Raw genomic sequence first — 72,089 nt, forward strand, 5'->3', positions numbered from 1 at the left:
GGCTAGCACTGCTGCCTCATAGCGCTAGGGACCCGGGTTCGATTCCACTCTTGGGTGACTGTCTGTGTGGAGTTTGCATATTCTCCCCTTGTCTGCTGGTTTTCTTCTGGTACTCCGGTTTTTTCCCCCCACTCCAAAGATGTGTAGGCTAGGTGGATTGCATGTTAAATTGACTGTAGGTTTTAGGGGAATGCGTCTGGGTGGGATGTTCTGAGGTCCCCAGTGTGGACTTGTTGGGCTGACGGGCCTGTTTCCACATTGTAGGGATTCTATGATCACTGGGCAAGTAATCCAAAGACCAAAGTGGGTTCAAATCGCATGAAGGCTGGCTGAACATAGAACATAGAAAAGTACAGCACAGTACAGGCCCTTTGGCCCACGATGTTGTGCCGTGGAATAATCCTAAACCAAAAATAAAATAACCTAAGCTTTTTTGTTAACAAGAGGGTAGTCAAGAAACATAGTATTATGTCAGAAATGTGGAATTGATGAAGAAGGTCAGCTCGTAAATGACAGAGTAGGCTCCGAGTGAAATTCCCCTCAATTCACTGCTGTCCATGTGCATGTCCAGCAGTCGCTTAAGTGTCACTAATGACTCTGCTTCCACGACTGGTAAACTATTCCATGCGCTCACAACTCTCTGGGTGAAGAACCTCCCTCTGACGTATCCGCTATACCTTCCTCCTATCACCTTAAAACTATGACCCCTCGTGGCAGCCAATCCTACCCTGGGGAAAAGGCTGGTGGAATTTATATTCAGTTAATAAATCTGGAATTAAGAACTATTCTCAGTAATGGTTACCATGAAGCTATTTTCAAATGTTGCTCTTGAGGACAGGAAATCTGCCATCCACACCTGGTCTGGCCTACATGATTTCTGAAGAAGGGTCTCAACCCGAAACATCAGCCTTCCTGCTCCTCTGATGCTACCTGGCCTGCTGTGTTCATCTAGCTCTACACCTTGTTATCTCAGATTCTCCAGCATCAGCAGCTCCTCCTATCTCTGGCCTACATGTTTGTTGACTTTTAACTACCCTCAGAAAAAGCCTAGCCGCAGACTCAGTTCGAGGGCCTTAGGAATGGGCAACAAAAGCCAATCCAAGAAAGAATAACAAAGAAAAGCCAAAAGCCCATCCTGTAACCTCTTAGTCCCAGTATCATTCTAGGACATCTGCCTAGCACAGTCTTCAGTGGCTGTACTTTCTCTGTATAACACATGGAAACCAGAATTAAATTTCAGCCATGGCTAAACTTTATTTATCTGATAAAAAGTAAGGGTGCCTTCATTTCTGCAGCATCATCCTGATGTAAGATGCAGTGGATGGACAGTTTTTGGAATAGCAGTGATAACGCTGAACATGAGAGATAGGGACAGAATTTCACTTGGAACCTACTCTGTCATTTACTAGCTGGCCTTCTTCATCAACTCCACATTTCTGACATAATACTATGTTTTTTGATTACCCCCTTGTAAACAAAAAGCCTTAAGATCTCTAAGCTGAATATATTGGATATAGGTGGATTGGCCATGCTAAATTGCCCGTAGTGTTCAGGGGGTGTGTGGGTTATAGGGGGGTGGGTCTGGGTGGGATGCTCCAAGGGGCGGTGTGGACTTGTTGGGCTGAAGGGCCTGTTTCCACTCTGTAGAGAATCTAATCTAATATTCTGAACACCATATTTCTCAAGGGCATAGCATTGCAAAGATTCACAATGCTTTAAGTAAAGAAATCTCCTCTCATATCAGTTGAAATGGCTAACTCCTTGTCCAAACACCTTGGTTCCCTAGTTTTAGACTCCCTAAACAAGAGAAACAGCGCTGCCAATATGTCTGCTTTATAAATTATATGTTTCAATAAGATCACTTCTTGTCCTTTAAACTCCTGACAATATTGGTCTCAGGTGTCCCTCATACTCAATTTCCTGTGAACAGCTCCTTTCATCTTCGTCATTTGTGAATGCTGATTCCACTCACAAACCTCCGAATAGTAGAGGAACCGCTTAGCCTAAGCACCACAGCATCTACTCCTACATTCACCCTTTAGGACAGCATGTCAGAACGCTTAGGTACAGTGATAGCCTGTGTCTAAAAAGACAGGTGAAGTGGCGCTACCCAGAAAGGATGGTGTTTCCTAACTTCATTTTTTATAGAAGTGCAAAAAACAACAAAGGCTGTCGTGTCCCCCTTACTTTGGTCCTATTAAACACCTTTGTCACTCTCAGACACCTCTGTCCAAAGAATGACCAAGGACTTGTTTTGTCATGGACAATATTATTAAAGTGATGTTAGTGAATCTGCCATGTTTTTTATCTATCCTGTGCCTGATTTCCTTTTAATGTAACTAATTTACTATTACTGCTCTTGTGCTAGCGTCAGACATGAATTTCACTGCCAACAAGTCTGTGACATCTGTGATAGACATAATGGGAACTGCAGATGCTGGAGAATCTGAGATAACAAAGTGTGGAGCTGGATGAACACAGCAGGCCAAGCAGCATCAAAGGAGCAGGAGGCACGAAATGTCAGCTTTCCTGCTCCTAAGATGCTACTTGGCCTGCTGTGATCATCCAGCTCCACACTCTTAACCAATAGCAATTAATTTTCACATAGTAAACTCCAATCCAATCAACGTCATTGTGATAATGGCTAGATTGTGTTTTCTTTGTGGTGCCGCTTGAGAGATAAATATTGCCCAGGACACTTGTGGAGAGCTCCTTGCTTTTCTTGGAAATATGGCTTTGGGATCTTGCACTTCTACATAGGAAAGAGGACTGGGCCTTAGTTTAATGCCTCATCCCAAAGGCAGTGTACTCTGTCTCAGTGCTGCATTGGAGAGTCATCAGTGCCCTTCAAATCACAGCTATCCGTGTTATGACCACAACTCCCCCTTTCTATGACAAATCCTAATCCCTTTAAGAGCTGATCCTGTACTTGATCTTCTGATCTGCAGCCTAGTGTGCTATTGCTCAATGTCTCTGGAGAAGCTGTTGCTGTGTCTCTGGTCCATTCAGAACACAGGCCAGGAATTTTAACTGCAAGGCAAAGTGGGACTCTTGATGTTGTGGACTCAGGTGCACAGGAAATGTGACAAGGTCACTGCCTTAATGCTAACTAATTTTTTTAAGGAACGGCATGTTGTGGCACTATTATATCTTGATCAAATGGCAATGCTTTTCTCTTTACAAAGCTATTAGGTGGAATGTTTGATCTTTTAATGCTGTGCAGAAGGACTATTCTAATGGATGGAGGTGAACACACACACACACACACACACACACACACACACTAACATTAGTGTTGCTTCAGAGTGTTTATGTAGCATTTTCCGTGCCTTCTCTGGAACACTGATCAATTGAAAGTTGAAGAATACGGGACCTGGAAAGAGAGATAACAAGGTGTGGAGCTGGATGAACCCAGCAGGCCAAGCAGGATCGTAGGAGCAGGAAAGCTGACATTTCGGGCCTCCTGCTCCTATGATGCTGCTTGACCTACTGTGTTCATCCAGCTCCACACCTTGTGATCTCGGATTCTCCAGCATCTGCAGTTCCTGGAGAGGGAGACTTGTTTCAGGCACTCGGATACAGTATCCAGTTGATTGTAATTGATTTTGTCTTGTTGCTAGTGGTTAGCACTGCTGGCCTCACAGCACCAGGGCCCTGGGTTTAATTCCACCCTCGGGTGACTGTCTGTGTGGAGTTTGCACATTCTGCCCGTGTCTGCGTGGGTTTCCTCCTGGTGCTCCAGTTTCCTCCAACAGTCCAAAGATGTGAAGGCTAGGTCGATTGGTCATACTAAATTGTCTGTAGTGTTCAGGGATTTGTACATTGGGTGGGTGCTCTGAAAGTCGGTGTGGGCTTTTTGGGCCGATGGGCCTGTTTCCACACTGTAGAGATACTATGATTAATGCCCGTCAAGCTGGCTCCATGAAGTACACTAGTATTTCTTCTGTTGTCCTCCAATTGAAACTAAAGAGGAGGCATTATGGATGGAATTCTCCAGCACTCCTGTGTGTTATATCTAAGCCTCAGTGCAGTACAGCAGTCCAGGAGTACAGACAGCTGCTCTATATGCTAGGATTTTTGTAGCCTTGCGGAGGTCTTTGTTGTGGAGAAATGTATTGAACCACATATAAATTGAATAAACTCTGTCTGAAATGGAATGAAGAAAGAAACTTTCAATTCGGGGTAGTATCTTTTTGGTTTCAGATGTAGCAACCTCATTTCTGCTAAAGCACAAATAGATTGCCAACTTGGCCAAACAGAAAGGGATACTGGGCATGGACGGGTTGGCCAAGTGAAGTCCTGCAAATAGCAAACCTAGACCCTAGACACAGTGCAAACACATCAACCAGGTGCTAATAACTTTAGCATAGTGTAAAAGGGCATCTCATTAGCAGTTATCCTGGACAGACAAAGCCCCAGCAAACTATCAGCCAAACGGAGGAGGAATGCATATTTTCAACCAAACATCAGATAGAAAAGGCAGCACGGTGGCTTAGTGGTTAGCACTGCTGCCTCACAGCACCAGGAACCTGGGTTCGATTTCACCCTCAGGACACTCTCTGCGTGGAGCTTGCACATTCTCCCCGTGTCTGTGTGGGTTTCCTCTGGGTACTCCGGTTTCCTCCCACAGTCCAAAGATGTGCAGGCTAGGTGGATTGGCCATGATAAATTGTCCATAGTGTTCAGGGATGTGCAGAATAGGGGGATGGGTCAGGGTGGGAAGCTGTGAGGGTCATTGGGGACTTGTTGGGCCAGAGGGCCTGCATCCACACTGTGGGGATTCGAAGTTCTAAGAAAGGTTCCCAGGCTCTGCTACAGAAAGAAACCAACATGAACAAGGTGCCCAAATTATTGGTAACGTTTCAAACCATTACATGAGTATCCCTAATTGGCTAGAACTACAGAAAGTTCCAGAAAAACATGCAAAAAGGTATAAAAACACAGCTTGGCTGTGGTTTGATCTTGTTGATCAAAGACCGACTGTCAATCCAGAGTGAGGGAGTAAAGGAGCAATAACGTCGTGAGCCCGACTAAAGTTACAAGACCCTCTGGGAAGTATTGAAACAAAAAAGGAGATTGGGCAGGATTAGAAATGTTAATGTTAGGGTTGAGGTCTTACAGTTCCTTAATAAATTCGCAACAGTTCGATTGGTACTATCTTGTATCTGGAATGATTTGGCTGTTCTGCTTTGTGGGACATCTGGTTAAATTCACTTATACCCTATTAATTGTAGAGTCTGATGGGTCCGAAAGGGACAACACAGACTAAATCCAAAAGCGGGACAGTTTGGAGCAGGGAAGGTGAAAAAGCCTGCTGGATTGTTGTCAACGGGGCTTTTCCTGGAATTAGACCCGTGGAATGAGTTACTTATAGCTACCAGTCAACCAAGTCCCAGGATGTGGCAATGCCAGAGGAGACCGTGATTGTAGCACTTGTTTTGTCTTTTGGTCTCAGCACCCTTGCGTCGTTTTCTCACTAGCCTGTTATCTCTGTTTTAAATGGGGCAAACCCTGATTTGATGTAGTGATGTTTAATTCTAGATTCCCCAAAAGAAGAAATATCCTCTCTTAATGTATCCCATCAAAACCCCTCTGGATGTGACATGTATCAATCCCCCTACTCTTTGAAACCTGAGTGAATATTAGCCAGGCAATTCAAACTTTGCTCACAAGAAACCTTCTCATGCTGAGCGACGTTCCCTCGACTGTTGTTTTCAGCTGCACAGATCTCTAAGACCCATGTACAGAAGCTGCTTTCAGAAGACAAAGCCAATGCTCTGGTACACTGATCATGCACAGAACCTCCCAGAGGCATTGTGACCATGCAGCCCTGAAGCTTAGAGAGAATATTGATTCCAGGTGTTAGTTTGTTGAAACTTACATCCTTAAATAAATGGCCAATACTGTTCACAGTACTCCACATGCCATCTCGTCAGCGCTGTGTATAACTGAAGCATAAACTGTTTAATTTGTACCTAGTTGCCAGCACGCTTAATCATAACATTTGTAAAGGCTGTTTCTTTTTTCTGCATTTTTGATTGTGAACTGAATGGGAAAAGAACAGTTTCAAAAAAAAGTGTCACACTTTTTAAAAGCATGTAACTTAACACTCACTGTAAGCATTGTTTACACAGCTACTTGTTCAATGAGCAGTGGAAGCCTAGCGTGGAAATGAGCTGGAGCCAAAGAATGTTTATGAATGGAGATTTGACTGGCAACACGTAGCTGATTGGTAGTGATCAGTTATCAATGACAAAGCCCTTCAGTGTGCCAGCAGCTATATGATTGGCCCCCAGGTGGCTAAATAGATTGGGGGGTTTGGGAGAAGCCGTAGGAATTCTGGACAAAAAGACACTGTTTTGCCTTGTAGTAAAGAAAAGCATCTCAAGCCTGAAGATTACTAGTGTATGCTGTGAATTTTAATTCATAAAGAAAAGAACTTTATAAATATGAACTCTAAGCTTCCTGCAAACAAGTAAAAGTACCAAGAGATGGGAAATCATGAAATAACGTTCTAATTGGGAAAAAAGATGATCTCAACAATCTTGGTGGATAGTGACACTGGCCTGCCTTCCCAATCTTTCCCTCCATCCAAAACACCCAGGCATTTTTGTCTGATTGTATATTTCCACGTAAGTGTAGGGAGAAGTTTATTAAGGATTAAGAGTTACAACTAAATAAATTAAGTTAAATGATGTTCATCGATAGCTAAAATCTATTTATTTTTGATAAATAGCCACTCTTGTTAAATGTGGAAATCTAGTTTGTATTTTCTGGCAATTTGAGTCAAAAAGATAGGTCAAATGGGGAATTCTGAGTTCTTTTTAAAATCATTAACTTTTGTGATGACTCCAGGAATAGCAAGACTGATTTCTAGTGTGCTATCTTTAATAACTATTTGCTATTCTTGAATATTAACCTTTTGCAATCCATCCACAAGATCATTTATTCCACTTTATGTCTCACAGCTCTGCCCCATCATCAGTCTTTAGATAATATGCCTCTTTACATTCTTCTTGCCAAAATGGACAATTAAAAATATTCCCATTTTATACTCTATTTTCCACATTTTGCCCACTCACTTAACCTATCAATATATTTTTGTAACCTCATTACATCCTGTTCACAATTTACTTTACTACCTAACTTGTATCTTCAGCAAATGTGGCAACTACACCTTCCATGTCTTTGACAAAATCAATCACATAAATTGTAAACAATTAAATCCCAGCATCAATACCTGTAGCCTATCACCTAGTGCATTTTGCCAATCTGGAAAAGGTTCATATACGCCGACTCTTGTTTCCTGTTAGCCATCCCCAGTCTTCCATTCATGCCAATATGCTACCATCTATGCCATGAGGTTTAATTTTTCACAATAACCTTTGATGTGGTCCCTTACCAAATGCCTTCTAGAAGTGTCAATATAATGCATCCACCAGTTCACCTCTTTCCACAGCACGTCTTACTTCCTCAAAAACTCTAATTAATTGTTCAAATATGGTTTCCCTTTCAGAACACTATGTTGTCTCTGCTTTCTACTTCAAATTTATACAAGTGGCTTATAATAATTTATTTAATAATGGCTTCTAACATTTTCCATTCGATAGATGCTAAGTTAATCGGTCTGTAATTTCCTGTTTCCTGTCTTCCTCCCTTTTTGAACAAAGGAGTTTAATTTGATATTTCCCAATCTAGTGGGACCATCCACAAATTAAGGGAATTTTAGAAAAATAGAAACAGTGTAACAACTAGCTCACAAGGCATTTCTTTCAAGCTACCTGAATAAAGTCCATCAGGATCAAAGTGCTTGTCAGCTGAAGGTCCAACAATTTAGTCAGTAGCTCTTCTCTGGTGACTGTGATTTTTCTGAGTTCCTCCTTCTGCTTCCATTTCCTGAATTATTGATGCTTCTGGGATGTTCCTTATATCATCTGTTGTGAAGACTGATGAAAAATTTTTGTTCAATTTATCTGCCATTCCTGTTTTTTCTAATTCTAGTTGACAATGAATCATCATCATTTGGAATTTTTCTTACTTTTTGGAATGTGCCTGTTCTGTATATTTTAAATATCTTTTAAATAACTACCTTACAACTCTATTGTCCTATCCTTTAAACTAATTTGCTAATTCACTTTAGCCAACTCTCTCCTTCATGCCCCCATAATTTCTCTTACCTACTTTAAAAAGTAGTCTCAGACACACTTTCCTATCTCTCTCTCATAAAGCCGAATATAAAATTCAATCATATAATGGTCACTGTAACCTAGGGGTGCCTTCACCATGAGGTTATTAATTAATCCTATCCCATTGCACAATACCCGCTTTAGAGTATTTTGATTTTTGTTTGGCTCTAATACACACTATTCTCAGAAAACATTCTGAAAACATTCCACAGCTTCTTCACCTCGGCTACTTTTGCTGATCTGATTTTTTCCAGTCTGCATATCATGTAATATTTCCCATGATAATCCATGTTCCTTTTTAATGACCTTTATTGATCATCCTTGATCTTCCAACCTGCCATGACTCAAAGTACCAAGGCTGACTGTCATTTGTGAAACTCACCAAAGTATATGTTCGTTTTTGGTTGAAGAAGCTGCATTCAATTTCACCTTATTCTTAAGTCACATGAACAAACAATCACCACACTGTTACGTAACTAGTAATAGCAATTGTAAGATATGAATGCGCAATAACCAATTGCCTTGTATGGAGTGCGGGAATGGTTCCCACAACTCTGTACTTGGGGTGTGAGCAACAAGTGGACACATTCTTGAGCTGTCTGGGTGTTTTCCCTCTTCTTAGCTATCCTTGCTGTTCAAATATCACACCTGTACATTTTTGTCTTCCAACTCACAGTTTGAATTATATTCATCACATATCCATTAACTCTGTTCAGAGTCCTCATTTATTACATCAAAAAGATAGTGTACTTTGGCTGCTCTCACATTACATTAAAGGAGCTTGTGCTTAGATCTTTTACTTATTCAAGCAAAGTGCCTCTAGTCATTTGGGTACACTCCTGACAGGCTCCTGACTTTCAACATCTGCATTATGAAAATTATCATGCAGCCCCAGGGCGGTCTGCTGTAGGTAAATGTCACGTAGCACCTGGTTTCTTTCACTGGCAGTCCATGCAGTGTTCGAAGTGTAGAGATGTCTTTTGTGCAATGCTATTAAAAGCTGTCATGATTAATAAAGACAGTATATATTGGTTTAATATCACACAGGTTTCAAAGAGAGATGTTGAAGAAAAGAAAACAACATTGCTTTAAGGAGTGTCATCAGGCTCTAAACAGAATACAAAACTATTTTGTGTAAGTTAGTTTATGATTCCATTTGAATATGTGGATAGAAGTGAATGTAATTTCCCAAACTGTGATGGTTATTTGTATAAAGCGGAGTTAAGCAGTCTTAGGATTTCCTGAGGAATAAATTGGTAATCACACTACCTAGCACAGATACACAGATCTCAAAATTGATCCCACATCTGTGCTGAGGCAGTTTATCCCTATGTGGCTGTTGCTAGGGTCATTATGATTGCCCTCTTGATGGGAAGAAGAAAATATTCCTTGAGTTCTGTTTTCTCATTGCTATCCAGTGATTCCTGCTGGAAATAGTATTTGGGTGTGTGATATCGCTATTTAACTTTCATTAAAAATGGGAGATGTGAACACAGATATTGACGTGCTGTCACACAAACTCATTAACTAGATCACCATTGGCTGTATTAACTGTGGACATGCCATCCAGTTTTCACGTTTTCAACTAGTCCCAATTGTCTGCTTTTGGTCTATATCCCTCTGTACCTTATGAAAATGTTTCTTAAGTGATGAAATTGTATTCGCTTCCACCACTATCTCTAGCAGCTCTTTCCAGACACTCACTATCCTTTGTGTGAAAAAATTGCCCCTCTAGGCTCTAATGTATCTCTTCCCTCTTATTTTAAACTTATGCCCCCTAGTTCTAGGCTCCCCTACCATCAGAAAAAGCTATCTATACTCAATGTTCTGACCAATGAAATCTAGCATGCAGAAAGCACTCTTCACTGCTAAACTGAAGAAGACAAACCAAGAGTGGCAGCTGTCAGAAGTCTTCTGAACAATTGCAAAGAATTATGTGTGGCTTCTGTTTCCCTTTTTAGTATTTAAAACGTTTGCACAAGTAAGATTATGGCATGTAAGAGCAGAGATGGGCCATTTAGCTCATCGAGTCCACTCTGCCAATCAATGAGATTGTTGCTGATCCTCAATTTCACTTTCTTGCCTTTTCCCCATAGCCCTTGATTCTGTTACTGATTAAGAATTTGTCCGCCTCAAACTTGAAGATGCTTTGACAATCTGGCCTCAACAGCCCTGATGAACACCTGATGACTTAATCAGCCAAACTGACTAACAGAGAAAAATTGTTGAATCTTGAAGTGTGTTCGAAATGAACAAATATACAGATTTTCAAAGACCAGAACAAAGAAGCATCTACAATAAACTATGGTTTTGGTTAATTCGGTGCCTTCTTTTGGTTTAGCTTAGTAACTACGCTCAAATTGTAACCTGAGTGACAATTGACACCACTATCTAAGTCAATAAATTAGACATGGTGCACAACTGCTCTTATAGTTCGTCTTGTAGCAAAAACAGTTTATTTTATGGCAGAGTCCTTTTAAATAGAGGAGCTATGAGTCGTAGCTAACAGAACTCAAGGCCAAAGTTGCATAAGTCTTTAATGAAAATTGGATTATTTATGCAGCAGAATGCATTAAGGAGAGGTTGGCTACATAATACAAATTGTGCTCCTATAATCAACCCTCTTTACCTCCAACAGTCTCCAGACATGACTGACCATGAAATTACTCAATTATCTCCATTCTGGCTGAGACTTGTAAAGTTTGCGTACGCAGCCTAACTAAATACTCACCTGCTGACTCCGCCTCCAGAGGTATGCGCAGGCCTCCAACTGTCATTCAGTCCCAGCTGATTCCAAATGTTTGGGCAGGTGTCTGTACCATTTGTCATGTTCTTTGGATATTTGCCTTAGATGATCCAGGGAGTTTCCGTTACAGAACACTGCCATTCCAGCTGGGAAGCCGGAGGACTCATTGGTTGAAAAAAAAACTGGGGAAGAAAAGAATCACAATATTCAAGTTTGACAGCCAGCAGTGGTGACCAATGTCATCCTGACATCCTTGCCACTTCTGCTGATGTCAGCAGTGATGAGGACCTCTGAGAGAAGCATTAAGCCTCAATTCCGGTAGAATCCCTCTTCCAATAGGGAGACCAATCACTGGCGCTAAATTCCGACAGCCTGCAGGATCATCCTTTATCTGAGCTTTTGCAGGCCTTGGCGCTGCAGGCCAGAAGTCAACTTTGTTTTGCATGAACATTTAAACAGAAACAATGAACTCTATGGCCAGCGCTGGAATTCATCTCAAAACTTCTTGTTTTAGCATTAATAGATGGCAAAAATGACCACATGTAATAGTTGAATCATATTTTCATCCACAAGCAAATGCAGAGTAGTGAGGAGAAGATGGAATTCTCTATCTGTGTCAGATTGATATGAAAACAAAAGTAAATACATCGTGAAGAAAGTAAGTAAATATTCCAAATTATGAATATGAAAATGATCATTTATAGCTATATTAAAGTTGCATGAGAAAATGAAAGGTCTCTAACACAAACACTGGATGATGAAATTCAAAGTAATTCACAGTAGACCTGCAGTTAAATTACATATCCTTCTCTGAGGGTTTATCATATTGACAGCCATCTACACTGACAGCTAGCACTACTGTCTGAGAGTCTAAAAAAATAGACATTATATAAATACATATACAGCAGGAAGTTATTCCATATCATTTAATTTTGGAGTTACAGTAATTACAAACCACTTTAGCATAGTTAGTGATTATATCTGAACCCTTCAATCACATTTCTGATTTGTAACCACTCCCAAACAATTCTTTTCTGTCTATAATGATCAAAAATGGATGTATCCCTGAAGCATTATGGGAAACGTATGTAAGGCAGATCAAGTTGCAAAGCATTGCTACTTGGCAGCCTGTGGACATTGAAGGCTGTGGTTTTAAAGGTACATTTCTTGTTCTACACAACCAATGATGCTGATATGACATAAGCAAGTTAGGAGCCGGAAACCAGATGTAAATTCCGAGCGCCTCCACCATGTGTCATTTTTAGAACAATCCACAGTGCTTCACTTCAATTCAGAAAGTAACAGCAATGGGGAGAAAATAGTTCCGGGTGTGATTCCACAATTTGCACACAGGGGCTATGATTTGCTCTCATTTTGCCCACTTTATGGGAATGATAACGAGCAGAGCGGGAAAGAGGTCAAGCCAATTTAAGCATATGGGAAGTAGTTAGTCAAATTTTCTCATAATTAGGGGTGAAGGTGGTAAAATGGTAATGTGAGTGTGCCTAATTTAGAATCTGAGTCTTGATACTTTACAGGCACATGTATAAGACATACCAGAGAAGTTGGTAGAATTAAACCTGAGTTAAATTACTTAAATTTTGAAAGCTAATCTCAGCTATGACCATGAAATCTATTATCATAAAATCAAATTCTTGACATGTCCTTGAGAGAAGGAATCCAGCCATTCTTGTCTGGTCTCGTCTAAACTTGAGTCCAGACTGCACTTTGGAATGTGCCAATCTACCACACTGAGTCCCAGGATAACTCCTTGCACTGGAAGAACTGCAGGTTTCAAGCAGGCCAAGGCGTATCTTGCATTGAACTGATATTTGTCGTGGTCTGAATTCTAGGGACAGCCCCATATGGCGCACTTACCACTTCAGAGAGGTAGCTTGGATGAAGCTCAACAAAAACAACTATACCCTTGTTCTGAGGAAGGGTCACCGGACCCGAAACATGAACTCTATTTTCTCGTCCACAGATGCTGCCAGACCTGCTGAGCTTTTCCAGCAACTTTGTTTTTGTTCCTGATTTACAGCATCCGCAGTTCTTTTGGTTTTTATATCCCCATCCAGGTCTTCTTCGTGAAGGCACACTCCACAATAAATTAGTCAACGGCCTCTTCTCTGTTCCACAGGCAGTGCCCAGGTTGCAAAAGGGTTTTTTTTCTTAAGTTTGTACAAGTTGATGTACACACAATTTGGAACCCTTTCCAGGGCAGAGTAGAATAGCAGTACAAGAAATGTTTGTATGCCAGGCTTTTAAAATTACATGTCTTGATGGGATCGCATTTGTAGTTCAATCTCTTAAGTCAGACATTTGTAAATCAGGGACCCTCTTTAGTCACTACGCGTCGAGGGGCAATATGCAGAACGGGTCCTGACTATGTGCTAAGGAACACAGTAAAGCTTGTGGCAACAGTCGCAGAGGTGGAATCCAGAAATAACATTGTGTAAAGCTTTTTGCAGCCAGCATACATCAATGGCCTAGAAAGTGAAGTACAGCATGGTGAACAAAGGAGAGTTTTACATTCTTTGCACTTACTGCAATGGTCAATTTGAATAGTTGCCAACCTTGTGCCGTGTATCTGACGTGGATTATATATACACACACAGGAGGAAGTTATTCTCTGTCATTTAATTACATTAATATGCATATAAATATTCAATATTTATCCAAGTATTTACATAAATATAAGTACGTACTTTGAGAGGAGCATAATGTATGAGAACATGTTGAACCTTATTGTAAATTACGTAAGTTATGACTTGAAAATCACTTTTTTAAAGAAGTTTTATGAGTAAAGTATATTTCAAAAGACCTTTAGTAATGTACTTGGCTTTTACCTGCCCTCTTTAAATAGCTTACCAAGACACTCAGCTGTAACAAACTGTAGAAATGTTACAGAACAGTATAACTGGATGGAGCTCTAGGCATCCATCTAGACTCTGGAAACAACAAAATCTGACACTGATGTGTTTTCTTTACTGATATCTAGTGGCTTGTGCCAAAGGTAGGAGAGCTCTCCCACAGACCGGTTAAGCAACAGCTTCACACAGTGACAAGAATCAAATTGCACCTGACACCTAGTATTGTTTGATAGGAAGGGTAGTCAGTCTCATCTCCCCTCTCAAGCTCAATTTTTTTGTCTACGTTTGGACTAAGATTGGAGTAAGTTCAGGAATCAGGCAGTCCCATTGGAACCTAAACTAAGCAATCATTGATCAGGGTATTGCCATGCAAGTGCCACTTGACAGAACTGTATATTCCATGTGTGATATGCATAGTATATCCCATCACTTTGCTGTTGATTGAGGGTGAGCTATAATTTGCCAAATTGGATTTGTCCTGTTTCTTGTGCACATTATCTACCTGGCCAATTTTCCACATTGCTGCACAGGTGCCAGTGTTGAAACTGTATTGGAACAACTTGACGGGAGGGTTGGCTGATTCTGGAGCACTATGTCTAGCATGCTGATCGAGATCAGGAGTAGCTTTCCGGTGAAGAAGGTTGAGAAAGCATGAGGCAATAAGGTAGTCACTGCTGCCAGGAGATATGCTGTTGGGCTGGGGGCAAGGAGGGTGGGGGTTAGTGGTGGTGACATGCATGTCTACCTGGTGTCATCCCCGCACATTCACTGTCGCACTGTAGCTTATCTGCAATCCCTTTTTCAGAAGGTCAGAAATCACATGACCCCATGTTATCATCCAACAAGTTTATTTGAAAACATTAGCTTTTGGAGCTCTGCTCCTTCCTCAGGTATAATGTGGAAAAGGAAGTATTACAACACAGAATTCGTATGCAGAAAGGTAAACAATCCTAAAAATAGCAACCTCCTGTCAAAACTTTAATTGGTTAGAAAAGAGGCAAACAATTGATTAAAATGCAAATCCCAGAAATTCTTTCAAGTCATTAAGGGTGTTATCAGTGTATACAAGAGGTGACATGTCAGGTCAGACAATACATTGTGTGTGTGAGGCCTTGTTTATAATCTTTCCGTGTTTTAATCTGGAGTCAGGTTGGATTTTTTGTGAACAAAATAGAATGTATCTGCAAATACACAACATCTTAGATTAAATAATTCATCCCATAGATTTGTGTTTTTGTGTGCTTGAAAGAGTGTATGAATGTTAGAGAGTGTATGTATGTGAGTGTGCGTGCATGATTGTGAGTGTGCAAGTGTGTGTGCACGTATGTGTGCAGATGTGTGTGTGTATGTGTGTGTGTGTGTGCTTATGTTTGAATGTGTGCGTACGAGTGTGAGTGTGTGTGTGCTTGTGTTTGAGTGTGTATGTACGAGGGAGAGTGCTTTGTGTGTGTGTGTGTATGTGCGTGTGTGGGCATGTGTGTGGAGCTGTGTGTGTCTGAGTGTGAGTATGTGTGTGTGTGTATGTGTGTGCATGCATGGACGTGTGTGTGTGAGCATGTGAGAGAGGGTGTATGGTGTGGTGGGGTCACCTGTGGCATGACATGAACCCAAGGTCCTGGTTGAGGCCATCCTCATGGGTACGGAACTTGCCTACCAGCCTCCATTCAGCGAATTTGTATTGTGTATCTCAAAGTGCGTCCTGGAGGATACATAGCTGAAGATCAGAGGCTGAATGTCCTTGACCATTGAAGTGTTCCCCCATTGGGAAGGAACACCGCTGTCTGGCAATTGTTGTGTTATGTCCATTCATCCATTGTTGTAGCATCTGGATAGTTTTGCCAATATACCATGCATAGGTGTGAGGCTTTGTTCTCAGAGTTTAACCTGGAATCAGGCTAGTTTTATTCCAGAAGCTGAAATTTACAGGATGCCACACTGACTGACTGAGACTACAAATTGTGAATGTTTTGAACAAATAGAATGTACCTGCAAATAAACAAACATTTTGGATGAAATGATTTACTCCATATATTTATATCTGTAATAACAGTCAGTCAGTATGTCATCTTAAATATTCGAGCTTTCAGAATAAAACCAAACCTGATTCCAGAGTAAAACTCTGAGAACAAAGCTTCACACCTACTATTCAGTGCTCGACCTGAGATGCCACCTTTAGTATATTCCAATTGCTCTGCCTGATTGTCATGACAGCACAACACTGACATTGACTTTATAAACACTTTGTCTACTACACTTGGTCGCCTGAAATGGCTTATTATCTGACACTTCACTTTCACCAGTTGTAGATCTTTTGATCTCTCTGCCTATGATCTCTCTGTCTGTGAACTCTGCCTGTGTGCCATGCTCTCTCACTGCACCTGTGTGATTCCAAATAAACCTGTTGGACGAGAAGCCTGGTGTCATGTGACATCTGCCTTCATCCTACAATCTGCCTACACCATACAATCGAGTACACTTAGCAAGCTCCCTCTTTCTGCTGCTCTCCCACTTTGTCCTCTAGAAGAGATCTGATCAGCTTAATCAAAATGGCCAAAACATTGACTTTTTCTCGTCTGTGTGTCATTTTGTGGCATTCAGTGGCTTTTGCAATTTCAAGTACATCTTTATTTCTCTTCTGGTCTGCATATGTATGGATTTTTTTTGGCAATCATCATAGTATCTACATTTCAAAAGCCTCAATCTCTTCCAGAGATCTTTATTGAATGTCTGAGTTCCTGTGGCATTCAGGAAAGTGGATAGAATGTAGAACCCTGAGTCTATTCCTTGTTACAAGCTTGAGTTTTTTGTGGTTAGTGCACTCCATCACCTTTAGGAAGTTGCTATTGGCTATCTCTATCCTTCTAAATTCTGTATCACATCTGCCATCTTCTGTTACCATTTCCCCTAAATAGAAAAACGTATCTACTGTTTTAGTGTGACATCATCCACTTCAACTTTCTCCCTAGTTTCTCCTAAGGTATTCCTTCCAGCTCCCATTGTGTTTGTCTTTTTGACATTCCTTTTCAAAAACATTTAGATTTTAATTGATCTAAGATATTTTGCAGGACCTCTTACTGATTCTCCAAGTTCAGCAGAACTTTTTATCAAACATTTTACTTATATATTATTTGTTATTAATTGGCACATTTTACTACGGTTTGCCTGGTAAAACCAACTGAAACTCAGGTTTAAGTTAACAAATAGTAGAGCTGGATGAACGCAGCAGGCCAAGCAGCATCAGAGGAGCAGGAAAGCTGACATTTTGGGACTAGATCCTTCTGAAGGAGGGTCTAGGCCTGAAATGTCAACTTTCCTGCTCCTCTGATGCTGCTTGGCCTGCTGTGTTCAGCGAGCTCTACACCTTGTTATCTCAGATTCTCCAGCGTCTGCAGTTCCTACTATCTCTGAAACTCAGGTTTCTCTGCAGTCTAGGCCGAGGAACTGAAAATACTGAGCTGACGTAACAGGATGCCCCCACTGGCAGGGAAGCACAATGTAGTATGACCAAACAGTTTCAATAATGAATGTGGGGATAAATTTATCATAAGGTCACGCTGTCACAAAATTTCAAAAGTTGCAAACCTTAACAAGTTATCTCCCAAAGAGAGAAATCCTGGCCTATACCATGAGCAAAACAGAGTTTAGATATAGATTCATCTGCACGTCCTGTGGAAAGGGGATTAAATAGTTCTTTCACAACCTGAGGACTCAACAAAGCATTTTACAATCAATGGTGTCCTACTCAAAAGTGGTCACTGTTCTCAAGTGAGGAAACATGACTGTCAAAGTGCTCACAGAAATGTATGACCACACAGTCACAGAGTCACAAAGCCATACAGCACAAAACAGACACTTCAGTCCAACCAGTCCATGTCAAACATAATCCCAAACTAAACTATTTCCACCTGCCTGCTCCTGGCTCAGATCCCTCCAAATCTTTCCTATTTATGTACTTATCCAAATGTCTTTTAAATGTTGTAACTGTACCCACATCCACTACTGTCTCAGGAAGTTAATTCCACAAGTGAACCAACTTCTGGGTGAAAAAAAATTGTCCCTCATGTATTTTCAAATCATCTCTTTTTGGTGACACCTGAGGGATGACTATTAGCCTGGAGGCACTTCCCTGCTCATTTTTGATGTGGAGGTGCTGGTGTTGGACTGGGGTGGACAATGCCAAAAATCACATGACACCTGATTATAATCCAACAGGTTTATTTGAAAACACTAGCTTTTGAAGCATTGCTCTATTTTCACATGTTAGTGAGAGAGGTGGAATCAGGCACAGATTCACTGTGTGCGTGTGTGTGTGTGTGTGTGTGTGTGTGTGTGTGTGTGTGTGTGTGTGTGTGTGTGTGTGTGTGTCTGTGTCTGTGTGTGTGTGCGCGCATATGTGTGTCTGTGTCTCTGTGTGTGTGCGTGTGTGTGTGTGTGTGTGTGTGTGTGTGTGTGTGTGTGTGTGTGTCTCTCTGCGTGTGTGTGTCTGTGTCTTTGTGTGTGTGTGAGGGTGTGCGTGTGTGTCTCTGCGTGTGTGTGTCTGTGTCTCTGTGTGTGTGTGCGTGTTTGTGTGTGCGTGTGTGCATGTATGCACATCGTTCAAGGCAGACTTTCAGGATATTCAACAACGCAGAGTCACCGATCAGAGGCTGATAACCAGGTTTGGTACCCATGAGGATGGCCTCAACCGTGATTAAGGGTTTATAGAACATAGAACTGCTTTCAAGATGCTCTGAGACAACAAGGTATAGAGCTGGATGAACGCAGCAGGCCAAGCAGCATCAGTGGAGTGGGAAGGCTGATGTTTCGGGCCTAGACCCGTTTTCAGAAAAGGTCTAGACTGGAAACATCAGCCTTCTTGTTCCTCTGACGCTGCTTGGCATGCTGTGTTCATCCACCTCTGCACCTTGTTATCTCGGATTCTCCAACAGCTGCAGCTCCTACTATCTATTAGACAAGGATTCTGCTTAATATATCATCTGAAATCACTTTCTCACCCATCAAGGTACTACACTGCAGTGTCTTAGCTCTTTGAGAACCTTCTAAACTTGAAGCTTCCTATTTCAAAAGGGCCACTGAAAGAAAGGCCTCAAGATGTCACAAAGCTGTGGAAGTGTAGTCTCTGTTGTAACAGCCTGAGGCACAGTTACTGAAATTTTCTGAAATTACTGAAAAGGCCGAGAAGGAGTCGATTCAGCTGAGGATTCAGACTGGGCAATGCCAATCTGGATTCTCCTGGGTGTGGATCCTCAGTAAAAAGTTTAGCCTAGGTGTAAATAAAGTAGCAAGCATACTGGAGAAAGTTCAGGGAAATGGCTGTTGTGGGAAGCAGCAGAAATGTCAGTCATTTCATGGTGTCGCAGCTGAGGTACATTGCTAGGGCTGAGCAGGGAGGGAGTTTTACTTTACAGCTAACTGTCACACCTTGACCAAAGAGATTGTAAGAACTGCAGATGTTGGAGTCAGAGATTACACAGTGTGGAGCCAGGGGAACGCAGCAGGCCAGGCAGCCTCAGCGGAACAGGAAAGTTGATGTTTCAGGTCTTTCTGAAAAAGGGTCCCGACATGAAAAGTCAACTTGATTGTTCCTTTGACGCTGCCACACCTTGACTAAGCAGGCATTGAGAATGCAAGATGGAAAAAGTTGATTTCCCAGCACAAGCAACTCTCGCATCAACATACACAGGAAAAAAAATTCTCCTTCTAGTGTTTGTGTGCAGCTGTGCACCCGCCCCCTTCTGCCAAAACAAGTAGCCCAGTGGTTGGACTGGCAGTTGGAAGTAATCACACCTGCATGTTTGTGTGAATTCACAATATGTCGAAGTTGCTCAGCTGAGACTCCTCACAGTCTAGCAACAGAAATTCAAAGAGTTGTGAATGAAAGTTTTCTTGGATGTTTCTAATAAGATCCAGGTGGGAAATCTATGTGCTTAAAGATTACATTGGCTCTGATGGCTATCAACAACATCACGTGGGTCACATTGGTTGGTATAAGTGCAGGCAGCTGGCTTAGTCTGCACAGGGTAATATGTAACCGTGTAGTGAGGGGGTGGGGAGTCAGTCACATGCCAGATTCAATTTTGCTTTTAGGGGGTGCTGCAGCTCATCTGTTTGCAGTTCAGCTAGCTGTGCTCTGACTTACTTCCTTCCGCTGTAAGGGACCATGCTGGCAAGCCTTTCTCTGTATGTGTGTATGATTTTTTTTCCCCTCTCTGGGCAAAGGGCCATTGCTGTGATGTTATGTGAGTCTGCAGCTGGATTCAGCTAGGCCTTTCATTATGCAACAGCCACATGCCTCGTATTAGAATCATTTCATCAGAGCACTTCAAACAAGCAGTGTGGATGACTGGTGCTTTATACTTCCTTCGGAACATCTTATCTGTTCAGTTACATGACAGCTTGGGTTTTGATCATCCAAATTCACGGTCAAAGTTGCCATTCTGTTCATTGCACTTTGTGATTAAATGAAGAGTACGTCATTTAATATAAAGTAAGGGACACCCTCACTCAAGATTATTCATTGCATTAAGAAACAATTACGAGCCACATACCAGAAGTGGGGAGTAAGGCCAGTATTAACGACATAGCCCTTAATTGTGTACGTCATCGATGAATGATTTTGATGACTGATTGAATGCCGGAAGTGAAAATCATTGCCTCCTCACAATGTTTATTCTTCTTTCTTTCTTATGACGATGTCTGGATTTTAGCTGTTTTATTTTATTCCTCTGGCCAGCAACTTATGTAACTAGTTGATGAGTTGCCACTATATGCGCATGAAGTGGTCCCGTGCAATTGTTGCTGACAACAGAGGCAAATAAATATTATGTATATGTCCCTTGCCTGTCTTTCTGCTTGTTTTCCGTTTTTGCATTTGTGTCCCGCATTTTATCTGCTGTTCCCGTATTGTTCTGTCAATAAATTTGGCTCATCCCTTCCATTCTTTTTCTTTCTGTTGGTGTACGTTTGCTTTCTGTGTGTTTTTGTCTTTTAGCTTGTCTCTGCTCCTGTTTCCCTCTCCCTGTCTGTATTCATCTGTCTCCTTCTTATACTGTTATTTCTTTGTTGGTCTCAATGCTCAACCCATTTTCTTCATTCTTTCTTATATTTTTGATCTTTTTAATTTTATTTGCTTCTGTTTTATACTTCTGTTCTCTTCTGAGCATCTTTCCTGTAAATCAACCTCTAATTTGCTATTTAAATTCACTCTTCATAGCTAAATTCCCCTTGCTCAGAGTGCAGGGCAGATATGAGTATGGTGTGAGACAACAGGAAAGGACAATGAGACACAGCGTCAGGAGTCCTGTTATTCTCAGAAGGTAGAAGGGAGTCAGAACGGGCACTACAGAAAGTCTCGACTGAAGAAAATGCTAAAACAAAGCAAAGCAAAAATGAATGCAAAATTGAGAAAATGGGTAAAAAAAATTAAGGGATTTTTGCAATGAGGTTGAAAATTAAAAATTATATTCACTAATAGAGCACAATTGGTGTTTCAAAATGTGGACAACACATGTATAATAAAACCAAGAACTGTGGATACTAGAGACATGAAACAAAAGCAGCAATTGCTGGTGTTTTGCTGTAAGCAAGTCTGGCAGCATCTGCGAGAAAATGTAGAATTAATGTTTCGGCTCCACTGACTTCATTGATGGTCCACCTTTGGGTGCCTTCAGAAGGTGATGGTGGGTGAGCCACAGTATTCATTACTGACCTACTCACAAAGGAAACATTTTGATGCTCCAGAACCTTCTCTGAGGAAGTTTGGCCTCTATGAGAATTATTATTTAGATTAAGAAACTTAATCTAAATCTAAAGAAAACAAGCAGACAGACAGTCAAGGGACTTAAAGAGAGTTGGTTAAAGGAAGGACAGGATTGGCAGCTTAATGTTCCAGGAGACAGATGTTTCAGGGGAGATAGAGGGGGATGTAAAAGGGGTGGGGGAGTTGCACTGCTTGTTAAGGAACTATCACAGCTGTACTGCGGGAGGACATTGATGGCTCATACAGCGAGGCAATATGGGTAGAGCTCAGGAACAGGAAGGGTGCAATCACAATGTTTGGGGTTTACTACAGGCCTCCCAACAGCCAGCGGGAGATAGAAGAACAGATTTTGACAAGACATAAAAGTAACTGAGTTGATGTCATGGATGATTTTAACTTCTCATATATTGACTAGGACTCACGTAGTGGTTGAGGTGCGGATGGGACAGAGTTTGGAAGGCGCATGCAGGAGACCTTCTTGAAACAGTATGCAGATAGTCCAACTAAGAAAGGGACTATACTGGACCTAGTATTGGGGAGTGAGCCTTGCCAGATGGTCAACATCTCAGTAGGGGAGCAGCTTGGGAACAATGATCACAATTCAGTGAGCTTTAAGCTTTAAGGATATGGATAAATGTAGTTGTCAGGTAAAGGTGCTAAATTGGTGGAAGGCTAATTACAACAATATTAGGCAGAAACTGAAGAATGTAGATTGGAGGCAGATATTTGAGAACAAATCAACATCTGCTCTGTGAGAGGCTTTCAAGTGTAATTTGCTGGGAACTCAGGACCAGCACATTCCTGAAAGGATGAAGAATGAGAATGGCAAACTTAGGGAACCTTGGATAATGAGTGATATTGTGAGTCTAATCAAAAAGAAAAAGGAAGGATTTATCAAGATTAGGAAGCTGGGAACACATGAAGCAAGGGTGGAATATAGGGATAGTCGAAAGAAACTTAAGAAAAGAGTCAGGACGGCTAAAAGGGGTCATGAAAAGTCATTTCCAACAGGACTAAGGAAAATCCCAAGGCTTTTTAAACATATATAAAGTCTAAAACAGTAGCCAGGCAGAGGGTTGGCCCACTTAGGGACAGGGGATGGAATTTATGTGTGGATCCAGAGGAAATGGGTAATGTATTAAATGAATACTTTGCATCAGTATTCACCATAGAGAAGGACTTGGTGGATAATGAGCCAAGGGAAGGATGTGGAAATAATCGGGTGTATTAGCAAGAGGCAATTGGGTTTTGTGAAGGGGAGGTCATGTCTCACTAATTTGAATGAGTTTTTTGAGAAAGTTATGAAGATGATCGATGAGGGTAAGGCAGTGGATGTTGTCTACATGGACTTCAGTAAGGCCTTTGACAAGGTTCCTCATGGCAGACTGATACAGAAGGTAAAGTCGCACAGGGTCAGAGGTGAGCTTTCAAGATGGATAAAAATACTGGTTCGGTCAAAGAAGACAGAGGATAGCAGTGCTACTGAATGGAGGGCTGTGACTAGTGGTGTTTCTCAGAGATTAGTGTTGGGACCTTTGCTATTTGTAATATGCATCAATGATTTGGAGGAAAATGCAAGTGGCTTGATTAGTAAGTTTGCGGATTACACAAAGATTGGTGGAATTGTGGATAGCGATGAGGACCATGAAAGGATTACAGCTCGATATAGATCGGTTGGTGACTTGGGCAGAGAGATGGAGTTTAATCTGGAAAAATATGAGGTAATGCATTTCCGAAGGTCTAATCCAGATGAAAAATATACAGTAATTGGCAGAACACTTAGGAGTACTGATAGGCAGAAGGATCTGGGTATACAGGTACACAGGTCACTGAAAGTGGCAACGCAGGTGGAAAATGTAGTTAACAAGGCATATGGCATGCTTATTTTAGGTCCTGACCTGAAATGTCAACTTTCCTGTTCTTTTGATGCTGCCTGGCCTGCTTTGTTTCTCCAGCTCCACACTGTATTATCTCATTCAGCATGTTTGCCTTCGTCGGTCAGGGCTTTGAGGCTAAAAATTGGCAGGTAATGTTGCAGCTTTATAGAAACTTAGTTGGGCCACATTTGGAATATTGTATTCAATTCTGGTTGCCACAGTACCAGAAGGATGTGGTGGCTTTGGAGAGGGTACAGAAAAGATTTACCAGGATGTTGCCTGGTATAGAGGGCATTAGCTATGAGGAGAGGTTGGAGAAACTTGGGTTGTTCTTAATGGAATGACTGAGGTTGAAGAGTGACCTGATAGAGGTCTGCAAAATTATGAAGGGCATGGGAAGAGTGGACAGTCAGAAGCTTTTCCCCAGGGTGGAAGAGTCCGTTTCTAGGGGGCGTAACTTTAAAGTGTAAGTGACAAGGTTTTAGGGTGATGTATGACGCAAGTTTATTACACAGAGGATGGTAGGTGCCTGGAACTCACTGCCAGGGTAGGTAGTGAAAGCAGATACACTGTAGTGAATTTTAAAGTGACGAATACATGAATGGGATGGGAATAGAGGGATACAGTCCCCGGAAGGGTAGGGGGTGTTAGTTGTGACGGGCAGCATATCACTGCAGGCTTGGAGGGCTGAAGGGTCCGTTCCTGTGCTGTAATTTTCTTTGTTCTTTGTTCCAAATCTAAGGCAAATTGGGTAGGGTAATGTCGATACAGTGTGGGGCTGGAGGAACACAGCAGGTCAGGCAGCATCAAAGGAGCAGGAAAGTCAACATTTCGGGCCTAGTCCTTTCATCAGGGTAGGGAAGTGAACTGGAAGACATCAATGAACTGATTGTAACTCATGTGTCTCAGACTTCCCTGTGGGGATAGATTTTTGACCACTATCCATGATAAGCAACTGACTCCCAAATCCACTTTAAAATTATAATTACTCAAACTCTACATCCTAGAACAAAGGAAGTCATACACGGAACAGCACCGAACATGCCTAAAAATGAGGTGGAGCCCTAGCATAGTCACAGCATAGGACTGCTTGCTCAGATTGATCACATCCAAACATGTGATCAAAGATTTGATGTCTTGCCACATGAAGTCATGAATAGTGGTAGACAATTCAACAAAGGGAGAAAGAGACTCCACAAATATATCCAGAATCAAAGTCGAGGTATCCAAGCGCATCCGTGCAAAAGACAAAGACATTCGCCACCAGCTTCAGCCACAAGTACCAAGTGACTTGTTCATCTGGGTGTCCTCCTGAAATCCTCAGCATTACAGATATCAGTCTTCAGATAATCTAATTCACTCCACACAATGTGCAGAATGTTTGGAGGCACTGGATACTGGAAAGGCCCTGAGTACTGACAATATTCCTATAACAGAACTAAAGACTTGTATTTAACAATGAGCGGTGCACCTAGCCAAGCTTCTCTGTGCAGCTACAACACTAGCATCCACGAGCAATGTGGAAAATTGTACAGATACGTCGTGCCTATGTAATGCGGGACAAACCTGAACAACTACTGCCTCATGAGTATACTGCTAATCATTAGTAAAATCATCACAGCAGCACGTACTCAGCAAGAGCATGCTCATTGACACCAGTTTGGGTTCTAACAGGACTAATCAGATCCTGAACTTGCTCCAAATAAGGAAAAAAGAGCTGAATTTTAGAAGTGAGCTGGGAGTGAGGAAAACAGCATTTGTTGAGTATGGTATCGACGAACCTGAGGAAAACTGGAGCCAGTGTAAAATGGGGAGCACGTTTTCCACTGGCCAGAGTAATAACTAACTCAAAGGAAGATAGTTGTGGCTGTTGAAAATCAATCACCGCAGTCTTGGTACATCTCTGCAGGAGTTCCTCAGGGTAGGGTCCTTGGCCCAGTCATCTTCAGCTGAATCTTCATGACCTCCTGTACATCGTAAGCTCAGAATGTTTGTTGATGGTTGCACAATATTCAGTATGCTTTGCAACTGTTCAGATACTGAAGTAGAATATGTTCAAATGCAGCATAGAGTTAGATAGGTAGAAGCGTACATTTGTGCTACACAAGTGCTGGGCAATGACTAGTTCCAACAAGAGGAGATTTACCTGGACATTGTCAAGTATGGAAGGTTTGGGTTATAAAGAAAGGCTGGATAGGCTGGGACATTTTCCACTAGAGTGTAAAATATTGAGAGGTGACCTTATTGAAGGTGATAAAATCATGAGGGGTATAGATAGGGTTAATGGTAGTTGTCCTTTCGATAGGAAGGGTTATTTCAAAACAAGGGTGCACATTTTTAAGGTGAGACAAGAGAGATTTAAGAAAGAAATGGGGGACAAATTTTTTACATAAAATACAGTTTGCGTGTGGAATGAGCATCCTGAGGAAGTGGTGGATGCGAGCACAATTACACTGTTTAAAAGACATTTGGATAAGTACATGAATTGAAAATGTTTGGAGTGATATAGGCCAAACACAGGCAGATGAGACTAGCTTAGTTTGGGATTATGTTCGGCATGGACTGGTTGGACTGAAAGGTCTGTTTCCATTCTGTATGACTTGATGACTCCATGACTCTAAGGGAGAATTTAACAATACACACTTGACATTCAATGGAATTACAATTGCTGGATCTCCTATGATCAATATCCTGGGGGTTGCTATTGATCAGAAACCAAACTGGACCAGCTACATAAATACAACAGCTACATGAATATATCTGAGGCTAAGAATTCTACAGTGATAAACTCACCTCCATGCTCTCTGAATCCTGTCCATCATCTACAAGGCTCAAGTTAGGAGTGTGATGGAATAATCATCACTTGCCTGAATGATTGCATCTCCAACAACGCACGAGCAACTTAGCACTATCCAGAGCATTATGTGAATAGGCTCTGTCTCTGGCAGCCACATGACCCACTACTGGAAGCACCATTCCACTGAGTTGGTGACCTCTCATATGTTTGTGAAGGGAAGGGGACTCAGAAACTGGTAAGATAATGATTGCATGAAAAATGGTCTCTCCAAGGGTACTAATTGAATTCCAAACTTTGAGGCACAGATTACTAACTCAAGTCCCAATCCACCTCTTGGAAAATTCCCTAGAAACAGGTATGTGCCAGAAATCCATCCCGACATTGCTCCTCTCTGTATTGGACTCATAAAATGAACTCTTGCAATAGTCAGGGATAGGCGCCATGAGGAGAAAACATCGACTTCAGGCTAGAATGGATTCCAGTGAGCAGAATATCCCCTCCAAATGGATTGTTGGTGCCAATGTGAAGCCAAGAGGCACTTCGTAACCCAAGGCTCATAACATGTTCTAAATGGTTGTGGGAAACCTACAGATACTCCACCATGTGCTGTAAACTCTGCATGTTTATACAGTGAAAATACCAATCAAAATATAACTGGTGTTAGACGTAAAAGGACGTATGGGTCTGGGTGGGATGCTCCAACGGTCAGTCTGGACTTGTTGGGCCGAACGGCCTGTTTCCACCCTGTAGGGATTCCCTATTTTCATCAAGATACAAGCAAATCACATCTGGCCATTTCTATTCCCCTCTCAATTCAAAACCACTGAACTATTTATATATTATTCACTGAAATACCCGTTCTGTTATAAGTCAGTCAGTCCGTCAGTGTACCTGTAAGAAACATGCTCATTATGTCAGTACAGCATCATAACACATAAGCTGAGTGTACAAAGGCCACGTATTCCATCTTATCCCTGGATCATGTGAAGCCTTCTGCTCTGCTGTAATCCAGTGTCTTAGTGTTAGCCCAGACACTTATGTGACTGTGAATGTAATAGTTGTACATAGTAGCTGTAATAAATGACTGTCTGATTCTTCAATACAATGCTTTCCACATCCAGTTTCTTATATTACAGGGGATACCATAAACATTGTCACATCAGGTAAAAAAAGCCCTGCAGGGGCTAAATCACATCAAGATTGTTTTGATCCTGAGAACTCCTGCCTCGATGATCAATGGAAATAAACAAGCAAGTGACGAACAGAATATTAACGTTCATGTTCCAAACAACAGAACTATGCTAACTAATTTTGAATACATAGTTTGAGTGGATGCAGGAAGTTTTGTTTAAGGACAAGTAACAAGATTGGAACATTGGTTCTTGTATTTTACCAACACCCAGTAATCTGTTATTTAATAAGTGGCATGCAACGGAAATGGTTTAAATTTTCCCAAATGAGTTCCTCTTTTCACTTTGGATATTGCATAAGAACCACAACATATGGCCTTAGGGATGTGAATAGAGATTCTCCTGTGCTAAACAGCAAAGAGAGCAAATCTATACGAGTTAACCCTAAATGTAAACATAACCCCAACCTTGAATGTGTCCATTATCATGAAGAAAGGAATTTAATACAAAAGTAAGAACATTGCAATGGGTCAACGTGATTGATCTTCTATTTTCCAACCATTTCCTTATCCCTTGATTTCCTAAAACAATCTGTCTATCTCAACTTTAATTCTGCTCGACCCTGAAGCTTTGTGAGGCACAGAGTTCTAAAGATTCATAATATTTTGAGTGCAGAAATGTGTCCTCATCTTAGCCCTAAATTCTTAACCTTTCACCTGGCTGTTTGGGTCTAATGGGCTTTACTTTTCCTAAAATAAGTTTACACACAAAATGAACTAAAACCCATTCTCAATTCGACAGCTATTTTTTTCCGAAAATAAAGAGTATGTGTAAATGGAGTGTAATTCCGATTTTTAAATGTTATTCTTGATAAAAAAAAGGGTGGAAAAATCAAATAGTGGATAAGTGAGTTCAAATGACTTCTGTCTGATCATTCAAAGCAGTTGAACCAAGATCTGTATTATTACAGAATCCCTACAATGTGGAAGCAAGCCATTCAGCCCACCAAATCCACACCAAACCTCCAAAATGCCTCCTACCCAATTCCTGCGACCCCAAATTTAGCATGGCTGATCCACCCAACCTACACATCTTTGGACTATGGGAGGAAGCCAGACCACCCAGGGGAAACCCATTCAGGCATAAGGAGAGCCTGCAGACTCTACACAGATAGTCCCCTGAAGATAGGATTGAACTTAGGACTCTGGTGCTATGCGATAGCAGCACTAACCACTGAACCACCATGCCACCCACAATTAAACATGTCCGGAGTGAAAGTTGATGCATTAATAACTCTAACAAAAACAAGCGCCAGGTCAAATCTACACTGTAGCACCAGTCAAGAAGGAGGTGACTTCTCAATATGTATGAATGAAGGAACACTTGGTACTGCAAATATTTCCAAAACATATATAGATATAAATTTTGGATTTTGTGAGCTGTGGACAAAAATGAATGCACTTTCTTGATAAGGCCAGGATCTGGTACAAATTAAAACCCTGGGCAAGGATGTGTGGAGTTGGGCAAGTGCTAATTTCCTGGTGCCATTTTGTCCCCAGGCCACTTACACACATGTGCGTTTGCCAGCTAAAGAGGTACCCACTTGAGAGTGGTAAGGCTCATTAAATGATACAGGATGCTCTTTTAATAATACCTATTGTCCACAGTCAACTGGAGTTCCTTGGTTGGTGTGCAGTCTCTGTGAGGAGTTGAGGATTAGTGATCTGCCTGGTGGATCTTGGAGATTCAGCACTGTAGGCATGCTCTGGGGTTCTCCTTACCCTCAGCCTCCACTAATACTGCAAGCCACCTTGTGAAAGGGTTCTTCACCATACTGGTGGTCTGACTGCAGACGTCTATTTTATTAGTGCAAAACTTTTAAAATGTGAAGAGAACGCATCGCAAAATGGAGGTATGCTCTGTCTCTTTCTGAATGGGCAGGCTGTTGATTTTTACTAAGCGAGAGGGCCGTCTATTTGTCCTCGAGCTTCAAGAATCTGCCTGACAGATGCATTTGGATAGCAAACATATCCACTTGACAAATTTGAGGCAAATCACCATCCAGTGATGCCCCACCATGTATTGTCATAATCCCCATATTTAAAACTAGCATGGAGGGGTGTTGCTGTTAGGATTGGAGCGGACTAAGTGCAGTACCTCATGATGAATCGCCCTAAATCATGATAATGAACTTGGTGATTGCAGTTTTGTAGACACTATAAGTATGCTATCACCAATACAATGAGAAATAAAACGATTTCAGACATTAGCAATATCTATGTCACAATTACATTATAAAATCATAGAGAGCTAAAGAAAACCATTCAGCCCATTATGGCTATGCTGTCAGTTCAAAAGAACCATCTAATTAGTGCCAATTTCTTCCTACAGAAAATATTTTTTTTCTCCCTAACAGCTTAGCAAGTCAGTACTGGAAGTGAAAGTTTGTCAGACCACAGCTGTTTGGAACAGTTGCTAAATTCCTGGATTCACATTTACCAGATCAGCTGCACAGCAATACTAATATAAAATTAGCATGGCATCAATCTTTATTTGTCAGGTGGGCTCTACCTGGTGTAGAGACCTGATTTGAACAATTCTCACTGATTGTGTTTGAAAGTTGGAAGACCAAAGAATAATGCATTAAGAAAAAATTGCGGTAGGCTGTACGATTTCGGACGTTTGTAGGAAATATGCTCGTAATGATTTTGGAGAAGCTACAGATAAATCTAAAGGATCTAGAGACTTCATCAGACTTGGCTCTCAATGTATCTAATCACATCACAACTGGAGTCAATGAAGCAAATGCACTGCTTAAGAAAATACTCGTTAGCCACCAGAAGTATTACAACCCATTCTGGGCACCACACTTTTAGGCTTTAGAAGGATCCTTTAGAAGGCACAGAGGATATTTGTTAGAATGCTGACAAGGATGAGGATGTTAATTTGAGAGTCTGGAACTGTGAAGTCATTGGGTTTTTTGTACAAAATCGTGTAGGATTTTGATAGAGAGAGAAACAAGAGTCAGAAAGGTCAATAACCAGGGTTGATGAAAGACCCAGGGCAAAATGAAGATCTGTTTCCTTTTCAGTCATTAATCTATGATGGCCTGGCACTGCTTGTAGAGATGGTCATTTCTTAATAGCAACTTTCAAATGGGAAGTGGATAACTTGAAGGGGAAACCATTGCAGTAGTATGAAGAAAAAACAAGTGAGTGACATTAATTAGATAGTCCTATCAAACAGCCAGAACATACATAATTGGCAAATGGGCTTCCTTCTGTACTGTATCATTCTATGCTTCAATGTGGAATGGGAATGATCCTGAGGAACTGTTTTCTCATTTCTCCTTTGAACACTCTAGTTCTGATTTTAAGGTTGTATTCTCCATTCCTAAGCTCTTTCACCAGTGTGAATGTTTCCATCTATCAAAATTAATAATTAACAAGCGCTTCACAACATAAATTTTCCATGAAAGTTTGGGATTATTTTGTTTAATTCCAGAGCATCTTTTTATCTTAAACCCTAAAGCTTCATGATGAACAATTCAATAGAGCCCATTGTGAAGTCTGTTTTTGATTGACCATATTTGTAAGGTTAAGCCAATTTCATAAATCATAGAATTCCTACAGTGTGGAAACAGGCCCTTCAGCCCAACAAGTCCACACCAACCCCCAGAGCATCCCACCCAGATGCAAACCCTGTAATCCACCTAATCTACACATCCCTGAATACTATGGGCAATTTAGCATGGCCAATGCACCTAGTGTGCACATCTTTGGACTGTGGGAGGAAACTGGAGCAAACCCAAGCAGGCATGGGGAGAATGTGCAAATTCCACTAAGACAGTCACCCGAGGGTGGAATTGAACACGGGTTGTTGGTGCTGTGAGGCTGCAGTGCTAATCACTGAGCCACCGTGCCGTTACAATAATTTATTTTCTTGGGGAGCAAGGAACATCTCATTTCAGAGATCCAAGGCAAGGCATGGGAAAATTACTGTCACACGATTCCAAAATGTTCAATGGACAGCAGTAAGAGTCAAAATAGTTGAAAAGGCAGTTAATAAGAGTGAGTCGATGACAGGATGATGAAAGAATACTGCATGCAGTTCTGTTTGCCCTAACATCAAAAGGAAATAATTAAACTAGAAAGAGTGCAGAGAAGATTTATTAGGATGCTACCTTGACTAGATGGTTTGAGTTATAAGGAGATGCTAGATAGGCTGGGACTTTTCTTCCTGGAGCGCAGGAGACTGAGGGGTGGCCTCACAGAGGTCTATAAAATCATGAGAGGAATAGATGATGTAGATAGCCAACAGTTTTTTCCCGTGGTAGGGGAGACAAAAACTAGATGGCATAGGTTTAAGGTGAGAGTGGAAAGATACAAAAAGGTCCAGAGGGACAATTTTTTCACAGAGAGGGTGGTGAGTGTTTGCAACAGGCTGCCAGAGGTAGTGGTAGAAGTGAGTACAATATTGTCATTTAAGAAACATTTGACCAGGTACATGGATGGGATAGGTATGGAGGGACATGGACCAAATGTGGGCAAATGGGGCTAGACTATTTGTGAGAAGTAGGTGGCATGGACAGTTGGGCAGAAGGGCCTGTTTGGAACTGCTATGACTGTATGACTTCAGTTTATAAGAATACCTTCCACACTTTCAGATCACTCCCAATCAACTTTAAAGTACAGCTGCCGCTGTAATTTAGGGAAATGCAGCAAGATCCTATAAGCGGCAATCTCATCAATGACAGGATCATCTGGTGATGTTGGTTGAACATTGGATCTCTCTACCTCTAAAATGCCATGGAATCTTGTTTGTCCAGCAGAAATTGGTTCAATTTTAATTCGAGTAAACTCCTGTCCTTTCTTTTCTTATGCGGGTCATTCATTTCACTTTCAGTTTGCTTGTTAATTCATCCAGCTTCATATTTGTTTATCTGAGCTTGCAGGTCTTAGGTATGTGCTTGTCTTACATGCCACAGCATTAATGATAAATAAGCACAAGAAAAGCTATGATGCAGTAAACAAGGTGGAATTTAATCAGCAACTCTCCATTCCCGAGGATGGATTTAGAAGAAGCTACCACAGCCGAATTAGTGTGAGGGGCTTGGATCAACTCGTTTCACGCAAAAAGTTAAAGAATTGAACTCAAGCATGTGAAACACATCTAAGTGAATGGTGGGGCAGTTCACTTTTGGAAGATCCCACCTTTAGATGACAGTTTCAGTACATCTGGGACAGTTTTAGACATGCCATCAGGACCAAAGGGCTTTGCAACAAGGTCCTGACTTTCTTTTCTATGCTTTCGTCAGATAACTGAGTTTTCTTTTCTGTGCACCCCTTCATCCCTCTCAGTTTCTTCTCAATTTTTCCCTCATCACTACCCTCATCCAACATCGGTATTTATTGCCCTGGACCCAACAGATCCAAGCACCTTTCATACAGATGGTAACATCAAGTGAGGACAGCAGAATGGCTCCTTCCTGTTTAAACCCCATGCCCCACCCTTTGTAGTCAGTTGGATCTGTTTGTTTCTTTTTTAGCACACGCAAGTGTAATCCTTCAATTGAAACAATATTAACTAGAGCCAAGTAAAGGAGTCAAATAATCACACACTTGAGTGAAACAAAGAGAATTTTTTCATCTACAAAACTGATAAAATATACAACATTCAACATGCACACAAACACGGGTAATAAGCTTACAAAGAAGTGGGAAATGGTATATATTCAGATAGGGCAGTAATGACACTTGTGTTTTGAAATTCTAAGAGTGCTTGAAGTGTTAGATTTTAATTGTGGGCCCCACTGTTTGGCAGTTATCTTCTTTCTTCAGCCATGGCAAAGTATGAAGATCGTGTGCTCTCAGTGAATGACTGTTGTTCCATGCCGCTTTTACCACCGATACTAGTTTTTGAGGATATGAGAGGAAGAGAGAGAAAGAGTAGAGAGAGAGAGGCACCTTCAATTTTGTTTACAGGTCCATTATACCTTATTACTGTCTTGATGCCCTGAGCAGCTGTTGATTTCGGTCCATCTTTATACTGCTGAGTTTGCTCCTTGTTTTTCAAGCTGGCAAACTGACAGGCAAGCCTCCCATCTTCCTTTATGTGGAATTACCATTCATGCACGAAGATTTTAGAAACTGCACATTTCTTGATGCTACCGTGGTTTTCTGGTTTTCCTTTAGGTGAAATGATACCTTTAGTGTGAACGTGTTTTGTAGATATCACACTGAATCCACAAAGCTTGCCTCAAACTGTGATCAGGTGACCACTGCAGCCATTGTAGATCAGTATTTCTCCTTTTTAAGTCCATTGAAGGGATCAGGTGTTAACATCAGATGATGGAAGTTGAATATTGATAACACATTTTTACTACAGTTGCAGCAGGAATCAATTTGGAAACATCTGCAAATACTCTTCCAGGTCACCAGGGTACAGCAGAAAGTGTCTCTCCTGAATATAGATAACAGGAGACCCTCCTGCCTGATCAGGATGATCTGGGTGGAAAGTGCAAAGGATATTAGCTTGAGGTCCATAGAGAGTCCTTGGTGCACTGCTGGGAAGGCTTCAATGACCTCCTTCGATTTACCTTGTTAGATGTTATGGTGCCATGGGATTCTCTTTCATGTGGGTATCAGGGAGTGGACTTGTGTGGGTGTGAAGTTGGGCTAAACTGTTAAATGTGTGATCAACCTCATGGCCGCATGGCACTTGAGGCCAAAGTGTGAGACAGGTTAACTTGAATGAGTGCTTGGGTATAAAGTTATGTGCAAGATCAATAGACCAGAATGTGTGATGAGGATGCATGTGGCCTAAGAGGTTCAGCAGGTAATTGTCCTGTTATTAAATCTCCACCTTGTTTCACAGGACCAGCAGACACATAACAGAAGGAAGGGACGAAGACAGTTGGAGGTGTGCTCAATCTCCAAAGTTGATAACATGGCTGAATGGTACAACATCAAAATCAACATGGATCTACCTGTGCTGTCAAATGGTCACTATCCCTGGATCATCACTTTATTCTCCTACTGTTTAGTATAGGCTCAGTGGCAGGTTCATTAGCATGATAGTGACAAAGCTGCCAAGTCCTAAAGGATAAAGCTGCTGGAATTACTCTCTTCAAGGTGTTGAGGGAACCAGCAAGAGAGGAATATCTGCTTAACCTGGCCCTCATTAAACTACCTATCATATATAGCATCAATAGTAGTGCCACTGCACAGTCGCTATGGAGATGAAGACCCATTTTCACTGTGAGGATGCATTGTACAGTGTTGTTGGGCACTGCCACGATTCTAAGTGGAACAGACTTTGAACAGAGCAAGCATGTCAGAAATGGGAATCCATGAGGTGCTGTGGAACATTAGCAGTAACAGAATTGTGTTGAACTGCACATTCCCCATTTCTACAATGACAATCAAGGAATCACATCTGGTTGCCTGAGGAATGCAGGAGAACATGCCAGGAACAACAATGTGGCGTACCTAAAATCTTCAAACTCGTGAATCTACAAGACAGGATTCCTGGCACGCCAAACAGTGGAAATATCATGTAAAATACAGGGCTCAGCAAGCCTACAGCCAATGAATTAGACCTTTGCTCTGTACCCTGACACATCCAACTGATATTGTGGTGGACAATTAAACAACTGGTAGGAAGTGGAGATTCCATTAATAACCGCTTTTCAACACATCAGTGCAGAAGGTAAGGCTGGAGCCAGAAGTTCTGAGTGGATAATTCATCTCAGCTTCCTCCTGAGGTCTCCAGATGAAAATCTTCAACCAATTTGATTCACATTCCTTGATATCAAGAAATGGCTGAAGGCAATGGATACTGCAAAGTTTACAAGCCCTGACAACATTCCAGCAATTGTACTGAAGACTTACATTCCAGACCCAGTCACTCCCCTAAACAAGTTGTCCCCAATATTGCTACAACATTGGCAATGTAGCAAATTGCTCAGTATCTAAAAAAGCAGGATAAATCCAATATGGCCAATTACTGCTTGATCAGTTTTAAGAGCTCCTTCCAGCTCTGAAAGCTCAGACAGTCTCAAACTGAACTGTCCTTCTTTTGATATGAAACTGCTTTTTCCCAACTGAAACAAAATTATGGCCCTTGGTGCGTCTTTCTGCATGTTGTCGATGTACAACTTTGTGAACATTTGATCAGTTGACTCTTCAGCTAGTTTATACAATCAATTAGTTTAAGTCATATGCTTTCTTGAAATGACTTTGTGACCTTTGCTCAAAGAAGTAAGTTATCTTCACAGAACTGAAACTAAGATGTATTTTCCGTTATTCTTAAGATCAATTTCACAAATGTTTGCAATATTTTATAAAACTTGATCAAATGATCAATGTGGTGTGAGATAGACCAGCTTTCCCTGACACAAGGGATACTTCGTCACAGTAACTTATTAAGATAACTACACTAAACTGCAACAGCATCTAACTCTCTCAATCTTTCAACAACAAAAGCAGAAGTTGTTGGAAGCTCAGCAGGACTGGCAGCATCTGTGAAGAAAATTTCAGAGTTAATGTTTCAGGTCCAGTGACGCTTCCTCAGAATCTTTCCAAATTTGATTCACTGATATCAAATCCCCAGTACTCCCTGAAGACATAAATGAATAGAGATACTTTGGACCCTTCTAAGTGGAACCAGATTCTCCACAGGGAGCAATTATTATTGGCCCTCAATTGATCTTCATCAAAAACCCAGTTATGTTGCCTTACGTCAATATCTAGCTTTCTCCCCAAGATCATCATGGTTTGATTTAGTGAGAGTTGGGCCCACAGACAGCTAAAACAAAACCCTAAAAGAACAACTGCGGATGCTGTAAGTCAGGGGCAAAAATAAAGTTGCAAAAAGCTCAGCAGGTCTGGCAGCATCTGTGAAGGAGAAAACAGAGTTAACATTTCGGGTCCGGTGACACTTCCTCAGAACTGTTTTGAGGTCACCAGACCCAAAACGTTAAATCTGTTTTCTCCTTCACAGATGCTGCCAGACCTGCTGAGCTTTTCCAACAACTTTGTTTTTGTCCCACAGACAGCTGATGGTCAAAGCTATGGGGCTTCTTGTCCTTTTTAATATTTTTTCATAAGACGTATTGGTGTTGACTAGGTCAGCATTCGTTGCCCTTTGGGCAATTCAATCAGGTTACAGTGGGTCTGGTGTCACATGGGGGACAGACCCCATGAGGATAGCAGGTATCCCTTCCTTAAGGGCATTAAAGAACCAGATGGACTTTTTTTATGACAACAGTTGGTAACACTGTTATCACCAGACTAGATTTTTATTCCAGATCTCTGCTACAGGAAAGCTGTTGTTAAACTTTAAAGTGTTCGGAAAAAAATAATTTACAAGGATTGGAGGGTTTGATTTAGAGGGAGAGGTTGAGTAGGCTGGTGTTTTTCTCCCTGGAGCATTGGAGGCTGAGGGGTGACGACATAGAAGTTACATAGATAGGGCAAATAGCCAAGGTCTTTTCCCAGGGTGGGGAAGTCCAAAACTAGAGGACATAGGTTTAAGGAGAAAGGGGAGAGATTTAAATGGGACCTGAGGGACAACTTTTCCACACAGACAGTGGTGCTTGTATGGAACAAGCTTCCAGAGGAAGTGGTGGAAGCTGGTACAATTACAACATTGAAAGGCATCTGGAATGATACATGAATAGGAAGGTTTAGAGGGATATGGGCCAAATTCTGTAAAATGAGATTAATTTATGGTATCTGATCAGGACAGACATGTTAGATCAAAGGGTCTGTTTCTGTGCTGTATAACTCTACGGCCCTATGATTATATATGTATTCAATTCAAATTTCACTCTTGGTCATGTGGAATTCAAACCCATGTCGTTAGAATATTTGTCTGGAATGGTAGACTACTCGTCCAGAAACCACCTACATCTCTCTGTCTCCAGTCATGTTGGCTGCCACCAGTATCTAAGTCATCAATTTTATCCATCCAGCTGCCAACCTGTCCTGCCCACATGTAATGCCAGAAATCGTTTTGAAATAGTAACTCTACAAACTTGTAGCAATTCCAGTCATTGCTTCAGCCTAAATTTGTCGCAGGTTTTCAGTTCCCTTTTCTCCGAGCTCTGACCTTTCATGCACCAGCTACATGCAAGCTTTGCAACACATTCAAGGTGCAAAGAGCTTTCACAAAAGACAAAGAAAGAAAGGAGAGGAATCCTATATTGTCCACCAAATACACCAGTTCCTGCAGTCCCCACTGGTTGCAAATACATCAAGTGTATTGGTTAGTGCTTTGGGCTCCTTAATCCAAGCCTACCTGGGCACAGATATTTTCACAGGAGAGACAGAAGCCAGAGCAAGCATTTTCATTGGGTGCATCCAAACTGACCTGCGTATTGCCAGTAACATTGCAAATGAAAGCTCATTATTCTTCACTTAATCTTTGTTTAATGTTCTCATTCAGAGCAAATTGAAGGCTGTCATTTTCATGTGGTGATTTGAAACTTGAGACATTGGCCTGGTCATTGGCGTCAATAGTAGATGCAGCAATGTTAGTCTGTAACCAGTTACTGCAGCCGCTATTATAATGTCAGAGTTGCATGAATGGAATCAAAACACTCATTTGTTTGTACAACTCTATTCAAGCAGGTGGTTACCAACTAAGGTGTAAAAATGCAGTGTTACCCTTTTCTGTATCCACCATGAAAACAGAGATTGTAGGAATTTATTGCTGGGATAGTGGGCAGCCTGAAGCTATACCCACTCCTCGAGGCCCTTGCATTTCAACAAACTGGACACTGGCACAAAATTGGTGTCTAGAAGATGCCATTTCTGTAACAGGCCTCATACAAAAGTGGAAGGGCTACATCCATGCTGACACAGAATCTGGGTGGCAACGCTCTCGTGGTATTGTCACTGGACTGTTAATCCAGAAACCGAAGTAATGTTCTGGGGTCCCGGGTTTTAATACCATCACAGCAGATAGTGGAATTTGAATTCAATAAAATGTCTGGTATTGATGGTCTAATGAAGACTGTGATTCCATTGTCCACTGTTGGAAACACCCATCTGGTTCTCTAATGTTCTGTAATCCTGTGGGCAATAAATGCTGGCTCTAGTCAGAGATGCCCTTATTCAATGAGTGAAGCAAAAAATTGGCACATGGCTGTTGGTCCCAGAAATGCCATTGGAATGGTAGTCACTGTAGCAATTGCAGTAGTCTCTGAGGAAAGTCCGGTTCTTTGAAGCCAGACTGCACAATGTGTTGGGGGCTTATTGGGGCTGGCTGATAAACTGCAGCAAAGGGAGGAAGGGGCATGGATCGTGTGGGGTTGGAACGAAGAGCACTTTGCTGGAGTGGGTAATGCTGTCATCAATAAACGGGGGCTGAAACAGGAGGCATTATGTCTTGACAGACGACTAACCTGCCAAATTGGAATGGACATTTGAAATGGTCTGCCCTGCATCAATTAATCAATCAGCTCAGCAAACCCTCCCCCACCCACACTGGTAAGACTGAGGCTGAGAGTGACCTAGTGCTGGTAGTCACTGGGAATGTTTGCTGCTGGTATAGTGCCTCATTTACTGAGATTTTACTCAGCAGTGGGGATGTGGGAGCCTATGAAATATTAACTAATGTCATCAAAGTCCAAACTACATATTCAAGGAAGGGCTCATGCCCAATTGTGCAAAAGAATCGATTAAAATTGCCACACAAGTGACAGCAATATGGTCAGTGGGTTTAGTTTTAGCTTTTCAGTGTTGTACATGTCCAATCAGTTAAGCAGAAGAGCAATTAACAAAGTTAAAATAATATTGAATACAAACCAAAAGATCTGCAGATGCTGTAAATCAGGAACAAAAACAGAAGTTGCTGGAAAAGCTCAGCAGGTCTGGCAGCATCTGTGAAGAAAACAGTTATAAATTTTGGTCCTGGTGACCGTTCCTCAGAACAAAATAATATTGAACCACACGCTCAAACAGTACAATACAGATCAGTGGAAGGCATGCGCTAATTGTACAGCGGTCTGGCCAAAGCACACTGAGAGTCCTGCACCCAGTACTTGTCACTGAGAAACAAAGGAGACATTCAAGTGTTGAAGACAGTGTGGAGATGACCTTTGAGGTTGATTTCTAACATTAGAGATTAGGAGGAAAATGAAAGATGTTGGGCTTTTCAGCTCCATCTCCTGTGGTACAAATGATAGCAAACTGCCTGGGATGCATTAAACAGCAATGTAACTATAAAACAAAAGAAACCTCTTCAAACTTAGTAGAAGGTAACTTTAGGACTGATAGTAAGAGGTTCTTCAGTTAAAGAATGACTGACACTCAGAATGGGCTTCGGTTAGAATCGGGAATCACTGAAGAAACAACCAAATGCAGTAATGGAGAAACTGTAGGTTCCTTCTGGGTACATGCAAGATGATGTGAATGACCTTTATCAATCATTTGGTTATCTGCTGCAAATGCAACAGATATACTTTAAGTTACTCAAAATTATTTGGTTGTTAATTCCCTCTACTAGTTAAATATAGAGGGTTTTTTTTTACATTTTCTGTGTATGCAAGGATTTGATCAGTGGTTATCACAGTTTCTGCTTCACACTATTAATGGCAAAATTGGTCTTTGTCCCATCAAACTGAGGCCACAAATTGCTACCATAAGTTGAAATGGCTGGTGTTTTTGTGAATCCTTAGGGCAATTGGCAATATCAATCGAATGTTTTTCCCACAGAGCACATGTGAAGATAAACCTGCCAAATTACACTCCCATAATTTAAGATTTCCAGTGGAGATTGGGATTTGTCTCTCAATGATGAAGACTCTTCATTTTAGTAGTAAGAGATATATTTTGATGCATTATCACACGCAAAAAGAGAACAGGCACTATAACCGAGTCTTTTCTTGCCCAGGTTACATTTAAAATAGAGATTTCCTCCTGGAGGAATAAACTGCTAAGCTGAAAGGAGGGATGGTGGCATTCCCCAGTATATCCGTGTTTATAAGCTGTTGTGTGTTGTAGGTAGCTGTCTACAAAACAGCCACCCCTTTAATCTGCTGCAAATTTCTACTTTGCATGTGTATCTCAGGGATAACAGCCAGCTGCTGAGAACCCCATCATTCCCATTCAATCCAGTCCACTATATGCATTTGAGTTCAATTTGAAGCTTTTGGGTGCTACTCAAATTACTGTTTCGGACTTTACTAGTCATTGTTATCGGTAAATTATTTGGCTGACAATGCCAGTCACAACAAGCCTCCTCCTGACTTCATTTTGGCTGCTGAAAAATGTTTCAGGATCTTTCTGTGCTTGTGAAATCTTACTGTGTACTCATCTAGTTGCACTACATTTTTAAGAAGTGTATAGATGTTTTGCATTTGGGGCAAAGGAAACTAGTAAGACATGTAAAAGACTTCAGAAGAAACTGATAGGGTCATTGGAAGGGCAGATGGGTGGGAGCTCGTAGAAGTGGTACAATGCAGAAGGAGGCCATTCAGCCCATTATGTCAGCATCAGCTCTGTATGTACTTTGGCTTTGTGCAAATCTCCTGTCTTTCACCTATACACTGCACATTATGTCTGTTTGAATAATCATTTAATGCCCATCCAAATCCTCAATTCAACTTACACCTCCGTCAGGCAGTGCAATCCAGACACTGACCAGTCAATGTGTGAAAAACCTTTTTATCGTCTGACATTTGTTTCTTTTGAAAAACACTTTAAGTCTGTGCCCCCAGTTCTCAATCATTTTACCAGTAAGAATAATTTCTCCTTATCTACCCTGTCCAGACTCCTCATAGTCTAGAAAACTTCGATCAGATTTCTTCTTAGCCTTTCTCTTTCCAAATGAAACAGTCCCAACTTTTCCAACCTCTCCTCAGAACTAAAGTGTCTCATCGCTGGAACAAATCTTGTAAACTTATTTGCAACATAATGTGGAGAAGTCTCAGCTAACACATTGTGAGAGGAAGAATGAGAAGTTGGAGGATGCATTCAATGAAAAGATGCTAAAAAGATGGTGCAGATGAACAGAAAGAGCGAGAAGTTTGGAAAATCAGGGCACTAAAAAATAAAATAACTGAAGAGGGCAGTACTTAAGACAACATTTTCTTCTTACGCTTTATTCAACTCCTATTTACAACTCGAGCAGCTACCAACAGCATGGCTCACTGAGAGCTTTCCAAATTCAGGATGTGACCACTTGACAGTATGACTTCATTATCCTTTGTTTCCATCAACAAAGGCTCTGGAATTTTGAGTTCATATCCTACCATGGAAGTAAGTGGAATTTGAATTCAATTAATAAATCCTGATTATAAAGGTCATCACAGTATCACTGAACATACAGTTATAGAGTTATACAGCACAGAAACGGGCACTTTGATCCAACCAGTCCATGCCGATATTGTCTCAAACTAAACTAGCCCCACTTGCCTGCTCCTGGCCCATATCCCTCCAAACCTTTCTTCTTCATATATCCACCCAAATATCTTTTAAGAGTTGTAAGTGTGCCCACGCCCATCACTTCATCAGGAAGTTCATTCCACACACGAACCACCCTCTGTGTGAAAACATTGCCTCTTACGTCGTTTTTAAATCTGTCTCCTCACACCTTAAAAATATGTCCCCTAGTCTTCAAATTACCCATCTTAGGGAAAAACCAACTACTATCAACTCTATCTCTACTTATTGTTATTTTATAAACTTCTGTTAGGTCAACTACCATCGACTGTTCTAAAAAATATCAGACTAACATTCTTGTGAGAAGGAAATCAACGATTCTTATCCGCTCAGACCTACACATGACTCCAGACTCACAGCAAGGTATTTGATTCCTAACTGCCTTCTGCAATGGCCTGGCAAGCCATTCTGTTCAAAGTCAAATAGAAATGGGCAACAAAAACTGGCCTCAGCCCATGACAGGATAAGGAAAGAAATTAATTTTTAAATATGTTTCATCAGTTTTGTTGGGTAAGGGCAACAACTTTTAGTAATCCTAACTGACAGAAGGTGTAGGAAAGTCTCATCCAAATGTTCTGCACATGTATATGATGTAAGTAAGACTGACAGTCTGGGAAGTGAAGTCATTGGGTTAACTTAATATTGCATATTAGGGCTTCAATTTCTTTTTTCTCTGCATTCTGGAGGTACAGCTCCATTTTATTTATTCTAACACAGTCCCATATTTATGCATGTCGACTGGATTAACATATGTGTTAAAATGGCAGGTGAAAGAATTTTATCTGGATGTGTTGACAGTGAGTGAACAGAGGAAAATAAAACTGCCAATGTAGATCCAGATTGTAGACAAGGTGAAAACACACTGTTCACTCACATTTAGCATCTATGCCTTTCAGTAGCATTGAAGCACTGTCCCAGAATATTTTAAATCAAAGCAACAAAGGATGCGAAATAGAATTTCTTTAGCCACTTTCCCTAGCTTGGAGACAATGGGGATAAGCTCGACTTTGGATGATATTGTAAAGTATACAATATTAATATAGCTAAGCACGATAAATCTCTCCCATTCTACAGAGATGTTTTGGCTGAGTTGATATTGACAATTTTACACTATCACCTAAGGTTTATATGAACCCTCTCCCCTTATTTTTAGGTTAGGTTCCATATGTGTTATATGCTTTTCAGTGCATGAGTCCACATGTGTGAACTTCATTATTTGCAGTGAACTTTTTGTCCAGAAGAGCATCACGGAAAAATCTTCGTAGTAAAATGTGTTCTTCCCAACCAGAGGTTCCTGAACAGTCATAGAGCCATAGAGATGTACAGCACAGAAATAAACCCTTTAGTCCAACTCACCCATGCCAACCAGATAGCCTAAATTAATCCAGTCTCATTTGCCAGCATTTGGCCCATATCCCTCTAAACCCTTCCTCTTCATGTATCCATCCAAATATCTTGCAAACGTTGCAATTGTACCAGCCTTCACCACTTCCTCTGGCAGTTCATTCCGAAGCAATTCAAGTGGAAAACAATAATGAATTTCTTTAAAACATTATTCTTTTGTGGGGTATGAAAAAGCCAGCATTTTGGCCTCAAACTGAATGGCTTGCCGGGCCTTTTCAGAAGGTATTTAAGGGTCAATTACATTCCTGTGGGTCTGGAATCACATGTTGGCCAGACCAGCTAAAAGCATCAGAATTCTTACCGAAAGAATTATTTCCCAAAGGACATTAAGTAAACCAAATCGTACAATTGACGACAGCCGTCATGGTCACCATTACTCAGGTAAGCTTCTCATTTCAAAATTTTTAATGTGTTGAAGTTAAGTTTCACCAGGTCCCACAATGGCATTTGAAACCATTTCCCCAAAGCATTAGCCTTGGTGTCTGGATTACTCCTCAAAGAAATCAGCACTACAGCACTCTTTTCCCCAGAAGCGGGGGGGGGGAATGGAAGGTAGCAATTGCCAGAGATAGAGCAGTTTCACTCTCAGGCTGGGATCTATGCAGATACTATTCCAGTGAGTATCACCTCCAGCTTCTTTCATTATACAATCATTTAAATTGATGCATGATATGTAAGATGAAAATGGGCAAATAGAATCAGTACGTAAAGAGTTAATTCAAAAACTAATGTCATATTGATGATGTGGCTAGATTGTAGATAAATAGATTCTTATGGGAAAGTAAACAAATTGGATGTTAACATGATATGGAGGCGAGACTTCAGGCTGAGGCCACCCCACTTCAGTGGGACTGTTGCCACTTTTTTACTTCTAGCCGACGAGTGAACAGATGACCACAGTGTTGCCCATTCATAGTGAGTCAGACCTCCAACTCCTGGAACAAAACATCCATTCATTGGGAGAAATCTTATGATTGCTCCACTTCTCAGCATAAGTGGAAGGATTTTGTCAATTTTGAAGGCATTTCGAAAAAAAGCTTCAGGAGAGCGAAAAGCACAGAGGATGCTTTTAGAATCTTGCAGAAACCAAAGAACATTTTCCAAAGAACATAGTATCGCTGCATAATGTACTCCATCCCATTGCAAAACCAGGTTGAAGGCTTCCCTGAGTTGCCAGTGGCTTTTGTCAGCTGTATGTGGATGAGAGTGAATCTACACACCTATCAGTGCCTGCTTCCTTTTCCTTGTTATGAGGAAACATTTGTCATTTTCATTTTATGCATTATGCATTACTGCATCTTTGCCCCAGTTGGGATTTCCCAATTCTTTCCCCGCTGGTTGAATGCAAATAGTAGGGAGCAGTAGTGGAAAGGCAAAGCTATTATCAGCAGTGGATTTTTCTTCCTTTTAGACCCTCTTCCTAGTTCTTTCCAGCACCCTCCTGCAATATTAGACATGGCTTATGGACAGTGGTTAGTAAGTGGAGAGAAAGCTCCTTACCACAGTTTCCTAATCCATCTGCACTCCATCCTCTCAACTCACAGTGTTATCTGCTGAAACTATCACCCTCAACTGACAGTTATAGACAGAGCCTCAAATGTTTTCTTTGAGATTATTCAGTCCCTTTTGGACTCCTCACTGCCTCTCCTGTTCGCTGCCGTAGTCATTTGGTAGTATCTTTGGCATTTCCACTCTTGTACTGGGGGGTGGACTTCCCTCTTTAATCAGGTATAATGCTGTGGTCCTCCTTTAAGACATAACACTTTGCACTCATGCACAAACATGAGTCAGAGTTGAGGTATGGGAGGGTCACATGCACAGTTGGGTGGGTGCTGTCATGGGGGTGGGGTTGATGGTCTGGGGAGGAGCGGTGAAAATGCGTGCACTTGAACAGAATGCCGAGAGGAACTTTGTTTTGTCTAAAGGGTAATGGAGACATGCAGTAAGCCACCACTGATGGCGATAGTAGGGATGGTTGAACTTGTTGACAAAAATATTTGTTTTAGTTTGAATGTATGAAACGTTGTGGTCTCATGCAAAAGTCTCATAGCCTCCCATTGGTTTCTGTCCTGACTGACAGAGCTGAACTGGTGCTTCCTGATCAGTTACAGTCATCAGTGTGTAGCCCTGCTTCGCTAACCTGGTGTCATTGAAGTACAGACTTCCCTCCTGATGCCTGATGTGCCCCAGCTCTCACAGCTGATCCACAGATCACAGAGACGCCCAGCAGTTTGGGATTGTGGGAAGGAAATTTTCATTCCACAGTGAACCAGGAGTATCATTAGGAGGAAGGTTAGTTATCTCTGCAGCAGAGGAGCAGAAACACCCCTAGACAGAATGCACTGGTGAAAATGCACAAGAACAGAGGGAAATATCTATTAGTGACTACCTGTCATAATGAGGAATTTCAGTGGATATAAGATTTGCAATGTGGATCCTCATCTTAAAGGGAATGTTGAATTTTTTCAGCTCTGTTACATTAAATGTGGAATTTGGGTTCACCTTATAAGCTGATGTCCTTGGATAGGAGTATCTGACATAAATAGGCTGTTTTTTAGTGACTGCTAATGCTGCCCTAGAGATTGAAAAATAAGGTGCGAAGAAAGATAATAAGAGTAAGGTAGATACTTTGGGCATTGTTTGGCCTTTCTCTCTCATCTTTATGCTACTGATCATTATTGACAGTGAGACCAGGAAGACAAAGATTCACTTTTTCCTTTGAAAAGCAAAATGAGATCTTTTATATCTGTCCAGAAGGGGAAAAAGTGTCTCAGTGTAGCACATGTTCAAAAGATGGCATTTCTGGTGGTGCAGCCCTCTAGAGTCGGGCATGTTTAGCATCCCCTACTCTGGTATTTTGGGAGAATGTTTTGACTGATCTGCCTGTATTTACCTTGAGAGGATGTGTTTAAAGACATGAGTGCTTAAAGTGATTCACATTTTTGATTCCAGTGCTGAAACATGATATGCTTATGGAAAATACCACCTGGTAACATGGTGTGTAAATTATCTGGAATACACAGCAGACAATTTGCGGCTGCACTTCAGTGCAGTACAGGGGAAGTGCTTCATTGCTGTCTTTCAGTTGAGATATCCAATGGAGGTCCCCTCTGCCTGTTGAGACGGATGAAAAAGATCCTGCAACTTTATTAAAAGAAGAGAAGGGGAGATATCCCTGTTTACCTTGCCAATATTTATTGCATGGTTGCCATCAGAAAAAAAAACAGCAACCTGGTCACTATCATATTGTTGGTTGTGGGAATTTTCTGTGTGGAAATTGGCTGTTATATTTTCTAAATGTAATGTTTTGATGAAAATCTGTAGCTTGGGTTGCGGTTGGAGTTATTGGTTGGTTCGTCAAGCTGACTGGTTTCCATGCAAATGTTTTGTCTCCCTTCTAGGTGACATTGTCAATGCTGTGTAGCCTCCGATGAAGCGCTGTTGTTCTGTCCCGCTCTGAATTTATATGGGCTGCTCTGTCATGGTGGCCACAATGTCACCTAGAAGGGAGAAAAAGCCCTGCATACTTTTTATATTACTACAGTGCCTATACTTCAGAAAGTACTTTATTTGCTGTAAACACTTTGGAAGATCCATTGATTGTGAAAAGTGCTGTAGAAATGCAATATTGTAATTCTCCAAAAGAGTGGTGGAAGCAGACTTGGTAGTGAATTTTAGAGGGATACGTTACTTTAAGAAAACACAGGGCTATGGGAATAGAGCAGGGTACTAATTAGATTAACTTTTCAAGGAACAGACACAGGCACAGTGGGCCAAATGGCCTCATTATGTACTGTGTGATTCATAGAAGCTATGTGCCTTTCCCAACATTCAGGAAGAAAATTCCGTGCTGCAGTTCACATCCGGAACCTAAATTTCTTTGGGTCTTTAGAGATGAGACAGAGGGAAATCCACCAGTCAGTAACTAGTGCTGTCAGAAAAATATCTCAGTCATCAGGGTAGCCTTGTCAATCTCACTGAGCAGTTTGCAGAGTGAGAAAGAATACAGCTTCAGAGCTTACATTTTCCCTTTGCCGACAGCCAATAGCAATAGATAGCATTGTGTCTGGGATTTTCCGACAGTCGGTGTGATGAGCCAGGTTTTCCCACTTTCGAAAACCTTTGGCCCAAGCTACAAAATGAAACCAGGTTTGATAACGGCATTGCAGATTCTGTTAGGCCAGCTGTGTGCTAAAACTTCACAGCAATGAACAGCAGGACGTACATTTATGTTTTGAAGAATAAGGCTCCAACTATTTTTACGCTGCATCTGAAACCAAACCTAAATATCTGGGCAGGCCCCTTCCATTTTAAAAGACAGTGAGTCAAATAAAACAGTTTCTTCTTGACTAAGCCTGAGCTAGGGAATATTCTGAAAGTTGTTTCTTTTCCTTCTTTAAAAACGTTTTTTTTGAGAAACCGTCATTTGTAGATTATTAATTACAATCATTGGGAGCCGTTTGCCACCTTGGGCAGTCAACTGGGACTGTTAGCTACCCACATCCTGTCCTTAAGCAGTGTTACACCTCACGGTCCTATATATAAACTTTCTAATTGCGGTCTTGGTTTCAGAACCACAGCTTCTTTGTGGAAACAATCTGAAAAAGCCTCCTCTAGCTTTTTAAGATTTCTTTTCTTAAATGTGATTGTGCATGGGTGAAAATGTGGTTCACACCTCACAATAGTGTTGCTCAGGGGGCATTTCAGTCAGCTATAACAGTCCTGACTCAGTAAAGCGTCATATCATCCATTTCTGTTGTAGACTTGGAGTACTTGTTCTGTCTAATCTGCTGGCAACTTCATCTGGAGGCTACTAACTCAATTCTATGAAATAAATACATCGACACAACAATTATTAAATTGAAGAGCTTCAGTTCTACTTTGCTGCGGCTGTCTGCCTGCTGATTCATCTGCCTCACCATACAATAGCAATGTGCGAATGCTGTGGGCCTAATACTTCAGGCTCGTTGACTCCTTCAGTTGTTTCAGAGTCCACAACCCAAACTGTTTCTTTCTTTACCAGATTTAGTTAGTAAGTGGAGAAGTATGGGCTTATTCACTTCTTACTCGCTTTCTCCTTCTAGGGACCAAATTGTCATCACTCCATTGAGTAGGGGTCCTTCCAGCTTTCCAAATAATATTGTCTCTTCAACTTGGTCAATTCTTAACTACCCTCTGAAGTGGTATCGCAAACTATTAAGTTCTGCTGCCAACTTTGAATGCCAACTAGGGATAAACAGTAAAAGTCTCAGCAGCAAACTCACGTTCTAAAATTTCTTGCTTAGGAATATTTTTCCCATCCACTGTACCTAAAACACGAAGCACTTCATAGCTAAAAATTAGTGTTGCAATGTCAAAAAATGCAGAAGCCAATTGGCATCCAGCAAGCTCCAACAAAGAGCAGTGGAATAATGTTTAGATTTGGTTTACTGTAGTAACGTGTGCCTAAGTACAGTGAAAAGCTGTATTTTGTGAGCAGTACAGGCAGATCATAGCAAACAAGGACATACAGGTAATAAAATGTGAGGCTGGATGAACACAGCAGGCCAAGCAGCATCTCAGGAGCACAAAAGCTGACGTTTCGGGCCTAGACCCTTAATCAGAGAGGGGGATGGGGAGAGGGAACTGGAATAAATAGGGAGAGAGGGGGAGGCGGACCGAAGATGGAGAGTAAAGAAGATAGGTGGAGAGAGTGTAGGTGGGGAGGTAGGGAGGGGATAGGTCAGTCCAGGGAAGACGGACAGGTCAAGGAGGTGGGATGAGGTTAGTAGGTAGCTGGGGGTGCGGCTTGGGGTGGGAGGAAGGGATGGGTGAGAGGAAGAACCGGTTAGGGAGGCAGAGACAGGTTGGACTGGTTTTGGGATGCAGTGGGTGGAGGGGAAGAGCTGGGCTGGTTGTGTGGTGCAGTGGGGGTAGGGGACGAACTGGGCTGGTTTAGGGATGCAGTAGGAGAAGGGGAGATTTTGAAACTGGTGAAGTCCACATTGATACCATATGGCTGCAGGGTTCCCAGGCGGAATATGAGTTGCTGTTCCTGCAATCTTCGGGTGGCATCATTGTGGCAGTGCACTGCCACAATGATGCCAACCGAAGGTTGCAGGAACAGCAACTCATATTCCGCCTGGGAACCCTGCAGCCTAATGGTATCAATGTGGACTTCACCAGTTTCAAAATCTCCCCTTCCCCTACTGCATCCCTAAACCAGCCCAGTTCATCCCCTCCCCCCACTGCACCACACAACCAGCCCAGCTCTTCCCCCCCACCCACTGCATCCCAAAACCAGTCCAACCTGTCTCTGCTTCCCTAACCGGTTCTTCCTCTCACCCATCCCTTCCTCCCACCCCAAGCCGCACCCCCAGCTACCTACTAATCTCATCCCACCTCCTTGACCTGTCCGTCTTCCCTGGACTGACCTATCCCCTCCCTACCTCCCCACCTATACTCTCCTCTCCACCTATCTTCCTTTCTCTCCATCTTCGGTCCGCCTCCCCCTCTCTCCCTATTTATTCCAGTTCCCTCCCCCCATCCCCCTCTCTGATGAAGGGTCTAGGCCCGAAACGTCAGCTTTTGTGCTCCTGAGATGCTGCTTGGCCTGCTGTGTTCATCCAGCCTCACATTTTATTATCTATTAACAAGATCAGCATTATTTGAAGTTAGAGAGTGCATTCATCAGTCAGCAAGGAAGAAGCTGTTCTCAAACCCATTGGTGAGTGTGTTCAATCTTCTGTATCTGATGAAAGAGGTTGTAAGAGAGCATTACCAAGGTGAGAGGGGTTTTTGATGATGTTGGTAGCCTTTCTGTGGCAATGAGAAGTGTAATCGGAGTCCATGGATGGAAGGTTGGTTTCTGCAATGGTCTGGGATGTGCACACAACCTTCTGTAGTTTCTTGTGGTCCTGGGCAGAGCAGTTACCATACCAGGCTGTTATGCACCCAGGCAGTACGCTTTCAATGGTGCATCTGTAAACGTAAGTGAGGGGCCTTAGGGGCAAGCTAAATTTTCTAAGTCGCCTGAGGAAGAGGCATTGTTGCGCTTTCTCGGCCATCTCATCTATGTGGGCAGTCCAGGACAGGTTGTCAGTTATTGTCACACCTAGGAATCTGACGCTGTCAATCCTTTCAACTTTCGCCCCATTGATATGGATCGGGGCATGTTCTTTTCTGTTCTTTCTGAAGTCAATGATCAGTTCTTTTGTTTTTCTAACATCGAGAGAGAGACTGTTATCATTATTGCCCACCACCAAGCCCTCTATCTCCTTTCTGCATTCCGACTCATCGTTGTTAGATGTCCGTCCTATCACGGTGGTGTCATTGGCAAACTTGTAGCGATTGGTTTTGTTGATGTTTTCAGGAAAAGTGTTGGCAACAGTACTGCTGAGCTGATCTGTCATTCTGGAGGGTGTATTCCAGTCCTAGGAGTAATGCTTGAGCATATGATGATCTGCTTCAGAAACTAGAGTTAGTAGACTCTGAACTCAAAACTCTACTGCCATTCTGGCAAACTTCTGAATCCCTGTCCCTTCAGTTGTGTCTTTGGTTTTTGATCATTACCCCTTATTCTACTCTTCCAAACCCTCTTGACTAGGCTAACCCTCTTCTTGACTCCAGAAATGTAAAGCAAGACTTAAATGGAAAGCCCAAAGATCATGAAGCAATTCAACAAATATTCCATTGGTATCAGCTCATTACTAACGAGAAAGGAAAAGAAAGGGACACAAGGACATAGTTACAATATATTGATGGAACAAAACCTGTGGTTTACAATGAGACACATTTTTTTCCCCAGTGAGAACCCATTTGTCTATTCCAGTGGCCCTCCACCATAGTTGCCATCTGCTGCTGACACCCCATCACACAAACATCCTCAAAATTGATTTATTTGATGTTATCTCCAATCCACTCAGCAAGTGCCTTCATATTTGGTTGGTATCCATGTTCTAAAGCATTCTGCACTATATTACAAATTTAAATATTATATTGTAAATTACAATTTAGGCCTCAACTGTAGTGTTATGTTCAGTTATGCTCCAGGAACAATGTCAATTTCTTGGAGATGGCTTGGGGGAGATTTATTAGACTGGTACTTAAGATGAGAGACTTCTGATATGTGAGTAGACTAGACAAGCTGTGAGCATTCTCCTGAGGGAGATTGTGAATAGTTGTTGAGAACTTTGGGGCATTTAGAAACTGTTTCCAAAGACAGGAAGATCACTAATCAAGGAAAGAGGCAGAAATGAGCAGAATTATTTTATCCAGCAAATTGTTATGATTGGAAATACATTTCCTGAAAGAGTGGCGGAAGCTGATTCAGTTGAAATGCTCACAAGTCAATTGAATACATATTTGTAAGGATAATATTTGCAGAGCTCGTGGGTGTAGAATGAAATTGATAGCTCTTTCAAAGAGCCAGCAGAGGCACTTTGGTTATAATCTATGCTATTTTAATCAATGATATAATTCTTGAAAGGACAAAAATAGAGAGGGTATTGACTGCACATTAGGCTGTAAAAGTCATGACAGGATTCAGTAACTCAAAGTAATATATATTAAAAGTGCTTGAGTAGCATGTCACATAATGGCACTATGACATTTTTTGACATCACTACAGGTTTTATCTTCTGCATTTATTTTGCATATTTGTTATACTTCATGTACTAGTGCAGTCAACTTTCTGAAGAAGGGTCACTGGACCCAAATCATTGACTCTGCTTTCTCCCCACACATGCTGCCAGACCTGCTGAGTTTCTCCAACAATTTCAGATTTTGCAGTTTTGGCCAGAATTAAGTTCTGGGTGGCACGTCCATGGTTGACCTGTCCAACCCACTCCAAATGAAGGCCCCGAAAGCCGAATTACTGACCACTTATTAAGACCATAAGATCGTAAGAAATAGGAACAGGAGTAAGCCATTTGGCACCTTGAGCCTGCTGTGTCCAATGTTTCTTATGTCAATATTTGTGCCTTCTCCCCATAACCCACTATCCTCTGACTGATTAAGAGCGTAGCTATCTTAGCCTTAAATATACACAAGTACGCTATCCCTGCACTTCTCTGTGTCAAGAGTTCCAAAGATTCACAGCCCTCTGAGAGAGGAAATTCCTCCTCATCTCAGTCTTAAATTGGCACTCTTTGTTCTGAGGCTATGCCCTCCTATCCTACAATCTTCCTTGAGGGGGAAATGTCCTCTCAGCATTTACCATGTCAAGCACTTTGAGAATCCTATAGAGATCACATTTCATTCTTCTAAACTCCAGTGAATAGAGTCTTAATCTGTTTAACCATTTCTCATAAGACAACCCCTCCATACAGGGGATCATCTTCATGAACCTTCTCTGAATTGGCACCAATGAAATGAAATGATTCCTTAAATAAAGGGACTAAAACTGCTCTCAGTACTCCAAATGTGGTTTCACCAGCACCTTATACAGTTTCAGTAAGACTTCCCCACACTTTTACTCCAACCCTTAGAAATAAGGGCCAACATTCCATTAGCCTTCCTGATTACCTGTTGCACCATGTGCTAGCTTTCTGTGTTTCATGCACAAGTACCTCCAAATCCCTTGTGTTGCAGTTTCCTTCTTCATTTAAACAATATTCCGTTCTTTTGTTCTCCCTTCCAAATTAAACAGCTTCACATTTTCCCATACCATACTCCTTTTTCCATTTTTTCTCAGTATTGTATCAGTCTCACAAACTGCATTTCCACCTTTTTGTATATTGTCTGCAAATTTGGCTACAGTTCATTCACTTCCTTCCTAAAAGTCATTAATGTATTTAGTAAACGGTTGTGATCCAAGCACTGATCCCTGTGGAATCTCACTGGTCATAGAGGTTGCTAATCTGAAAAAGAACCCCTTATCTCCTTTTTTCTGATTAAGGGTCTGGGCCCAAAATGTCAACCTTCCTGCTCCTATGATGCTGCTTGGCCTGCTGTGTTCATCCAGCTCTATACCTTGTTACCCCTTATCTCCACTCACTGTTTCCTGCCCATTAGCTGAATCTATGCCAATCTACCATGTCCAACTCTGTGGGCTCTGAGCTTATGATTTAACCCTTTATGTCCAAATGCAATGCGGCTACTGGTCCATCTCTATCCACTCTGTTTGAGTCTCCCTCAAAAATAACACTCTAATAAATTAGTCTGTCATAATTTCTCTTTGATGAAGCCATGTTGATTCTGCTTGATTAGATTATGATTTTACAAATATGCTGCTATTACTTCCTTAATAATTGATTCCAATACTTTTCCTGCAATAGACATTAGATTGCCATCTTGCTGCTGAATGAGATTGACCTGACTGCTGGCTGATCGGTGCTGATGTATTACGCATTACTAAAGCTGCGTGGAAAAGTTGACACCTGCAAGGTTTGGGTGGGTGGTGTTCCATGATCAAAGGCATTATGTACCTCAGTGCCTAATTGAGGATCGTGATAGTGGGAAGGAGGATGAGCCTCCTGCTGAGATCCAAACCCTTGTCCTTGCAGTTCATTACCCATAGGGATTATAGGTGCTATATGAATACTGAAAATGCTGTAAATACTCATCACTCAGCAAGCGGCCTGACAGGAGGTCTTTCGACCTGAAACATGAGATTGGTTCCATCGCTTTCGCGATAGGATGCACTGTTGGCCAATGCCACCACAAGGTGGAATCAACCCTGCTCACATATACAATGGTTTGTTTTTATACACATGTTTGGGGGACAAATAATTGCACATGGTGACCCATGGATAACTTAGCATTTCAAGGAACCTTCAATATCTTTCCCATGTTACTTTTCTGCCAGGACCAAATTAGCTTTAACTGTCACCCAAACTTACTTCATTATGTTATAGAGTGATAGAGTCATTCAGCACAGTGACAGACCCTTTGGTCCAACCAGTCCATACCGAACATAATCCCAAACTATGTTATTTTCCCTGTCTGCTCCTGTCCCATGCCCTCCAAACGTTTCCTATTCTTGTTCTTGCATTCCTTTCTGGAAATCTTTCTCTTCAATGGAAGATGCTTTTCCATCCCGTCTTTAGATTAATTATTCTCAGTGAATCTAAGGAGACATTGGCGTGGCAAAACCTATTGCTTTGCCACCATCAAATTGTGTCTTGAGGCCAATACCAAACATGACATCTGGTGTTACTCTGTACATTTTTGCCGGTTTTTCCTTAATTTCCGTCTCAGCAACTGTGGGTTTGCCAGGATGGAGAACGTTGAGATCTATTTGCTTGCGTTGAAGCAAGTTATTTGTCATGAATGTTTTCGTTCTGAGGGTCAGAGCGTCATTCATCTTGGTTGGCGCCACATTGACTTAGTCATTTTCATTTACAGCTCTGTGACATTCCTTGGGATTATTAAGGACAGTTTACAAACCTTTACTGTTTATTCAAAGGCAAACTTTCTAATTTATTGAGTCACATCTGTATTTCTGATAGATAATCTGTGGATAAACAATTTGCGTTTCTTCACACTGAGATAAAATTCATGAAAATATGTAGCCAACTGTGGTACTGTTTTAACCTATTAAAGTAATTGCATTCATGAAAGGTCACAGAATATGGTATTAAGTAATACTTTAAGACGCAAAGCTCTTAGCATTCATTTTTCCACTTGAAGAGGGTTTTGAGCTGAAGAAAATGTTTATAGACTATCAGCTGACATGCTGTTACAGATATAGCTGCGCAAACTCAGTTATTTCAGGACATCTTATTTGTGTTAGAAACATACGTTCCATTTTATTTCAGCCTCCCTGTAACTCTAGCATGTTGCTTTTGTCACATAAATATTATTATTTGTTGCATTAATAACAGAGGATTTCCTCTTCACCCGCAATCACAATGGAATGCTTTATAACATGCCATGTTTAATTAAGTAGCAACATAATAGCAAGCAAAATTATTTCAGAAAGGACCAACTGTGGTAAATTTGGCTCATTTGCTTTGTTTGCATGCAAAGTTAGTTGAGGTTTCATGTCTCCATCTTATAATCACAGTGTTATAATGTATTTATGCCAATATAGCGCTGCCCTGCTCTCCTCTCCTCATGGCCCCTACATCACCACTTCTTCTCCTACATACCTGTGGTGTGAGTTGATCTGTGACCTAGGACCTTGTTGGTTGTCCTTCCAGCAACAGCCAAGGCTGTGGGACTGCTGAGCACAGGATCTATCAGCCTGTTTGGCTGGCAGCTCTTTCTAAGTGAAGTTTACATCTCTGTAGTCTTGATTCCAGGAGGAAGCCCACAGTTGACTTCATCATGGGCGGCTCGGTGGCTCAGTGGTTAGCACTGCTGCCTCACAGTGCCAGGGACCCGGGTTTAATTCCACCCTCAGACGACTATCTGTGTGGAGTTTGTACATTCTCCCTGAGTCTGCGTGAGTTTCCTCCGGGCGCTCCAGTTTCCTCCCGCAGTCCAAAGTGGGCAGGTGAGGTGGATCGGCCTTGCTAAATTGTCCATAATGTACAGCAATGTGTAGGTTAGGTGGATTTGTCACAATAGGTGTGGGGTTACAGGAATAGGGTAAGGGGCTGGGTTTGGGTGGGATGCTATTTGGAGAATCAGTGTGGACTCCACAGGCTAAATGGCCTGTTTCTATATTGTCGGGATTCTATCAGTACCTAGCTGGTTCACATCTCAATGAGCCTTCCTGAAAAGAGGCAGCACAGATCTCCTTCTGGCCTTCCAGATGACAGTGGGACCTCTGATGCCTCAACAGGCTTTATATCTCACTGGAACCTACATAGAATTCAGATTAATCATGGATGTGGGCACAGAGCAAGCTGCAGTAATAATGTGAAATTGAAGGAAGGCCAAGTTCAGCTGAGCAAGAAAAGACATATTAATGTTTTGAAATAAATGTGATTCTTCTTCAAAACTAAAGGAAGATAGAATTATGAAGGATTTTATGCCATTGAAAGGGGGAGGGGAGGAAATAAGTTCTCAGTAGTGTACGCAGGGGAGAGATGAAATGGCAGAGATGTCATGGAAGAAAAGGCAAAGGGAGTGGTCTTTGTCGAAGTAAATAAACAAACCATTTGTTGAGAGTGAGTGTGAATGGCAGAGTAATGATCAGCTCTGCCCAAAAGCAAAATTAGATTCAGACCAGCACATGGCAAAATAAACCAAACGGAGGTACAGGGCTCATTGCCTGAAATTGTTGAACTCAATACTGAGTCCAGAAGGCTGTAAAGTGTCTGAGATTAGTTTGACTCTTCCTATCTCTGTGATCTCCTCCAGCATCACAAGAATCCAAGACATCTGTGTTCCAGCAATTCTGGCACCTTGAGCGTCCTCGATTTGGAGCTTTCTGCTACCAAAGTCTCAGAATTTCTACCTGAAAGCTCTCTGACTTTCCAACTCTCTTTCATCTTTATGTATTCCCTTAAAGTATGTTTCTTTAATAAAACTTTTAACCTAATGTATCCTTCATGGCTCAGCGTCAAATTTTGTGACATTTCTCCTGTGAAATGTTATGGGGCATTTAATTATTGAGCTATAAAAATACAAATCAATGTTGTTGTTGTTATTGTTCTTGCTACCAATTGCACTTTAAAAGCAAACCGGCTGGCCATTCTGTTTATGAGGCCATGCTGTGTAGATTATTTGCCTAAATTGTTAGTAAAACACTAGCCATGGGCCTTCACAGAGGAATTTCTCAAACAACCACCTTGAAAGAATTTTGCAAACTCTTTGAGACATTTTGGAGTAGAGAGTGCTATATGAACACTGAAAATGCTGCAAATACTGAACAGGCAGGCAGTAAGCATGGTGAGAGACAACTCCTGACCGGAAACATTAACTCTGTCTATCTCCATAAATGTTACCTGATCTGCTGGGAGTTTTCAGCATTTTTCTGCTTTTTTTTTATTTCTGATTTCCTGTATCTGAAACATATTGCTTTGGCCGTCTGAACGCTGTTACATACTGTATGATCAATAGAACATCTCTTCCTTTAGCCACAATAACAATGAAATGCTTTATACTGTACCATGTTTAATTAAACAGGAACGCTATAGAAAATACAGCTCATATTTCAGAAAGGACCAACTCTGGCTAATTTGGCTCATTTGCTATGTAAAATTAGATGAGGTATCAGGAGCCAAGGTGCCACAGTATTGCAATGTATTTATAACAATATATCAATGACTTTACTCTATTTTTAGCTCTGTATATGTTTTGCATGTTTCATCTCTTCTGTCACTTCTGCTGGATACTGTGGGCTAAAGATTGTTTAAGGTGCATTTTCAGTCACAGGGGTGGTACCTTGTTTAGATGTGAAGGTGGGACTTAAAATGGACGGTACTTCCACTTTGGGTTGGGTCAGATTGCTCACACAAGTACATTCTTTTTATCTCATTGCAAAAGTCTGTACAGCAAAAAACTGCTTAATATTCCTGTTGGGGGTGCAGGGCGTTCTCCCCAGTCACTTTGAGGCAAAGGGAACACAGAAAGTTTGTATCCCACAGTGCAACTGGTCTGCTCCTCTTCCAGGGAAGTGACTTTCAACTGAAGGGAGCCGCTGCTGAATGCTACAAATAGAACATAGAGCATAAGATGGAACAGTACAGTACAGTACAGGCCCTTCAGCCCACGATGTTGTGCCAAACTTTTACCCTAAACCAAAGGGCTATCAAACCTCCACCCCTACTAACATCCAAGTGCCTATCTAATGGCCGCTTAAATGCCTTTAATGAGGCCGACTCCACTACCGTCTCCGGCAATGCATTCCACGCCCCTACCACTTTCTGAGTAAAAAACCTATCTCTGATCTCTCCCCTATATCTACCTCCACTCACTTTAAAACTATGCCCCCTCCTAATAGCTATCTCCACCCTAGGAAAAAGTCTCTGGCGGTCCACTCCATCTAGAGCTCTGATTATTTTGTAAACCTTTATCAAGTCACCTCTCATCCTTCACTGTTCTAAAGAAAAATGCCCTAGCTCTCTCAACGTTTCCTCGTAGGACCTTCCCTCCATTCCAGGCAACATCCTGGTAAATCTCCTCTGTACCTTTTCTAACACTTCCACATCTTCCTGGAACAAGATGACCAAGAACTCATCACAATACTCCAGATGTGGCTGAACCAGGCTTTTGTATAGCTGGAGCATAACTTCACGGCTTTTGAACTCAATTAATGAAAGCTAACACACCATGCACTTTCTTAACAACTCTATCCACCTGGCTGGCAGCTTTCAGGGAACTGTGGACATGAACCCCAAGATCCCTCTGCTCCTCCACACTGCCAAGAATCTTTCTGTTAACACTGTATTCCAGTTTCAAGTTTGTCCTTCCAAAATGAATCATCTCACACTTTTCAGGGTTAAACTCCATCTGCCACTTCTCAGCCCAGCTCTACATCCTATCAATGTTCCTTTGTAACTTAGAACAACCCTCCACGCTATCCACAACTCAATCAACCTTTGTATCATCTGCTAACTTACTAACCCACCCTTCCACTCCTATATCCAAATAGGAGTTGTACAACTGGAGCTCTAAAGAAAGGAAAGGGCACCTAGCATCCTAGGTGCTGTTCTGGGGGCCTTGGTGGTGCAAGTTTAGAGAATTAAAGGAAACATGTATTTTCAGGGTGACCAAGGGTCAAGGCAAACCCTGAGGAGAGAGTGTGAGGCATTGGCCAGAATGATCAATACTTGGAGTCCAACCCTGAGGCATGAGAGCAGACCTGTAAAATGTTCAATCACATCACATGGGTAAGTCAAGGCCAGTGAATGAATCTTCATACGACATCTCTCACCCATCATAGCAATACCTCCTTTACTTTTCATCCCCTTAACATTACATCATCCCCACCAGTTCGGCAACAGCAGTCTCTGATACTGGTGCCTTATCACACCCTTGGACACTTTGCAATAAGGCCAGTCTCAGTGATGCCTCCAGATACCTCCGACATGTACAGGCACAACACAATAGGTGACATACTTGCCTCTTAATTCCGAATAAATTCACCCATAATCACCAGGAGGGTCAAATCGATGAGGGTTCCTACATCTCCAATCCCATGGGGGAGATGGTTCTCCACATCATTGGGCTAGTTGTGACAGAGTTCATGGCATCCAATGTCGCTGTGAATTTTCAGGGTGACAGTAAACCCCTTTAATCCTCTTCTCAATTTTCAGCTTACAAACACTTGTATGCAAGTTGTTGAGATATCCATGGATCTCTTGTTTTCTCGCCCTTCCCTTTTGTAACGCTTCATTTTTTGATATTTTCCTTCAAACATCTAAGAACTGTCACCTGACTAGATGCTGCCACCCCAGGAGGAGAAAATGCAGTGCCTTGGCAGAGGGTGTCGCACTAAGCTTGGAGCCTTTTTGCCTTGCAAGTGGTGCCAGTTTTGAGACCATACTTACATACACACCCTGATACAGCAACTGGTGGACATGTCTCAGCTCCCAGTACAAGGGGAGGTAGAGGTAACACCATTAAACTGGTAATCCAGAAGCCGACGCTCTAGTGACATGGTTTCCAGTGCCAGTATGGCAGCAAGTAAAATACTAATTTATTCAGAAAGTAGCAAATTTAAAATTATAGACTCCTGGTGACCAGATCAATAGTTGTAAAATCTTTTCTGGTTCACTAATGCCATTCAGGGGAAGAAATCTACTTTCCTTACTTGGTCTGGTCTCGGTGTGTTCCAAAATGTGGTTGGGTCTTAACTGCCATCTGAAATGGCCAATCAGTTCAAGGGCAATTAGTGATGGGTGTCAAATAATGGCTTTGCCAGTGATGCCCACACCCTGAACAATATCTCAGTGCTGCATTGGCAACTAATCTGGAAAGTGTGGGATTGGTGCGTGGTGCCACCAGGTTGACACTGGCAGCTAAAAGGCCCCTGGCAGAATCCTCATGTTGCTGAGTTGTCCATCCGCTGCACCTGTACTGAGGTATTACAATTTAATGCTGGCAGCATTCTCCTTCATTCGCTCTCACCCACCCCAATACTCTAAACTACTAACACTGGCTGGTCATTCACTCAGACCACCTCCCTACCCTTCCCCCACCTGCACCAGCACTAACATCCGTGCCAGCCCCAAGTCACTTCCCTTAGTCCCTCCCATTTCTGTCATTACAGGGGAAGATGACCAGCCAAAGGTTGGAAAGAGCCAGGGCTGGTGGTGGGAGCTCAATGTTTCCCCTCATAGCCCCGAGGGGAGGATCGCTGGTGAGTTCTGCAGTGATGCAGAGACACTTCTCAGACCCATGAGTTTCAGGCTCCACATCACCATGTGGGTGCACTCCGAACATGAACAACCCTGTCCTGGGTGTGCCACTTTGACAACTCCTGGCACGTCCTGAAGTCCCCAGCCCTTGTACCTGAACCTACACCTGCCCCCCTTTTTTCTAAGCACAGCCGCAGGCAGACGAGGCGAACACACCAGGTTTTGCAGCTCCTCACCCTCTCTGCCAGAAGCCAGGAAGTTCCTCACCACAGATGACCCGTTCACCATCCCATATGACACCCGATGCGCCAACGGCCTGTTGTTCCCCCCCCATGATATATTGAGTCGATCCCCCCGCCAGCTTCAATTTAGAACGGTAATTTTATTTTATACAATACTCTACTCCCCACCATTACATTATCCAGCAGCACCGGCTGCCTGACATTGTCTTCCCCCCTTTACATTTCGTGGACTCTCGCCTTTATCCTTGAGCAACTTTGCCAGATGGCCCTGAACAATAAGTAACCAGACTCCTCACTGGTAACTGTACAGCTTTCTGCCCAAGTTTCCATGATTGCATGGGCTGGAACCACAGGGCTGACCTTGACCTGCTCATTGGACTGTACAGGTATAGACTACCTGACTAGGACGACTCTGAACAGACACCTGACCATGCTCATGGCCACTGGTTTTGCTGTTAACCCTCTGACTGATGGGCGTCTCCCTGGACATTGTTGAGGAACACCCCTTAGACATATGGCCAATTGTTTGAAAGGAGATGCACTGTATTTTCCACACATGTTGTTGGACATGAGATTAACGTAGCATGGTGCCATTTTGCAACATGTCCACCCCTTTTACTGTTGACTACTTACAACCATGACAAGCTACCTGACTTATGTCAGTGCTAAACAGCAAGGCAATCCAGCAGAGCTCTGAGCCTTTATGCTCTGGCTGAGGAGATGAAGTGCACGAACGTAAGGCAGGACAAGGATTCTGTGAGAATGCAGGTAGGTATTAAGTGAATGAGTACAAAGCAAGCAAGCAAGCAGCTTGGAGTTGCAGCCTGGTACAATTCATAAGCTGGGCGTCCATGTCTGTGCACAGTGTCCTTGCAGCCATTTCAATCATATTTACTGCGTGGAGATATATTCTCACTCAGCCATGTACACATTTCCTGTAGCAGGATCAGCAGTGAGAATTCTGGCTGTACCATCTCCATTCTCAAGCTCAAGAACATTGAATCCTGAGTGAACTAACACTCGGAAGTGAGACATACTAACCTTTTGTTCAGTTGCACCCGTAAAACACTTCCACATCAATTGATGTGAAAGTCATTACCCAAATTTGGCAATATATTGGCGTTCCTTCAATATCATTGGGTCAAAATACTAGAATTTGCTCCCTAATGACATTGCGGGTCAACCTACGGCACACAGACTGTAGTGGTTCAAGAAGGCAGCTCACCACCATCTTCTCAAGGGCAACTAGGGATGCGTATTAAATGCTGGCCCAGCCAGCGATGCCTACATCCTGTGAGTGAATAAAAGAAAGACTGTGTAGCGGAGCCATAGGGAGAAGAGATGATGGTTCATAGAGTCATAGAGTCATACGGCATGGAAACAGACCCTTCTGTCTAACCAATCCATGCTGACCATAAACCCAAAATGAACGAATCCCACCTGCCTGCTCTTGGCCTATATTACTCCAACTTTTCCCATCCATGAGCTTATCCAAATGTCTTTAAACGTTGTGGTTCAATTACAAAATCAAATGACAAAACCAGAAAAGCCTGATCATTTTTATTTTGCACCCTCAACATTGCTGGGGATTGAAAAGATACACAATCACCAGGTTAATTCCAGTTACTGTCATTCTAACAGCTCAGATGCAAAAGAGTGGTGTGAGAAGTAAGGTGGGATTTGCCCGAGATTCCCATTGTAAAAACTGGATAGTCACAATACCATCCAGAGGAAAATGAAGCCTGCTTCTATCCAGTTTAAATTGCTAAATTAGACAATCTTTACAAGTTCTCTCACTGGAATGATCATAAGTAGGAAGAGCACACTGATATCTCCCTAGTTGTCAGGTAACGTCGCCCTAGGGATCTGAGCTACTCTCTCTGTTTAATTAAGTCAGCGACAGTATCTGCTACAGTGAGATTTTGCCTCCTATGTTGTCCTAACAGTGACAATGCTAATTTGCCTGCGCCTGGCCCTTCAAAAATTGTTCACTTAATTAGGACCAATTCAAAAGGAAATCATGAGTTAATATTGTAATTAGTTTAGCAGTGAGTATGCATGCAAATTGTACATCAGTGACGGTGAGGGGAGTGTTGGGTCTCGCTCCTTTTACTTCGAGGCCGGAGGATTGTCTCTCCCTGGGTGCCGGTGGCAGACCGCTACAGTTTGTACTGGGTTGAACAGGATAATTGGTCTCCTGAGGTGCTGCCTAATCAGCTGCCAGGCGAGATCATTTTCAGAAGCGAAAAAGTACAAACTGAGATAAACTGCAGTGCCCTCAGCCCCTGCTCCTCTCAAGGCTGTGCACTGGGGAGATGCGAGACAGTGGGATATCAGGAGAAGATAGAATAACTTGCCAATTGATACAAATCCACCCCTCCCACCTCTTACAGTGGCTCAGAGAACATATTGTGAAACTGTCCAGTCTTGAAATTTCTCCCACTCGAAAGAATTATGTGCCAATTTGTTATGGATAGAGTGGTGGGATGTAGAAGGTATGGCACAAGCCCTGCCTTCCATCTCCTGCCCTACTCACTGTGATGGTGACAAGTTTACGAATTTTACTTTATTTGAAGTGGGAAACAAGAAGAAACTGTAATGATGAGCCGAGATTTATCTGCAGGGAGGTGATCGATTCCACTCTCACTACATTACAAATGTGAGCATGATCCAAGTGCTCTTGAGCTGACACTGTTTGTTGATCTGCTCCCAACCTGGACAATGTCTCCAATGATTCTATAAAATGGCCCGAGTGACCTCTCTCCTTTCTCGATGTCTGAACCATTGAGTGGGATTGATAGGGGTCAGAGAATTCAGGCTTCCAGAAGCAACAGGAGGTAAGTCTTAGGTCAGGCTGGCAGAATTCCAGGAACAAAAACTGCTTCAAAAAATTCATTTCTGGTGAAGGGTCTAGGCCTGAAACGTCAGTTTTCCTGCTCTTAAGATGCTGCTTGGCCTGCTGTGTTCATCCAGCTCTACACCTTGTTACCTTGGATTCTCCAGCATCTGCAGTTCCTATTACCTCAAAAAATTCTTTCCCAGCTGCAACAAGTATTTCTGAATTTCTTGAGACTTCACACTCAGAAACCGCCCCCCCTTCTGCTTGTTTTAGCTGATCTCGACAAGAGCTGCATCTTGTATCTCTCATCCTACCGTGAACTCAATGATTTTGTGCAGTTTATCTTAATAATTTGCTAACAGCACTGCTCATAATATTGTGGCTCAGGGGATATTTATGGCAAACCTGACTTTTCAGAATTTCATGATTTGAAGAGCTACACTGATACCTATTACTTTATGCTGGTGTAGACATCACATGCAACAGTCTGGAATTGTCCAAATGTCATTTAGATAGGCATTTATCAAATTATATCCAGCTCTGGAGTATATCCATTCATATAAAACCGACAAAAACACATGCTGAAAAACACTGCAGTCTCAGAAACAGCCTTGGAATGTTGCAAACATCAAACCAGGAAAACTGTGACTACAGAACCAAAAGCTCTCATTTACAGAAACACAGAAAGTAGGAGCAGGAGTAGGCCACATGGCTAACCATGGCCAATTAGTCCATGTTCTCACTTTAGCTCCACGCCTTTTGACCCCTTTAGCTCCAGGAACTATGTCTAACTCATTGAAAACATTCAATTATTGGCCTCAATCATTTTATGTGGCAGAAAATTCCAAGGCTCACTAATCTCTGGGTGAAGAAGTTTCTTCTCATCTCAGTCCTAAATGGCCTGCCCCACCTTATTAAACTGTGTGCCCTGGTTCTGCACTCTCCAGTCATCAAGAACATCATTCCTGCAGTTACTCTGGTCCTATTAGAACTGATAGCATTGTGATACTAAGGAGCTCGCTCAAGGCTGGATGAGTAGATCACAGGAAGAGGAGGCGGCAATGTCAAAAGTATGTGTTTTGGAATGGCAGATTGATAGGAACGTGCTTTTTGTGGCTAACGAGTCAAAGGCAGTTCATCAATTCCCTGTCAAATAGGGAGGAGGATAGGATGCCCCATAAAAAGCAGTGTGTTGGGGATAGAGTACAGACAAATGTCAGAAATCCACTGGCAAGAAATTGGGCTCCTCTGTCAGCCTGGCACATTTCTCTTCAGTTTCCGCTCAATGGCAGGTCTGACCCATGCCACAATGACTTCCTGATAGGGCAAGGAAGCAGGTCTAGCTGAGTCAGGGATTGAGCAGCATTCTGTTAGCACCAAATCAATGCAAACCAGCTATCCAGTCAACCAAACCCCCAAGCAGTCTAACTTTGCCTAGTAAAACACAAATTTTACAAGAGCTCAGAGCTAAGGGGCATATTTTTAGGTGAGAGGAGAAAGATTTAATAAGGAACTAAGGGGCGACATTTTCTCACAGAGGCCAATTTGTAAGTGGAATGAACTGCCAGAGGATGTGATAGATAAATGTACAATTACGACATTTAAAAGACATCTGGATGTTTACCTGAATAGGAATAGTCTAGAGGGAAATGGGCCAAGTGCAGATGATGGGACTAATTTAATTTGGAAAACCTTGTTGGTATGGATGAGTTGGGCCAAAGGGTCTGTTTCTAAGCTGTATGATGCAATTGATAGTGGTGGTAGAGATTCTAAATTATTTTCCCCTTTACATGGCTGACGAGGAATCTCTCCCAATCTTACTGTCTGCCATTATCATATGCTAGAAGCATTTACAAGTTGATGCTTACATTATGAATGCATTTTCCTCACTAAGACCTGAAGCAGGACTTGAACCTGGAATTTCTGGTGTAGAACCAGGGGCACTATCTGTGCCACAAGACCCCCTGCCTTGCCCACTGTGATAGCTTAAAAAGGTTAAAGTCAAGTATTAAATCATTTGTTTTCATATATGTAGTATGTTAAATGTTTTACTTATGCTGTCTAATGTAAACAACAACATTTTCAAATACTTAACGTATAAACTCTATAATTTATTGCATTTTATTTCTTGATTCATTTTTTGATCTTTTACTTGAAAAAATATGAGATGCAATAAAAACTCATCATTTACAGTAATTGTGTAGGTTGTGGGTTACCACAAGATTGCACTGTTATGATTGAAACCACACGTAAATAATCTCTCCCTTTTAAGTTTAGATAGCAAATCAGTAATGCTTTAAACAGAAAGGCATTGTGAATATCATTATCACCAAGGGCAATGTGAAAGCTCTAAAAAACTTAAATCCTGTTGCAGGACCTTGCTTTACAGAAACATCTCCTAATTTCCTTGAAGGGTTTCGGGCTAGAAGTGGGAATACAACTGTGCTGTACGGAGGAAAAACCACACAGTCAGATATGTTGACACAGCCCAGACCATCACGCAAAGCAACCTTCTGTCCATTGACTCCATCCACACTTCTCACTGCCTTGGAAAGGTAGCCAAAGACCTGTCCTAAACTAGTTGTCACCTCTTTCAATCTCTCCTATTAGGCAGAAGATACAAAACCTTAAACACTTGCACCAACAGGTTCAAGATCAGTTTCTCCCCTGCTGAGAGGGCCTCTCAAATTTCAAATCTAATGCTGATCCTGCTTTTTGTGCACCTTCTTTGCAGCCATAACTTTGTGTTTTTCTCTTTGTTCAATCACCTTATAATCTTTTTGATCTGCCTGTATGCATGCAAAATGAGACTTTTTACCGTATCTAGGTACATGTAACAATAATAAATCAAATCAAACCATGCCGTTTCTTGCCCTCTACCACAGATTTAAAAGTTCTTACAGCACGATTTAGAGAAGAACAAAGAAACCCAGGTGTCCAGAATAATATTTGCACCTGAACCACTCTTGCTAAAACAATTTTTGTTTGGCCACTAGTAACCATGCTACTTGTGGAACCTTGTCTTGTGAAATTGGCCGTCCTATCCACAGAACAAAAATGGCTGCACTTCCAAAATACTTAAGTGGTTGTAGAACAATTTGAGACTTCATAATATTGTGAAAGGGGCTTTTTAATTGCAAGTTGTTGCTTCCTGTTTCTTGTCTGTTCCTCCTTGTCTGCTGATGTGTTTTATCAGCAAATTTTGTCTTTGTTATATTTGTTCAGCATCTATTGTGTTTTGCTTTCTTGAGTGGAATTTCTGTTGTTTAGCAATACCATCCTTGGGAGGATCACTCATTAACTCTAATCGATACTTATAACCTGTGGCAAGTTACATGTACGTAACATTCAACACTTTAAAATACAGGTCATCAGTTGCAAAGCATTTTGAGACAACCTGAGATTGTGAAAGATGCTGTATAAATGCAAGTCTTTCATAGTCTTGTTAATTTAGGTGAGTTTTATTTTGTCCTGTTCCTCGTCTTTGAAAACTTCAGGTTGAGTCAATGGGACACATAGTTTGTATTGTTTTCTAGATCAAATAGACTTCACATGTTTAATATTCTTATAAGATCATAAGAAATAGGAGCTTCTGTAGGTTATTCAACATGTCATTGATGGAACACAGTGTAGAATTTCATTAACTTCTTTTCACCTGCCAAACAAACTCACCCAGACAGTCAAGGTAAGAATCTTCTGCACACACTTTGCACTTTAAATCTCAAAGCTAGCAAAGATTCCAGTGAAATATTTTCTGAGCATTGAATATTTTTGCCATGTTCTTTATCATAGAAACATGGAAGGTGACATATGACTGAAAGGTATCACAACTGAATACTTTTCCCATGTCTGTTTCTATCTCAGAATATATTAGTGCTGACAATTAAGAGGAGTCAGTCATCAAACAGTTTCACTAACTGCAACTAAATTGAGACCTAAAACACATCTTTAAGAATCTAATCCTCCCCACCTCATACAAGCTGTCTCTTGACAAACACATATCCTTCCATTTACGTACTGACAACAGCCAGCTTTATCTCATCACTACTATTGTCGACCTCTCCACCTCCTCTGATCATACTTATTATTTATCTGATAATCAGTAATTGATGAGTAGCAATTTCTTCCAACTAAATGTTAACAATTTCCAAAGCTATTGTCTTCTGCCCCCATCCCAAATTTCATCCCCTAACCACACCTTACATCTATTTTCTTGTTGTACTGAACCAGGCTTTTCACAACCTTGGCATTCTGCATGACTCAATTCATCTCTGGTTCCATTATCAAGGAAGCTTATATCCACCACCGTGGCTCAACTTTGTCTCATTTTCTGTTGCGATCTCATTCATGGCTTTCTTACTTCTGAAAATCACTATTCCAATCCCCTCGATTGATTTCCTATTTTGCACTCTTCGCAAACCTCAGCTCATTCAAAACCCTGCTACTTGTGCCCTAATTAGCAATAAATGCCATTTACCTTTCACATCTGTACTCACTGACTTACCTTGACTTCCAGTCTGACCCTATCTCCATTCTGAATTCTCAATTTCTCAAATTCTTGTTGGACTTTCTTTTATAGACCTTCACAATATGTTGAGAAAATTTGAAAGTCCATTGTGTGAAGCTGATAATCCATCACTCGAAATCCCTCTGCACTGCCGCAATTATTTTAAACAGATAATGTTTCAGGTAAATTATAGAATGCAGATTCTCATGTATTAATGTCTCGTATGTTCAGCATCAGATTGTCAAAGGAATGTGAGAGAAACTAATTCTCCCGACAGTGTTGCTTTGTTTGATGAGGTCTTTCGGGCTGAGAAATCTGATGACTCATTTTATAGAGGTAGAATGGGTGCAAATTGAAGATGCTAAATCCATGTTATTGATACAGAAATCAACAATCCTACTCCTGAAGACAATCATTGGATACTTCCAAATGCAAATAAAGGGTATATGTGTCTTGACACCTTCGTTACCAAATAAGTGTAGAGTAACAGATTAATATAAATCAAGCAATGATGAGGCTCATTACAGAGAAAGGGTATGCCTGAGGGGGAGACTATGTACGTAGTGTCTGGTGAAAGGATTAAAATTACTTTACCTTGATTATGCTTGGATTACTGGTACAGTAGAGAAGATAGGAGCAGCCTGTAAAGGACAGGTACAAACTGAGCCTTAGACAGACAGAAACATGGTGCAGGTTTTCTCTTCATGGCCAACCCCATCCCAAAGCATATCAGATCAGCAGGCAGCACTTGGGAGAAGCTGATGCTAAGGCTTGCAAAATTAAAACCCGCTGACAATGACTTGAAAGCATCAAGTGAAAGAAAAAGATTGGCATTGACCTTAAAGAAAAGTGGGGCCAAGGGAAGCGTGTACCTCAGAAGCAGTAAAGGCAGAAATGACTGTAGAAGAACTGAAAGGAAGGACTGGGGCGGCTCGGTGGCTCAGTGGTTAGCACTGCAGCCTCACACCGCCAGGGACCCGGGTTCGATTCCCGCCTCGGGCGACTGTCTGTGTGGAGTTTGCACATTCTCCCCGTGTCTGCGTGGATTTCCTCCGGGTGCTCCGGTCTCCTCCCAAGGCCCAAAGATGTGCAGTCTAGGTGGATTGGCCATGCTAAATTGCCCGTAGTGTTCAGGGGCATGGGTCTGGGTGGGATGCTCCAAGGGGCGGTGTGGACTTGTTGGGCCGAAGAGCCTGTTTCCACACTGTAGGGAATCTTAAAAATAAACTTTGGGAGTGGATGGCAACTCAGGGGCTTAAAAATTTCAGCAGCACAAAGCAGTCGAAATTTCAGAATCAAAGAACGCTTCAAGATAAAGTGGACCTTGGGGCAAAGAAACAGGGCAAGTATGATGGATGGCACAGTGGTTCTGTGGTTAGCGTTTCTGCCTTATTGTACCTGGGACCTGGGTTCAATTCCACTCTCAGAAGACTGTCTGTGTGGGTTTCCTCTGGGTGCTCTGGTTTCCTCCCACAGTCCAAAGTTGCACAGCTTGGGTGGATTGGCCATGCTAAGATCGCCCATAGTGTGCAGGGATGCACAGGCTAGGTAGATTAGTTGTTGAAAGGCAGGGGTGTGGGTCTGGGTGGAATTGTCTTTGGAAGGTTGGTCTGGGCTTGATGGGCTGAATGGCCTGCTTCTACACTGTAGGGATTCTATGGTAGACATCAACACCCACTTCCTCATCAGGTCAGGAACAGAAGAGAGCTGGGAGCTCTGAAGTACCATTTCAAGAAGTTCAGAACAGTGTCAGGCAAAAGCCCAGAACTCACTAGACTTTTATAATTGGACCAGTGGTTTTCAATGTCCTACTGAGGTAATGAGTTGATGAATCAGCCGAAGCATTTGGGTAGGTTTAAAAGGCATTTGACACGCCAATCCGATGAAAAACTTAATTATTTAAAATAAGATTATTTAACTAAGGCAACCAGAGCCCCACGCAAATCTGCTGATACGTTTATAAACAAAACTGAACAGATTAGCTAATATGTCTGGCTACAGATCTTTGAAAGATTAATTAGTCCACAACTAGATAGCCCCTGATGTAATCAATAGTGCTTTATCAGAGCTTTTACAGACAAAGCAACATTTGGCCCCCTTAGAAAGCTGTGAATTACGTGAAACAGATGAGACCAGGTCTCTCTCATACTCATTCCCTCACGCTCCCTTCCTTTCAGATGATCTTTCCTTTACCCTCCTTTTCTATCATTCCTCACATTCTCCCTCAGTCACCCTCCTTGGCTCGCGCTTTCTTACCCACACTGCTTCCCTCATTGATGCGCTGTCCCCCTTACTTACACATATTCCTCCAGTCCTGGCCCTGTGGGCCACCTGATGCAGAAGTGTGGCCTTGAGCATAGACTAAAGATGGCTGGTTCCTACCACAGAAACCCAGTGGAAGAGCCTGTCATATTACCAACAGCGGAAATGGCATTCCTGATTGGAATGTGCATCCAGAAATACTGGAGGTCTGTAAACACGAGTGAAACAACAAATACAATCTTCTAATAATGTAAGAACCTAGAAGATAGATAATAAGGAAAGTCAGTAATCAGATTTTCCAGGAGAAATTAATGATCCTGATGAGAAATCCTGGTCAGTCATTTTGAAAGCCAGTCACAGATCTGGAATATTAGCTGTTTCTCTTCACAAGTGCTGCCTGATTGTTGAGTATTTCAGGTATTTCCAGTTTATATTGAAACTGATGTTTACACCAGTCTCCATAAACGTTACTGTTTGCACCATTAAACTGAAACTAAACTCATAGCTGTAAACTTTTACAGTGAGCACATTCTGTAAAATGAAAACCTGTCAGAATATTACAGTATATTACTTCTGTATTTTAGAAGTTTACACCGTGATTTCTTGAGCCAAACACTGCCAATATAACCTGGTCTGGGTGCGGCCCTATGTGTTAGCTCACATAACATTTACCACAAAGATCAGTTTCTCATTGAGAGTTTATTAACAACACTAACAATTTACATTTCTAAAATATTCAGACTTATACATTGGCTGGTTGTGTGCTTACTTACTATTACTCTTAGTGGTGGTACAGTGGCTCAATGGTGGTACTGCTGCCTCACAGCACCAGGGACCCAAGTTCGATTCCAACCTTGGGCAACTGTCTGTGTGGAGTTTGTGCATTCTCCCTGTGTCTACAAGGATTTCTTCCAGGTGCTCCGGTTTCCGCCCATAGTCCAAACATATGCTGATTAGGCGAATTGGCCATAGGGAATGCAGGTTTTCAGGGATAGGATGGGGGGGATGAGAGATGTTCTTCAAAGAGTTGATGTAGACTCGATGGGCTGAGTGGCCTGCTTCCACACAGACTGGATCCTATAGAGTATACTTCTCCAACTGATGGATTGGAAACACTACATTGGCTCCATTACAATTAGAGAGTAAATGAAACTGAGGTGGGTACCTGTATACTGGAATGTCACATGTTGCGACATCTTAAAGATACAGGCCCATCTAGTTTGGAATCTGTTCCCTGACACAACAATTACCTCAGTAATGGGGTTAAAAGGACACAGTGGCTTGCAGGTAATAATTACAGCAATGCCTTTACATTACTGGTAAGCAACATTATGGTTGATCAATTAATATGTAATGGATTGCCATGGCAATGGCTTTTCATCAACAATTTTCCTCCCTCTCAGGCTGTCGCTCCCTGTGCTTTATTCAAAATAGCACTACTAGAGTTTCGGTCAAGCTCAGTTTATTGGGAAAAATAATTTGTAAGCCCAGCAAAAGACTTGCTTGCTATATGTTTTTAAAAAACTGGATTCTGGAAATCTGAAATTTCTGGAAAAAACCACAGGTCTGGCAGCATATGTTGTGAGAAAGCAGAGTCAATGTTTCGTGCCGAGTATCCCTCCATCAGAACTGGTACTCGGACATTGAACTGATTGATTGGCGATGATCCCATTGAATAGCAGAGCACGCTCGAGGGGCTTAATGGCCTACCCCTGCTCCAATCTTCATCTTCGAATCGATATAACTGTCCAGGTGGCAGTTGGATAATGAAGTAACAAGGCAAAATGTTTAGGTTCGCACGTGCCTTGTTTGAGTTGCAGTTGTATCCCGATGCAGATCACCG

Source organism: Stegostoma tigrinum, chromosome 12 (genome assembly GCF_030684315.1).
Source record: "Stegostoma tigrinum isolate sSteTig4 chromosome 12, sSteTig4.hap1, whole genome shotgun sequence".
Classification (NCBI taxonomy): domain Eukaryota; kingdom Metazoa; phylum Chordata; class Chondrichthyes; order Orectolobiformes; family Stegostomatidae; genus Stegostoma; species Stegostoma tigrinum.